Source organism: Anas platyrhynchos, chromosome 10 (genome assembly GCF_047663525.1).
Source record: "Anas platyrhynchos isolate ZD024472 breed Pekin duck chromosome 10, IASCAAS_PekinDuck_T2T, whole genome shotgun sequence".
Lineage (NCBI taxonomy): Eukaryota > Metazoa > Chordata > Aves > Anseriformes > Anatidae > Anas > Anas platyrhynchos.
In genome coordinates this window covers 19,651,656-19,723,744 of record NC_092596.1, presented here as the reverse complement: position 1 = coordinate 19,723,744, position 72,089 = coordinate 19,651,656, and the positions used below count along the sequence as shown (strand labels likewise).

The following is a 72,089-nucleotide window of genomic DNA, read 5'->3' as shown; positions in this document are numbered from 1 at the left end:
TTCAGCATGAAAGATTAACTAATCGTCTCGACAGACTTTTAGTTTTCACTGGGCTAAGCAGTACCATTATTAAGGACAGACGGAAACTGAAAAGGGACAGCAATTCATCTAATATGCTGGCACCAAATAAGTCTACCCAGACTCCAGAGTAAGATTCCAGAAACACAGAGCTTCTGGAGACCAGCTAGTCCAATCCCCCTTCTTAAAGCAGAATGAACTAGAGTAGTTTCCTCAGGACATCATCCAGTTGGTTTAGAACGTCTCTGAATATGGAGAGGCCACAACCCCACTGAGCAACCTGCTACAGTGTTTGACCAATCTCACTGTGAAAAAGACTGTGCTTACATTGAATTTTGTGTGTTTCAGTTTGTCTATTACTTCTTGACCATTTAGTAGGCACCACTGGAAGACGACTGTGTCTCTCTCTTCTTTAGTCCCTTCCTTCAGTTATTTAGATACACATTTTATACGCATACAGGAAATCTAACACCCCCTTTCCTGTGCACAAAGCCACTTCTCTTGACCAAGCAGTGCAACCTCTCTCTCTCCCCATCTCTCCATTTACACCAGATTCTCCAAGCCCTTAATAGCATTTGTGGCCCTTTGCTGGACACATCCTAGTGTGTTTATGTCTGTCTTGTAATGGGAAGGTAAGAACTGGACACAGCTCTCCAGAGCTGTTTTACTAGGCCTTCACAGCAGGGAAAGATCACCTCCGACAACCTGCTGTGGTTGCCTAATGTAGCCCTGGATGCTGTTGACCTTCTCTACCATGAGGGTATATTGTCAGTTTGTGCTTGACTTTTATTCACCAAGACTCCCAAGATCTTGCTATATTGTGTAAGATTATTTTAGCTACTATGTTGTGTAAAATTATTTTAGCTACTACTTAATCGTACTGTTTTGTAAGATTACTTTAGCTACTGATAACTGCTGAAATCTCATTTTTACCAAAGCACAGCAGAACGATTTCTCAGGCAAAATTTTATAAGACCTTGCTGTTGTCTCTAATCAAAAGGTAGCAAACAAATAAAAGCTGCCATAGAAATACATCTTTCTTCCTATATATATAAAGATGAAACCTCTCCTGCTTCAAGACAAATCTTCAGAAATTGAATTGATTGTTTCTTTTACTGACTTAAAGTACTTGAATGACAAATATACATAAGCAAACCTTATCAACATCAAGTACAGAGGACAGTCATTTGCACCATTTACAAACTACTAAATTTTCTTTCTCTGGAGAGAAAAAAAAAAAAAAAAACAGAGCTGGTAACACAGACAATCTGAACTTTTATATCCTTAGTGTTCTTAGCTTTATTCTGTTACTTGCTGTACTGTTTTTTCAAATTGGTGCATGTGTTTAAACTCTAATCTAGCCACTAAATGTGTTCATTTAAGAAGTCTCAGATGGGTAAAAAGAAACTTGTAATGGACATTGATAGTCAGCCAATTAACATAAACCAGTTAAAACAAAAGCAATGCAGGGATAAACCTGTTAGTGAATAAATAAAACAAACATTATTTGTCCTAAGGATCAGTACCACATCACATGACGAAAGAGGGAGAGGCTTAAATAATTGCCTGGAATCAAATATAGTTCATGCTATTTTAATTTTGTAGTCTAAAGACAAGTTCAAAAATACTTCAGGACTGATGTGTTCAAATGACAGAAAGTGTCCAAAAGAAATGACAGTCCTCTGCAAGATTTTACCCATCACAGGAAATGGCAGTATACATTGTGCATTAATTGCTTAGTAAAAAGCTCTGTCTGAATGTCTGAAAACTGAAACACTCTTATCCAGCTATATATTAGTGAGTGCTAATAAGTACAACTACTGCATATTTGGCAAATTATTTGTATTTGGGTCAAATTTGTATTCAGTGTTGCTGTTATTTCAAAATCCATCAACATTGTCAAACACTGGAAATCATAGTAACAACCAGAAATGCACACAAAACCAAAGCAATAATTAAAGTTGCAGTGACTCCCAATCTGCTTTAGACAGCTTCCTATGCAGTTCTGACTTTATTTGCTCTTAGTCTGGAGCATTTTTAATGTTCCCTGCTGGAAATCATTTATCAGTTTAATGAACACATTCAAGGAAGGCTAACCATAGGGGTGGAGGAGGGATGATATGATTCCTTTGTTACTCACACAGTATAACTACCCATCTTTCAGTAAATCTGACAGACTCCAAACATTAAATTAACTGAAATGAAAACCTCATTTTGAACTGTGCTTTCCCATACATATCAAACAGCCTGTGAAATGCCTGTAGATTTTATACCCAAATCCATTGAACACACTGGAAAAAAAAATAAAAAAAAAAAGTATAGAAAATTCATGGTTGAATATGTGTTCACAGAAACCTTCCATACTTTGTTAACTTCATAGCTGAATTGATCCATGGGGTGTGAAGCAAAGCACTGAGCATACTAAATAACACAGCATGGCATAAATGGAAATGGAATGGCAAACCAAGTGAAATATGAATATTCAAAAGAACCTTACCATGTAAACTCTACATATCGAGCTCTCAGTATACAAGTAAGCACACTGGTGTAGGCCAATCAGCAAAGATTCCTCATGGGAAATTTGTAGGTATTTAAAGGAATGATGTTTTAGAGCAATGGAGAAATGTGATCATTTACTTGATGAAACTGCATTTTGTAAGCAGTTGTGTAAATGTCTGTCGGTCAGGAACACACATGCTGTATCATTAAACATTCAAATATTGCAGTTCTGTAATGCATAGCATGCTAACAGGCTTCAGAATCAAACAGACAAGCTTAATTTGTTCTCTCTTGATAAAGCACTATACACAACTATCTAAAAGTCAGTAGAAGGAGGTTAATGGCAGTGAACTAGAATAAAACTAAATGTCACTACATCTTACTTTTCTGTAAAACCTTCTAAGTAGATAAGACATGTTCAGAAAGCTGTAAAATGTGCCCTTTCCTTACAAGAAAAAAGGTCAGTTCTGTGCTAACAAATTGTAATAGGTTAGTCATAAATGATCATATCAGCAGCTGAAATATGGTACCCTACACATAATTTAAATATTGTTACAACTACTTGAGCCAGAAGAAGCCTGAATTGCACAGTTCAAACTCCTGCACACATTAAAATAATGCAATTCATGGAAATATGAACACAATACCAGGAACAAAGAAAAATTACAAATTTCATTGCAGTGAAACATGTCTAAATAACCAATTGTGCAGTTGCCTTTGGCATCAAAGACCAACACAAGCAATGCTTTAATGTTCTGTGTGGTGATTCTCAGCTGCTCTAAGAAACCAGCTTCACAGACCAATTGCACTGGTTTTCAAGGTAATGAGCAAGCAGAGGTTCTGCAGCTCCTGGCATGCATCACCCCATGAGAGCTTAAGTGCTTCACAATACTCCTGGAACATATTTTATGCAGAAGAACATAGAACATACAGCAGGAGGCTTGAGGGAGCACTTCTCCCTAAATTAAAATAAAAATAAATTAAAAAAAAAGCAAGAGAGTTTATATTAGGTTGAAAAAATCCAATGTCACAAATGTAACATTGGAATAGTTCTACTCTGATTAAGGAAAATAGTTCTTATTGTAAGACCACATGAGGTTTTTTGCTATGCATCTGTTATTTCTGTGATCCGAAGTGTTATTCAAAAAGAGCTTTTATGGAGTTATGGGTTCTTAATAACAGCTTATTCTGAGAGGGTTCAAGTTATGGGGAGAAGTTAGGCATTGCTATCAAAATTAAGACTTGAACCCACACTGGCTGAGAGGTGCCAATGTTTATAAAGAGTTTAGCACATTCTTAGGGATATTTCATCACAATTTCTTACAGTGGTTCAGCACACAATGTAGTCAATAGTAAAAGGATAATTATCAATAACATTTTAATTCACAGTTACTAATGAGACAGATTGGTAAGGTTATGTTGTTTTTTTTTCTTTGAATATTTCATTGAGTCATGTATTTCAAAGCTGACTGAGCACTTTAAAGATAAAATGCGTACACGGAATACTAATAGTGCTGAAGCAAGAACGCATTCAGCTCTAATACACTTATATTCGGTACAGTAAAATTTACTCTAGCTAATACTTCACAAAATGCAAAGAAAGAATATGATTAGTAAACACATATGCTATTACTATCAAAACAGGTCTCCTCTCCATTCTGGAACACTTAGCTCTGAAACACCCTTTTGAAATGGCATTTCTAGCAAAGCTATTACAGTGCCAAGTCTGTTAGAGTAGCTGCTCAACCTGCGTGGTGGACTGTGCTAATACCTATCACTCCCAAGTGTAACAAGCCATTTATCTACTAATGACTTAGAAAAGACAATACAAAAGGTCTAAAGTGGTTACAGTTCTTGTGCCCTTTTTGAAAACTTCTATACATTTTAAATCAAAGCCCACTTGGATTAAACAGAATATATTGGTTTTACCTTAACATTTACATAACAAAGATAAAGGAGGATCTTTTATAATGTTAATTTGATTCAAACTGAATGATATGTTTCACAAATCACAAGAAATATAGTTCTTACAAAAAAGTATAAATGGTCATCAAGTTAGAAAATGAAAGAACAAAGTCATTGCAATTTTCTATTTCACTTCTAAAGTTATTAAAGGAGAGAAAGAAACAGTACTTAGGAAATGTCTGCTGATATTTCAGATCACTTCTTAATTTTTATGTTTAGCTATACAAATGGAGAAAGACCATGTTGCAGTGAGACCGATCAAATGCTCAATTTCTCTTTAGCTAAACTAGATTCTGAATGACTCTCAGATTTTAAGTACTTGCTCAAAGTATCCTAGTGCTAAATCTTCTTTTATTTCTTAAGGTTCATCTCCCCTAAGCTGTATGTCTCTTCTTTATCCTCTCTTCCCAATCCAATAATTTAGTTTTCACACAGATATCACATAAAAAGAGCCCTGCTCCTAATAAATATATTTTTAATGATACTCACTTAAATTTTTGTTTTTAAGGAGATGTTTACTATTCAACCTGTAATTTTTTAGTATATTGACTTCCCCAACACCTTTCCCAACAGTTCACAAGTAAATAAATGGAGTCTTTCATACCAAATCCAACTTACTTGACAAAATATTCTGCAAATACCTTTTGTTTTATCAAAGTAGTTTCACTAATGCCACAGTGAATACAAATCAGAACTACTAGCCAGCAAAGCATGATTTCACCCCTTCTAGAATAAAAGAAAGATTTCTTTCATTTCCCAAATCCAATAATAAGCCATGGCAACTGTCAAATGAGCACAGGATATTTATTTATTTATTTTCCACATACATTGACTTATTTATTACTGCAAATAAATGATGCAACACGCTGGGGAGGGAAATGCTCTAAAAAAAAACCTCTGGACCTTGGATGAAGAAGTCCAGATAACCTCTCAACCTTCACCTAATGCATGATACTAAAATCAAAAGCATTTACAGGAACCTTTCTACTACATTCCCATTCCAGCACACCCTATACAGGCTATTATGAAGACTTCCTTCACAATGCAACTATTCACTATGATATTTGTAGTCCTCCCAATCATGCTACATCCTTTATTAAACGGGATTTAAATATGTTAACACTGGTGAGAATGTATGATCTATACTCTCATTTTTCTCCACAGCAGTTCATTTTAGATACACAGAATTTAATCATTTGTCCATAGGGGTTTTATTTATTTAGTTTGTGCTGCTTCATATCATAGAATCACAGAATCATAGAATATCCTGAGTTGAAAGAGACCCATAAAGATCATCGAGTCCAACTACTGGCACCACACAGGTCTACGCAAAAATTTAGACCATATGACTAAGAGCACAGTCCAAATGCTTCTTAAACTCTGACGGGCTTGGTGCTGTGACTACATCCCTAGGGCACCTGTTCCAATGCATGACAATCCTCTCAGTGAAGAACTTTTTTCTTATACCTAGCCTGAACCTCCACTGTTGCAGCTTGACCCCATTCCCTTGGGTTCTATCACTGGTCACTAAAGAGAATAGATTGGCTTCTGTGCCTCCACTCCCTCTCGTGAGGAAGCTGTAGACCACAATGAGGTCTCCCCTCAGCCTTCTCTTTTCCAGGCTGAACAGGCCAAGGGACATCAGCAGCTACATACATCTTCCCCTCTAGACCCTTCACCATCTTAGTAGCCCTTCTCTGGACACTCTCCAATAGTTTTACGTTCTGTTTGTACTCTGGTGCCCAGCACTGCACACAGTACTTGAAGTGAGGCTGCACCAGCATGGGGTAGAGCAGGAAAATCATTTCCCTTGATCGACTAGCAATACTGTGCCTGATGCACCCCAGGATATGGTTGGCCCTCTCGGCTGCCGGGGCAAACTGCTGGCTCACATTCAGCTTGCTATCAACCAAAACCCCCAGATCCCTCTCTGCAGGGCTGCTCTACAGCATCTTGTTGCCCAGTCTGCATGTATAGCTGGGGTTGCTACTTCCCAGGTGCAAGATCCAGCACTTGCTATTGTTAAACTTCATGCAGTTGCTTATTGCCCAGTTCTCCAGTCTGTCCAGATCTCTCTGCAAGGCCTTTCTACCCTCAGTGGAGTCAACAACTCCTCCCAGTTTAGTATCATCAGCAAATTTTCTCAAAACACCTTCTAGTCCTACATCCAAATTGTTTATGAAAACATTGAAAAGAATTAACCCTAAAATGGAGCCCTGGTGGATCCCCTGGTGACTGGCTGCCAGCCTGATGTGGCCCCACTTACCACAACCCATTGAGCCCTACCCATCAGCCAATCAACAGCCTACCCAACTCACCCATCATATGATGTTTTTGTCGAACTATATACTGCTGGACTTTTTGTCCAGTAGGATCCTATGGGAAACTGTGTCAAAAGATTTACTGAAATCCAAAAAGATTACATCAGCTGGCTTCCTTTGATTGATGACATGAGTGATTTGATCATAAAAGGAAATCAAATTTGTTAAACAGGACCTATCCTTCATGAACCCATGTTGTCTGGGACCAATGACTGCATTGTCCCCCAGGTGCACTACAGTAACTCACAGGATAATCTCCATAATTTTACCAGGCACTGACGTGAGATTGACAGGCCTGTAGTTACCAGGGTCTTTCTTCTTGCCTTTCTTGAAAATTGGCACAACATTTGTCAGCTTCCAGTCAACTGGGACCTCTCCAGATTTCCAAGACTGTTGAAAAATAATTGAGAGGTCCTGCGATGATGTCAGTCAGCTCTCTAAGCTCTCTGATGAATCCCATCCAGACCCATGGACTTGTATGGATCCAAACTGAATATGAACCATCCAAATGGATATGTTGCCATATTTAGAAAACACCATTTCCTCTTATTTTGACAAAATGTTTTACAAACAGGTTTCACAAGTCAGTGATGGTGTGAATAGCATAACATTGCAAAGATGTGCTTCAAGTATTTAGATTTATTATTGTGACAAAAGAGAGACAAGTGAGTTATTCTAGAACTACACAAGCAGAGGGATTTTCTGGTTTTACCAGAAGAGTGGAAAAATACCACACAGGAAACAAAATAAAATTGGGCACAGGTCTCACTTCAGCATTAGCAATCAAAAAGTACTTGTCTCATCAGTGCTGCTTGGAAGCTGAACGTACTCATTCCTTCACAGTTTCTGACAGCATTAATTGTGGGAAGGAAGTTTTCTATCAGATCTTTCAGAAACTACAATAGAGCAGCTGCAAAACTGGCATTTACTCCTACTTTATACCCACCCTTTTTATGGATTGCATGGTTGTGGTTTTCAGTGTGTTCTTCACAATCTGTGTAATCCGCTCAAAAAAATTTACCACTTAGTGGTATCAGTCCAGCTGTACTTGTTAATATCCATATGTAGGCAACATGATCTTACTTATTGTTGGAAATAAAGAAATAATCTCTTACAATTCAGTAACTGTCAGTTATGTTTTTCTACCACTTAAGCCTTTGGTTCAGTAAATGCCTGCAAAAGTGTAATAATTGTAGGGTGGCTGGGTTTTTGTTTGTTTGTTTGTTTTTTACACACTGATGCCAGAATGAGAAAATTTGATAATTAAACTGCACTTTTAAGTCTGTCCACATCAATATTTCTTCACAATGAGATAAATGAAGTGTCTCTTGTCTATCTTCCACCTCCTAACAAACACAATTGAATTCACTAGGTCTACTGCTGAATTGCTGTGAAGCTAACAAAGCTATTTTTATCACAACACACTCAAGACTTTCTAATGGATTTTCTTGCCATAAGACACTTCATCATCTTTATAAATTTGTTTTCTGTAGACAAAATTTAATTTGTTGTAGACAGGATTAAAAGGTCATAAAAAAAAACAAACAAAAAAAAACCACTGTAATTCAGTTTGCCCTTTAAAGTCATTTCAAAATACATGTATGATATAATATCTGCTTAATTATGTTAGAATTTGGTGTGACTGTATAGATTCACCAAGATAGGCCTGTGTAACAGGGTAATCATCACTGATCAGCTTAAAACATGCATCACTGTCACAATGAGAAATATGCAACTAAAGCTGCACACTGCTAAATCACTATGGGCTAGGTACCTTAAACATTCCCATGAGCTCTTCTGAATTGCAAAACAAAGAACTAGGAAGTGCAAACATTGAATTTTATTATCACAAGGCATAACACAGTATGTAAAATGGAAACAGAGATGAGAAGGACCACTTTCTTCCTTCACATGTCCATTTCCTAACCATCTGCCATTAGTACATTGTGGATATTTTAAACCTGTAAGGGTTCAAAAAGAAAGTATGTAAGAGTATGTAAGTTCATTAAAGGAAAGCCCATAAATACAGATACTACTCTGAACAAAAAAGGGACCCAGGCAACTGCTCGGTACACAGAGCTGGTTTTCCCTCAAATACTTCCTCATCTAATGCATGTTTCCGGAATCAAAATACCAACATTACATTTTACATTACATTACCAACAAATTTACATTACCAACATTACATTACCAACACTACATTTTCTACACAGTTCTATTAGAATGATGAATGTGCGAATACACCCCCCAGACTCAGAGGACAAAAGTGACAGCTGTATTGCAAGAAAAGGAATTACTTCTTAAATAAACCCTGAAATTAAATGAAGGTAAAAAACTAGTCGTTTCTTCTCTGCACCTACTATGATTTGTAAATAACCTAGCAGTTTCACATATGCATGTTTCTTGAATGTAACAAAAAAACCTTGACTTATGGAACAGGTCAAGCATCTCAGCTAGCTTCAGTTCAGTGTTCTTCCAGGACTGCAATCACCTTGGCTCTGTAACATGGGAGCATCTGGCTACCTCTCGTAGGCACATGCAGTAGTCTTAGTTACTACCGGAGATAAAACGAAATGGAAGGGAAATAAATGGAAAGGATAGGGGGCATGGAAGTAGTAATACTCCCCTCATTCATTAACCATTTTTGTAAGCTTTTTGGACTCTCAGCAGGTGCTGAGTAAAGGATACATTAGACAATGTAATACCTCTGAATTCAGGTGGGGTCTTGCTATGTTATCATTTATCATTCTCCACCCACTCTTATCATTTATCATTCTCCATCCCCTCTTACCCCCTGCCCCCACCTCCCAGTTCCCCCAATATAATTGCTTTATTGCAGGCTGATCCCGCTTAGTGGTTTTAGTGGTTACTACCGAAGACCTCAAGAGTACTTAACTCTTTTCAAAATAGGTCTCTGATATTCTATTTCACATTTAACTTTTAATTCTCAAATGATACAGGCAAAATACATTAATCTCTTATTGTATTATGATAAGGATTTAAATGAGTTCAGGTATCAGTTTGTTGCAAACCATCTAGATGAATGGTAAAATTGTCAGAAATGACCACTGTTTCTCACTAAATGGATTTTAAATATTCTCAATTTTTATTACCTTCTTAAAGTCTTCTGCTTTGCCCTGACATTTAAGTAGCAGGAGGCACTTATCAACCTGAGATAATTTTCTGTTCCACTGGCATTATCTCCTCATTTATATTGTTAGAAAAGAGGGAATATTCACAAAATGAACTTATTCATCTTGTTCATAGTGTCATTCTGAATATTTGTGTTCCAAGCCAGAGTAACAGAACACTGAATTCACTCCCCTCCCCCCACTTTTTTTTTTTTTGTTTGTTTGTTTTGTTTTGTTATTTATGCTTCTGTAGCTTGGAATAAGAGATTGTTTATTTATTATTTCTAAAAGGGATATCATTAAAATACTTTGTCTTCCAGAATTAGTGAACAACAGAGAAAAACTAATAAACTGATAAACTGTTTTTATTTGGCAAAACTGTAGGAAAACTAAGAAAAGTAAAAGTCAAAGGTAGCTAAACATCATGCAGGGGCTTTGGCGTTCCTTCAAATATTAATATGCTCTACTGTTAAAGTTTGACTCCAGCTCTATTAGAAGCCAAAATAACCATCTTTCCTGCTTAGGAGGTATCTACACCGACTGACCAGCCATTCTCAGTGGCTTTTAAAGTTTTTATCATTCAAGTTAAAAATCTCTACAATGCCATCTGGTCATTCATAATTATGATAAGCTTGAGAACACACCAAAACACACACAAACACACAAGCACTAATGATTCTAAATAGTTTAATCAAATAATAGCCTAGAAAGAAGTCTGAGCGTTAAATGTGGGTGGGTATTTGCCTGGCATGGAAGAACCTGCCAAGGTAACATTTAACCAGAACACCTGTCCAAGTTCAGAGCAAGATACACAAGTTTCTTGCAATGTGTTTGGCTACTTTCATTAGTTTAACAGTAAGGGGAAAACCAGGATGCTGGTGACCCACATCAGCCCAGTCCAGTCACTGTCTGGAACCAAACCTGTAACAACATATAGTTCACCAGAGGGTGGAACTCAGTTCACTCTGCCTGGTTTAGTGAGCTGATTTCAACCATCCAAATCATGGAATCATGGAATCATTAAGATTGAAAAAGACCTCTAAGATCGTCTGATCTAACCATTACCCTACTACAAATGTCCCCCACTAAACCATTTCCTTAAGCACCAGGTCTAACCTTTCCTTGAACACCCCCAGGGATGGTGACTCCACCACTTCCCTGGGCAAACTGTTCAAATGCCTGGTTACTGTTTCTGAGAAGAAAAGTCTCCTCATTTCCAACCACCTAAGCCTCCTTTGGTGCAATTTGAGGCCATTCCCTCTAGTTCTTTCACTAGTTATCTGCAAGCAGAGGCGAACACCTAGCTCCCCACAACTTCATTTCAGGTGGTTGTAGAGAATAATAAAGTCTCCCCTGGGCCTCCTCTATTTTCTGCAGGATCCAACCAAACCATTGTTTCCACTGTACAGATTGCTTTACCTCTAATTGCTGACAAGCAGTTCAGTAGATACAAGACCACAGAGCAGAATATAAAAGATTTCATCTCTCCATGGAGAATGTGAAAGAGAATGCTGGCTTCACTGCAGAAGATAGTCTCTCCCTGAACAGCACTACTACATCCCAATGTGATCACCTGCAAATCCATTTCCAATGCCCTAAATTATTTGTCTATCAGGAAAGGTGGCAAATGTCAATAAACTTGTGAAATGATGTGCTTCTAAACAAAATAAATGTGGTTAATATGATTATATGATAGACTGTACAAGAGATTTAATTAAGAGATTAATTTTTGTTGAACAACCCCAAGAATTGTAATTCTAATAATCCTAGTAATCTTATTAACTTTCAAATTTATTATGATATTTATGACTCGAAATAAACTCATGGCACCATGTTTTTACAGATTTTGTGCAATTTTCAGTGCATTTACATGGTTTTAATAATAGCATTACAATGTTATCTTTACATAACCCACCACATATATATAGACCTACACACGCATGGCACATGTCATCAATTACCTCCCTTAAGGTGACAGAAGCAATCTATGTGTCAGTAGTGAAAGAGAGATGAAAACAGCATGTTTTCAGAAAGCACTAGTATGGGAAGCTATTCAGATCTCATTTTACTGTGTGTATCTTATGCCACAATTTATTTCTATAGGATAGAATAATAAATAAAGTTCACTTCTTTAATAGGCAACATTTTTCTTAAATCCTTTTGCATGCAAAAACTTCTTGTAGCATCAATCAGAAATAATCTATTGCCATCAGTAAGCAAGTTTATTCCCTTTTATATTAAAACTGGTGGAAGAATAATGAAGTCTTTACTCTACAAAATATATTCTTCTTTCCAGCTGAGTTGCGTTTTAAATTCTCTTTTGACTGTGCAACAGATGCCTTACTGCTGCTGCTTTGTGCCTGCTACTCTGCCATGTGGTGTTTGTTGCACAACCTGCTGGGAGACCAGTCAGCCATACAGGACCAGCAGAAAAATGGGAACTTCATGAATAAACATTTGCTTAAAAATCACATTATTTTATCATTTTTTTTCTCTCTACTCTGGTTACTCCACATCTGTAAATCGAACTAGAACCAAGTGAAACCTACTGCAGCACTTCAACTTCCACTGGCATCAAGATTTATTCAGGCCAAGAATACGCATTTATATAACAGCAGTGTCTCCAAGCTCACAAAATTCCCATGGAGATCATTATTTCATCCCTTTAGGTGTTCCAATCATCCTCCGTATTTTTTAACCACAATAATGCAAGTGAAAGAATGAGTAAGAAGTTGGGTTCAGAATAAGAAAAATGCTTTCAACATTTAGGCTTGTTTCTTTACAACATAGGTTCTCGAGTATTAACAGGAACAGATTTGTGCTAAGGAAGGACAATATCTGTTTGTCCATCACATCTCTGGTTAATGGTCTCCTGAAAGGTCACAAAATACACATAATTATAAAGGAATAATAAAGCTGATGATTAATCAATTTTCAGAAATTATTACTGACTGTAGATATCCTAATTGAAAGACAGTTAAAGAGATACATTTTCCTACATGCAGAATGAGTCTTATGGATTAGGTGTTACTTTAGTATTTAAAGGGACATTCCAAAGTACCAGGCACTTCAAAACCACAACCTTAGGCTTTAGTACTTGAACAAGGCAGTCATGCAAGAACATATAAAAATGATACCTCTATTTCAACTCTCTGTTTTCTTTGATTTTTCTATTTCTAGACAATATATATATGGCTTGAGAGGGGGAGGGGGGAAGAAAGAAATAAAAAAATAAAAAAAGGGAAAAAAAACGCATTAGCAAAAGAGTTATTCTAGAACATCTTCTCCAAAAAACAAGTGAGCGTTCTGGCACAATTAAATTAATTTGGTGTCCTCTTTTGTGTGTGTGTGTGTGTGTGTGTGTGTGTGTGTTTCCCCCAAGCAAACACATACCACAGCAACTGCCCACAAAATGAGGAAAAACAAATTCCTAAGATAAAGCAGTTCATCTTTCATTCCATAAAAAGAAAAATTGCTAGGAAAGACTATATATCTCTACAGCACACATGAAACTTATTAAAATGTTCATTTTTATGAAATTTTTGGAATTCAGTATTGATTTAAATATTATCAGGGGCAATACTGATGTGCTGTACTGTTTTAGTAGCAACAATTGATTAAAAACTGTTTATACACTATCTTCACAAGTGTTTTTTTGTTTTGTTTTTTGCCCCATTATTTTTATTATTTTACCTACATCCTACCTCTGGACTACCACACTATAACTCCTCTACTCTTAGCAACACACCACTTTCATTTCCCAAAGAATAAAAAGCAGGAATATAAATACTATATCCTCTGATATTTCTGAGAATAATGACAATAAAATGAAATCTAAATGCATCAGTGATTAAAAAGAGATTAATATCAATCAGATCATGAAGCAAGATGTGAAGTATAAATACATTACTGGAAATGATGAGATGCATATCTACTATCTGGAGGACTTAATTAAAAAAGATGACCAAACTAATTGAGAGTCAAGGAAAGTAGTGAAATAAAATTGATCTAGTTTTGCTCAATGAATGGTAGATATTTCAGAAGGGATTAAGCTCTGTCATTCTCTTTTAAAATGTGAAGCTTTATTCTTTTTGTCAACTCTTCCTAGTCTTTGAAGTCCCACCCCAGACAAATTTCTGGAAGCATACACATCATAAAGACCAGAGAAATTTCTTGATTTACAGTTTTTGAACACATGTACTGAATGAGGAAATTCCAGGGTACAAACGGTTTTCCATAAAAGGAATTACAATACTAAGATTGTCAATGTTCTGTTCAATGTTCTGTTTGTCTTATATTCCTCTTTTTTTTTTGTTAAATCAAACTGTTGATTTTTTTTTTTTTTAATTAAAAAATAAAAATGCACTTGAAAAGGCAGAGGAAGAACAAAACAATCTCACGTATCTGCTCTGAAACAAAAATACAGTACTGAAATCTTTTTAAAAAACACTTTCATATTATTTAGATTTAATATTTATATTATAATTAACATCTGGTGGGAAAATATTATTTATGCTCATTACTACAAGATGTTTTTAGAACATATCTCTGAAATGTCAGATGCTGCATACTTATGGAAAAATAGTTTTATTATTTCCATTTCAAGTACATGCGAGTCTGAAACACACATATTCTATCATGTCATTCTATCACACATAGTCTATCATAGAAAAAAACTCAGTCATTTCAAAGCAGAGAAGCTTCTTATACTTTTTGATTTTTAGTTCTCTATGACCATCCTGATCAACCGTGATTTTGCTAGAAGTCAGTTCATCTGTAACTTTTTACTATGTGAGAAATTAAATGCATTCAATAAAGCTGCAAGTGAGTTTTGTATAAGGATTTTATCAAATCATCATAATTTTGTGTTCAAAACACGATTTCAATGTTTGTGGGTTCTAGACTTGAATCATCCATCAAAATAAAATAAAATATAATAACAAAGGCTTGAAAAGTATTCTTTTGTGCACAGCAAAATAGCAGGACAAGTAGTCTTGAGAACTGTCCCTACCAGTTTTGGCACAGGAATTGATAAGACTGTATAGAATCTGTGTTGAAAGACCTTCTGTGAGCTCAAGCAAAACATCTAAGTTCAAATTTCCTCATAGGAGATGTTAAGAAAAATGAACAAAAATAAAATAACATCTGATACATTTCTATTGAAGTAAAGGTGCAGTAGCTAACATATGTCCTCTATCTCAGTATTCTAGCATTCTTCTCCCATGTAGTAAATACTGGGGTGTCAAGGCATAAAAAAAACATGTTGAGCTGTGCACTGATTAAATAAAAGTTGTTAAAAAATCAAAATACCACATTCTGTTATAAACTACTACTCTGCTTATATTCAGAAATAATCAGTGAATACAAATTCATTTATGCATTTCTTGAACTGATATCAGTTATCTTTTATGTAAGACAAGAAAATCTCAGAAGTATCTATACACGTTAGGAGACGAGCAAAAATACAAATGTTCACTGGGAATGTGCATATATCTTTTACACTTCCGGTGTTTCTTTTAAGAGAGCCAAGGATGGATGCTATTATAGGGTCTTCTTTATCTAAACTATAAAAAGAATCAGAAATGCTAATGAACTAGGCTTCCTGTTACTGTCTAAAGGATACCCATCTTTTCACTGGAGACAGTCTGAGGTAATGAAGCCCTTGAGTTCTAAAGATTAATGCCCTGTATATCCCTCACTACCTCTTTAACCCTTATAGACTTCAGTTCCAAAATGCACCCAAAGGTGCAAAGGTTGGACTTAGAAATGGCAGGAGAGAAGAGTTTACAAAAAACTCTTTCTTAAAACGTATATCTCCATACAAAAGATGTTGTAAAACTTCCAAGATCTCATACTGCTCCCTGAAAAAAATACTATATTTGATGTGTGCTTGTTCTGTAAATTCTAAGGTTAAAAACAAACAAACAAACAAAAATATTGACACTGCAAAAAAGCACTTCTTAAAAAAAATTAAGAAGTTCTGCTTTAGCAAATTTAAGTTTCTACAGCAGCTGCACAAGTTTCTGTTGCATTTACTAATCAGGAAGAACAGACCTGCAAATAGGTATTGTTAAACATATGCAAAGAATTCAGCTAATTGTTAACACCTCTCCCTGGGATGGGATTATTGCATGGAGTGTGTTATGAAGTGTTGGTTTCTATCCTGAGGACATAAAGTTCTTGAGAGAATAAAAAGAAGTTGTTTTCCAAAGAGAGCTTTACAAGTAAAGCTCCAAGTTCTACTGTTCTGTTGAAACAGATACAATGGTAGAAACTCCCCATGGAGGTTACTTACTTTGCTCTTTTTACTCCATTCCTTTTAAAATCTTCCTATAGAATTCATTTTTGGCTGACACATTGGGGCAAAATTCAGTGTTTGGAAGTTCCAGGTTGGGAAGAAGGTTATCAAATTGTCATTCACCAGTTTACTTCTGATCTACTTTTCCACTCCTTTTTTTTTTTTTTTTTTTTTTAAAGAATGGAGTGAGAAGAGAATCAGGGAGACAGGGGCACTAACCCCATCAGTAAGTAGCAAAGGAAAACATTAGCTCCCTCAGCAGAAGAAATAGAGGTCATGAAAGAAGAGCAAAATACAAGCACAACAGCAAGGTAGCCCCTTAGAACTCCAGCAGGAAAGATTGCAATGAAGGAGGGGAAAAGCTCAAGGGCAATGAGGTGAAACCCAGAGGAAGTGGAACAAACAGAGAGATGGGTATCACAGAGGTGAAGAATCAAGAGAGTTGAGAAGAGATACACATTTTATAATATATCTGCCTTTGCTGCAAAGCTGTGACTTGAGCTCACGAGGACACGTTTGTGTTTCTGTAGACTGTCCATCTCTGAATAAGGCCATACTGAATACCTACACTAGACAATAATTGATGGCATCATGTAATGACACAGTAAATCAAAATTAGCCAACTAAATGACTGCAAACACTAGCCCAAATGCATTTCAAATTTATTCATAATTACTGAAAAACAGCTTTGTTACATTAGCTTTTCTATCACAGTCTTTCTCCTCTATTATAATTCTATACTTATTTACCTATCCTCCTACATCCAACACAGAAGTAATAAGCAATTGTGAATCCTAATAGTATGTTGTAGCTAACAGAACATTAATCATGTAATGTATTCATATATGGTCTGGATCAAATCAGTACTGCCTGGGGATCCAGTTTTAAGTGCAAACTTAAAACTAATGTTAGTAATGAAATTCTAGCCTTTGCTGTCTAGTAATTAATAACAATGTTTCTGGCTTAACAATTATATCATTAAAATTTGAAATGCAAATATCACAAAATTCTGATACTCCAGGATTGTAAATCTCTGTAGTACTTTCTAACAAAAATAAATTAAATTGACATTTTTTCTAAAGGAATTGACTTATTTCACCTTCATTCTTAATAATTCTTAAGTTTTCCAATTCTATCTTTCAAAAATATTTTATTCTAGTGTCTTCTTGCTAGAAAATCTGAGTTTAGTAACGCCCAATGCCAAAAAGCAAGTAAAAATAAATTAAAAAAAATAATCCATAAATATTGGATATATATGCACAACCTGTCTGCTTGGAGATTTATTAAGTTTACATTAAATGTTGAAATAATTACTTTAGGCTTCATGGATACATGAGTATTTCTATTATGCTACTTGCTCATGCCTAAAATTGCAACTTTGTTAAGATGTCCCAATACAGTAATCTGGTCCAGTTTGATTATAAGAGTTATATTCACAGTTTCTGTCATAAAACAGATAACAGAAATGGGGTAAAATAGACTTAAAACTCAATTTGTATTTGACAAGCAAGTACATGGAAATTAAAGAGTAATAAAATGTAATGACACCTACTTCTTCAAAGAAAAAAGAATTAGATTTCCAAACATTAGATAAGTACTTTATTTGGAAATGTTTGGTTAAATTGGAATGTGGTCTAGTCTATGTGGTCTATTCTATGTCATTAAAGCAGGGTGATCTCTAGTAGATTAAACTTGAAATATCAAAGCACCAAGACTTTTGTACTTCTATTTAGTAAAAAAGGAAAGCAAAGATACTGCAAATTCTTTGTTTTTCACTGTAAAATGGACATTTTGTTTTGGATTTTAAGGAATGTACGTCCGGAATAACTTAGAGAAGAATATTTGGTACTTGTTAACAACAGGTTACCATCTTGGGAAAAGATTTGAGTCATTAATGTAATTTTTAAGAGAAGCAGTAGAGTGCAACTCTACCATGAAATAAGATCCAGGAGGTCAAGGAGAGGACCTCATCTATTTGCAGTTGACCCAAACTACAGTTGTTTTTATACAGCTTATAACTCCTCCAAACTGACTTTGCAAAGAATGCACCTCTTCATCTTGAGATGTCCTAGATTTGATACTGCACACTCTGTGTGTTCAGTGCATGTTTAAATAATGGAATTAGAAAGAGGCATGAGCTATGACAAAGGGAGATTAATTCTGACTTTTCAATACTTAGACCTATTTTCAAGTAATATTCCAAGACAAAATTAAAAACATGTAATATCCCAGATTCTCCATTCAGCATTAACCTTATTAACTAAATTACCTTATTACGAATTACGAATAACCTTATTAACCTTACTAACGAAACCAGGGATATTAGACCATGAATGTCAACTAGTGTAACTCTGTGACTCCTGCTGCTCCACTACTAGAGCAGCAGACCTGCATGGACACCAAGCAGAGAAACTGTGGCCATCAGGCCCAGTCTTGACCAGAAACAGTACCTACACTCAGGACTGGCTTAATGGTTCATTTGAGGAAAGCTTAAACAAGAAAATAATTCTATTATATCAGTTAGCCCAATACCATTTGAGTTATAGTAAACTCCACCACTAACATGCTTTACAGCAGCCATGAAATTATCTGGCATTCATTATACAGTGATAAAAATATACAAAACAATAGAAAGCAACATCATGCCTCCACACAAAACTGCTAATTGTGGAATTTTAAAATCAGTCTGGTTCAACCAAGTCATGTCAATGATTCCTATCACTAAAGAAACAAACTGTCCCATAAGTCACCAGATACACTAATTTCTGAAAGACTTTGTTGTTGTTTTTTCTGCATGGCATAGTAATGTGGAAAACAATAAAAGGTTTGTCTTATAGACCAAGCCACACAACTTGCTGCTATCTGTAAGTGTAGTAAGTATAAGTCTTAAATATAAGCAGACAAGTGATCCTCCACTTCAGGGTGATAGTACTAACAGTCTGTCACAGGAATCAGTCCTTAAACAAAATAGAATTAGAAAAGGTTTAGACAGAAACAATAAACTAATTTCTGACTCATTAGAAAGGTTTGGTTCAGACTTTTCAACTGTTCTGTCATTTAAAAAGAACTACACCTTCATTAATGCTTTTCATACAGCTTTATCAGTATATGAAAATTTACAAAAAAAAAGTCAGTCATTCTGTGATTCTTTTTTTTTTTTTTTAATACAACTTCAAAATACAGAGGGGATGCATCTTCCCAATTGTTCATACTTTAGTTCTACTTTGTAAAATGACACGTCTGTCTGCATTTAGTATTCTGCACCGTAATTATTAGACTACAAGCATTTATACCTCTATGTGTTAGCATGGAATACTCCATCATCCTGGTATCCCACAGGAAAAATTGAAGCAACAGACTCTTCTCCAGCTGATTCTCCAAAAGCTGCCATAATATCTTCTGTTATCAGCATCAGAGTACTTTAGTAGGTTCATCACAGAACTGTTTGGACTTTTAATGTGTCTGACATTGAATCTCATAAACAAAGGAAAAAAAAAAAAAAAAAGAAAAAGAAAAAAAAAAAAAAGAAGGCAAGGTAGTAAGGAAAAAAGCCAGAATTCCCCCAAAGGCAACAGGGCAAATAATTTGGCTAATTAAGACAAGGGAGAAGATAGAGATCCTTCTTCTCTTCCAAAAAGAGATTTTCATCTCATGAGAGGATCACTGACTGTTTCATTGTGTTAAAAAGAAAGCCCTTAATAAACCTGACTAAAAGCAAACTTCTCAAGTACATGACAAACCACTCTAAGTCTTATGCATGCATCTTCTGTAATGGGTCCTTGAAAGATTGTGTGGGAAACAGGGAAAATTGTGAGGAAACATATTCAAAGATTACAAATATTTCTATTGTTTAAAAATGTTTTACCTCAACCTTGATTTAAACAAGAATTTCAAAACAGATAAAGCTGCATTAGTCTTTAAAGCATTAGCTTTTAAAAATACTAAGCCACTGTTCAGATTAACGAGACAGGAAAGAGTATTATTAATTTTTTCCTCTTCATTTTTCAATGGAATTTAATGTAAGTACTACTAACCAAAGAAACACACACCCCAGAATAAACAAAACTGTTTACAAGTCATAAAAAAGTGATTTATTTTTTAGACCCACACAAACATTTTAACTATGATCTTCCTTTCTTTTGAAAATTATATTTCTCACACCATGCATTTATTGCTTCACAAAGGTGAGAAAATTCATTAAAAAAAATTACATACATTTGTAAAAGTGCATCATCTTCCAAAGAAATAACTTTTTTCCCCCCCCCCCCCCCCAAGAGAAATAGCATTATAACATTATCTGCTTCTAAATCCTTGGTCTTCTCTGTTATACTTAGCTTAAAAAAAAATAATAAAAAAAAATCATTAAAATAAGATTTATCCATATGACAAAAAGGAACAAATTATTAATTCTGTCAGCCTGCAAAAATTGTTTATTTTTTTGCCAGTGTATAATTTTACAGCAAGATATATCACTACATCTACAAATAGTGAAAATTGAAACAACAATTGATCTGTGTGAAGCAAAGTGACATGCTAGAAAATTTCTCCAAGAAAAAATAAACTATCAAGACAGGTTAACTGATGTTACCACCTCATATAAACGTTATGTCATTATCTAAAAATCTCTTTCTCCCAAAACTACAAATTTTCCACAGTTAAAGAGATTTCTATTCTTTGTAACTACTAAAGGACCTGAGCACTGTAGCAGCTGAGGCATGTAATTCATCTGGAAGAAGTGTAGCACAAGGACACTGCCATACACTTGTGACCAATATTCCTCAGTGGAACATTATTTTGAAAAAAAAATCCAAGAGTCCACACCTACAAATTAAAATGTATTAAGTATTATACCACAGACACGTTGTAAAGTACAGGAGAATATATCCCAAGCAGGAATGAATCTGACTTTTTTTCCTGGGAGAAGTCAGAGGGGCTGATAAGAGGTTCTACTTTAAACTAACTTTGCAGCATTTTTACACCTGGCTCTTACTGCTACAGAGCTGCTATAGTGGATCCTGGCCCTCCAACTACTTAATTCCACACAATGAGTAATTCCATGCAATGGCTCATTCTGCACACACATACTCATGAAGATGCTTATGATCCATTTACTGTGTTTTTGCTGCTTCTGTGAGAAAGGGGGGAAAAATGACTAGCAAAGAATTTCTTGACATCTGTTTGAATATCACAATATTTCCTGCCATTATACTTCAGTTTCCTTTTTTTTTTTTCCTGCTGACACAAGCAATCAAAACATCCTTGGAAATTAATAAGTTCAGACAATTCTTTTATACAATTTCTAGTAGTCAGCACTTCTGTATCTTGTATAGTCAATAGAAAAACACTTTTACATTAGTTTTGAATTTTCTCAAGGCTGTAGGTGTAGGCTCAAAGCACGTTTTACCTCTGAGTAAGTGAACAACTTTTTCCACAACTATAAAAAGAAAGCAGCATGGGTGGTCTGTGGCACTCAGCTAAGGCAAAAATATTAAGGAATATACTTCAAGCTGAGTGTGTGTGTATTTACTTACATGCATGTATGCATATAGAAGCTGAGAAATCTGCTGTAAGTCACAGAAGAACGAAGTTCTGACATATTATATCAATCTGGGTAAACGATGAAGCCTCCATTGATGCAAGGGCTAGTAAATTATATTACTGTGTCAAACTGTCATTTAAATTCACTGGAAAACCTTTGCTGCTTTGGGCCACTCCACTCACAATGTTGGCAGAGTTTCCTGTGCTGGCACTATGGAGGTACACAAGCCACCTGGGAGCACAGATGCAAGCAGCCAGCAAACAGGCATGAGGCCATGTGTGACAAGGAGACCAGCAGCTCCAGGCATGGGGATGACATGGCTGCGGTCAGCAAAGAGGGAAGGTGTTCAGCAGGACAGGGCCATTCCAATCTTCATACAAAGTCTCCAAAGCCATGAAATCATCACTACTTTATGTTAGTGAGTGTTGAAATGATCCCAGAATACTTTGCCAAGCAAAATAAATAAATAAATAAATAAGATTTCCCTAAATACATCACTTGCTGAGTCGCTGTGACCTGTTCTTTCTGTACAAATCTGTCAGAAAAAAAAAAAAAAAAAAAGATGCATCTTCTGCTCTAGGAGAAAATGAACTGCATGCCAGTCAGGACTTTATGCTGTGCTCCTATCTAAGACACAACTACAAGACAAAAATAATTTTCTCATACTTTATTTTAATTAACCTATGTAATACTCAACTTACCTCAAAGAAATTAGGATCTAAATATGAAAACTAAGCTTATACTGGGACTTTTCTGAAAACAGTTTATCTTCCCTTATTATACCCCACAGAAAATGAACCCAATAAATACTGAATTTATTGGCTATAAGTAGAAGGGTACATTGAACTGCAAAAGCATTTGTAAGAGCAATAAGGATTTTAGACTGAAGCCATCACAGTAAAATGGCAAGAATAACAGGCACTCTTATGTGCCTGGAGAGAGATGGTTCTCTTTCTTGCTACTAGAAAATAGCCTTCTTGCTATTAGAAAATTCAGTGGGATTAATCTATACATTACCAAACGCCAAGTATCTCAGTTCTGGGATCTATTTCATTCTCTGAAGTGAATATTAAATTTTTTACATGACTGAAACACTCAAACACTGAGGGGTGATTATGCAGTTCTTCCATAAGCCCTACAGAAGCCTCCATGCAAACCACAGATGAAAGGTTTACTATTTCACAGAGCCAACACTAAGTGCACAATAAGTACAACAAAAATTTATTCCTTCCCATCAAGAAGGTATCACATCAGGGACTCAACACAAAAGAACACATACACAGAGTAGGCAGGAGTGAGCAGGGGAAGAGGGGTTTCACCACTGCTTCCCCCCACCTTGTTTCGCCCTTCAACAGAACTTTGGAGGCTACTGCTGGGTATGGAGAATAACCAAGGCTAAAAATGTATTCTTGATCAAAAATATAATCTGAAGTATTTCCAGCTGAATGGGATTTTCAATGAATTTTGTGAGGGTTTTGTTTTGTCTTTGCTTTTCCTTGCAGATGTGAGCTTTTAAATATCAAAAAAGAAAAAAAAAAGAAAGAAAAAAAAAGAAAAAAAAGAAAAAAACAGCATTCTTCACATAAATCCTCTAAAGAGAAACTCATTCCTGATTCCTAATACAGTTCATCTCCCCTCCCACTTTCACTGATGTTTACTTCTTTCTTTTCAAAAAAGCAGAAAGCAATACAATTTCCAAAGCAAGATATCACAGTAGATTTATTTGCCTGGCTTTCAAACTTCCTACATATTTACATTACTAAAAATAAATAAATGAATAAATAAATAAATTAGATGGGAAAACATATGAGGATAGAAGACACAAATATATATAAACCCAAACATTAAAATTAGAAGTGAAGAAAGTGAAGACAAGTATCTAACAATTTGCATCATTGAAAAGTAATCACCTTACACCTTCCTATAAAATTGTTTTCTCCTCCCTTTCTATTTAATTTGACAAAAAATAGCTTCCTTTTGAAGATTCTGGGCAAAAGTCTGTTCATGATATGAAGGCTCCTACTCCACAGTGGTAAGATAGATGTCATCATGAAACAGAGTATACATCATCCAAAGCAATGTGAAATTTCAAAAATACATCAAGAACTATATCAAGAACAGTCAGTCAAAGCTTTTGTTTCCTATAGAAGAAATATTTGGGTAGTTAATATCTAAATCATGGAAGTGATAAGTCATAAGGTGATATTTTTTAAACCTATAAGTATGCTACTCTGGAAAATAAATTAAAGGGAAATAAGGAAAAGGTAGAATTCCTGAGAACATAAGTTAGAGCACAAGTAGCTGTCTTCTGAAATAAAACTGTCTTATCCCTGGATAGCGTATACAGCAAGTTTGAATGACTTTCACAACAAACAAACAAAAAAGTTGCTAATTAAAAATATTGCACAAAACTTAATAGCAAGTCTCTTAAGCAAACAGTCAATCAACTTATTTGTACAAATGGAAATGGACATCATTTCTGAAGTAGGTTCTACCACAGCAGTATTAAAACACAGTAAATAGTTTTCCTTGATTGCAAAAAGTCAAACTGAAGTGGCAGAAGTTTAAGAGCTGCTTAATAGCAAAATACCAGAAAATCAATGTCAGGCTTGCAGAAAAACATATGCACATTATGTCTAACATATATTCAATAGGATAGAATACAGAAAATAGCTATGAACATCTGTAGTGATGGATCATAAAAAAAATCTCCTCCCAAAATCATTTCTTCCAGCCCCCAGACAGATAGGAATTCCCTTCTGAAATATGTACTTGAACATAAAGAACAAGACTCCTCTCATATGTCCTTGAGCAACAAAATCAAACCTGCATTAACCAATTAGAAAATAGGTATGCACTCAGATACATGTTTTTTGTTGCTGTTGTTTCTTGTTTTTGTTTGTTTGTTTTCTGAAGCTACCACTACTGCGCATAAGATTAGATAAAAGCAGCGTGACCTGGCAATACTGCTGAGCAAACCAGGAGTCAGTATGCTAGCATTCCTGAGTAGCTCTATTCCTCCACAGAACTGCCAAAAATTACTACTGACATATTATCATTAATGTAGAAAGCCTTTCCCTTTTATTTATGTAGAGTTATAATAATATACCATAGGAAAACAACTTGTTTTCCTGGCTAATGTTTCAACACCAAGCCATCAGAATTTGTCCACAAGTCCATATTCATATCCATAAATCTATCTAAATCTATATTCACATTTGACTATTGATCCAAAGTAATAAATTATCCAGGAATCATCTTTATAATACAAGTAGTAAAACAAGCAAACAAACAAAAACCCGTCTGCTAATGCCTGCTGGTCCAATGTTAGAAGAAATCTGCGAAGATGCTGGTTAGAGAACAACAGTGCATAAGTGCAGTACTAAATGTGACTGACTTCACAGTAGTTAACACCACATGCAAGTTTATGCATCACCAATACACAAAAAGCACTGCTGCTGAAATCACAGATGCATACAATAAATAAATAAATAAATAAATAAAATCACAAGATGGTATTACAAGTATTTCTATTGAAAACCCAGAATGCCTTCATATCACAAATCTGAGCCTGATTCTCTGCTTTTTCTCCAAATGAACACACTTCTAAACTGGTTTTAAATTGCTATCTTATCAAAAGACAAATTATTTTAGAAGGCTAGAAGTCACTCTGTCACCTTGCAATTTCTTTAATTACAGCAATTTTGTAGGAAAATAGAAGCAGAAATAACTATGTAATACACTTTTGCTAGATAAATTCTTGGATATTCTCTTCATAGCACATAAAAAGAGAAACTTAAAAGAGATGCTATTTATTGTTCTGTTTCTCAGAGGCTGGGCTTTATAGGGAACCACAACTTCCCATTACATCCAGTTCTAAACAGTTACTGGATACATTCTAAGATGTTGCCAGACACCAGGTGAAAATGCTATTCAATACCTTCACTCAGAGAAGACAAGAACAAGTAAAGGATTGACAGAGAATTTCAGGACTGTCTGGAAATAAATAGGAGCCTGACAGGCCTTTGCTCAGCAAATGTTCATTTACTTTTTGCACTCGTAGAACATTCAGCTACTCACCACTAAGAAACCACTAAGCAGATATGATGTACAATTTATACAGCAATAACAAGGGGATTTGTTAGTACAATTCTGATTGTTCTGTAATGAAAGTCTAATGAAACTAATAAAGCTTTATCACAACCTCTAGGGATCTGACCAGAAGCCAGAAAGAATATTTGAATTAGGTTGTGGGAGCTCTCCAGAAAGTCATGAGCAGAACAGATACTAAAGACAGACCCAGTAACATACAGACAAGTATGTATAATAACAATTATATAATCAGCATATGCTGATAATCAGAAGATGGTATTTATATCAGTGTTTTTTGGTTCAGGCTATCTTGAAATGCTAGAACTATCTCCCATCTGTAAGCTTCCAAAAGGCATTGATAAGTTTTAGTTTGATACAACTCCTCTGCACTGTTGGCTTTAGACAATATTCCTTCTTCTCAGTAGTCTGATATTCATAGACAAAACAGTTGAAGAGGACAACAAAAGAGTAACAGGTAAATTACATAAAAGGAAAGTCACTTCCATCTACTGTCACAAGTATGAACAAATATAAAGATCTGTTTTGTCCTATGCCCTGAATGGACGTATGTTGAAAATGAGTGTATTTGTCTGTCTGAAATTAGGCTGGTATAATGTGCCATAAAGGAAAATGTCAAGAGATGTTTATTTTTGGATGTGTGATTCAATTCAGTCTGAACCTGGAATAGAAGTATGGCAAGTTACCCAGTCCTGGCACCTTCAAAAAGTCATCAGCGAACTGTGCAGCCAATCCTGCTTTAAAGACAATTTTTTTCTGGGAGGGTGACTGGATTTGAGAGGCAGGACCGGGCAATACTCCATCAACTGCCTGCAGGAACAGACAGATGAAGTTCAAAAACTAGAAAACGCTTTACAGAAACATTGCCAGAAGCTGAGCTTTGGGAACTGTGGTCAGGGTTGCTTGTGGAATATTACAGGGTGTACATATGTTTGAACATTAAACTGTATCAGTACAGCAGTTGCAATGATGTGGCTATATGTCACAGTGGCCATGTCACTAATGGATGAACTCACCAAGTGTCAGGTGCTTTACTAGGCTTTAATGCAACAACACCCAGCATTTGCCTCTAAGATGATTCTCACACCTGCTTAATCTGATTCCTGTTCCTACAGCTTCAAGCCTGCAAAGAGAGAAGGTGGAAGGCAGGCATTAGTTCAGCAGTGGGGTTACTGCAGTAGGACAAACAGCTTCAGCTCCCTTCTCTGTGTAACTAGACCAAACTACTCACACAGCTCTACACTCTTGTTTCTTCTACAATCCTTTACACAGGTGGCCTACCTGAGGTGATAAAACACAAGTTTGTCAGAGAAATGTGCGATGGGAGTGTGGGGGGAGGGTGTTCCTCTTTGGAAAACCACCTGATGGTCCTCAAGCTCCCTTCAAACACTGCAGTGCGTACTGCCTACATTTGTTCTGCTCTTTGCAGTGGCATCAGGGAATTTGCAGCCCTTATGCAAGCAGCTGGCTACATCCCTCAGGCACAACCTTACAGTGCACCTTCTACTCTGAAGTCAGGCAGCACCATCTCTCTCTCATTTTTGGCTTGATCTACTTACAAACATTTCCTTCCCCATATCAAACTCCAGTTGGTATCTCCAACAGAGAAATATGATATATCCAACCAGGCTGTTTGCCCACAACTAAAGTTTGAAGGAAGTTTAAAGGGCTAATGAACACATTTAGTGCCTGCTTCACTGAAGAACCAGGTGATGGCCATCCATTAGAGTCATTCTACAAACCCATAAAGAAGCTTTGTAATAATAAAAGCCAAGCGTGTTTTCCTACGTGTATTCCTACCTTCTGCATGCTGCCATTTAAAGATACAGCTATTATGATATGCTTAGTAGAAAGTACTGGGGAATCTATCTCCTCAAATTTGTTAACTGTCCTTGTTACTTATCTCAATGAAGAGACAATAATGAATGAGCTATATATATTTGGTCTGGTTAGATTATTAATAATAATTTTCAGTGAAAACATTGGTTGAAAATCTAAAATTCAATAAAATACTCTTTCTAATCTGAATCAACAGAAAGCAAGAGAAACATTTTACCTCATGTTGAGCAAGGTGTTGACCGGAATTCATGTTGAAGTAATGTCTTTGTATCTGAAGAAATGGAGTAATCCTTATTTTAAGTAAGAACAGCCAGGTGCTCTCCCAGAAGTAAAGATCCCACTTCAGGATAATACATTGAATCTGCCTAGATTCTGAAAAAAATACTTCGAAGGGCAAAAACATTGGTAAGAGTTAATATTCTGTGTGAAAAGAGGAAATCAAGAAGAGAGAATCTGAAGCACAATCTTTAGAAGCTATGACAGCAGCTTAAGGAAAATGCTGTCTTGCAAGGGAATTTCTTAGGAAGACAAACTGAGACTGAAGGCTGAGCTTTGTCACCAAGTTCACTTTTGATGAACTTTCACTTCCTTAATAAGCTCCTTTAATTACTAGTCTATTTAGTATATTATCAATAATTTAGAAACAGAGAGGGAGATTCAGTTCTGGTGTGTTGTGTTACAGGTTTTTGTGTTTGTTTTTTTTTTTTTTTGTGTTTTGGTTGGGCTGGGTTGTTCTCTCCCTCCCTCCTTCCCTCCTTTCCTTCCTTCCCTCCCTCCCTCCCCCCCCCCCCGATCAAATATAGCTTGAATAAATAACATCTGAAGATAATCAACAGGCTTGCAAAGTCAGAGCTTTCAGTATTACCTTCTTAAATACTTCACCTATTTTTTGCAATACCATCAGGGTAACAGAATGGACCCCATTTCACCTAAGCTGGCCAGAACTGGTGCAGTACCCAGCAGTAAGCAAGGGAGTTCTCTGCAAGAATGTCACAGTCACTTACTAATACAGAGATTTTTTCTTTTTAATTTTTCTTTTCTCCATGGGAAATAATTAAATGTAATGCTATCTTACTTGGAGTGTTCACATTCTTTTCATACCATAAAAATACTGCCAACCTGAATTATACAAAATATACTTGCATATTTACCAAAATATTGTATACCTGCTTCTCCTTATCAATATTTAGTTCTTATAAGAGATATTTGACCAAGAATGAGTAGGATACACTTTCTTTGGCAGTGATAACCATGCATTTTTTAAAAAATCCATTACTGGATTACAGCACAAATCAGTCCATTCTTAGTTTACTTGTTAGGCACACTAAGTATTTGCAATCTTCAAATCATTCAAGGAGAAACAGCTCCATCTAAAGGTGAACAGGCTGCCGATTCTCCTGCCTTGTGTTCACATTAGCTATGTCACAAACAACAATAGCAGTAATATGTTTGAAAGGTTGGTCAGTGAAGGACATATTGAAGGACCATGTTGTTCCAATAAACTGGGGAGATGATGATTTCGCTAGCTGAGCAGAAACTCAACACCAGAAGACCCATGTTATCATGATCCCTTATGTATTAAGTGACTTCTGGTTTGCAGCTGAAGATCTAACATTACACGCAAACAGCAGTCTTCAATTTTGAATTGATTTTATTTTGCAAACAAAAACCCTAAATCACATCTAATTCCTCCATTTTTAAACCTATCCAGAAGCAGAATGTTGTTATCCCTCTTAAATTTTACTGATTTGAATGGAATTCCATTTCAGAAAAAAAGATCTTTTACTTGCAAATGTACAATAACTGGTATTGGAAAGTATTCAAAAAAAAAAAAAATTGAACAGCTTTCAGGAATAAATTCAGGAAGAAATTCTTAGCTGTAGTTGTGCTCATCTCTGAAAAACCCTAGTTTAGTGGTTAACTACCTTCACTGTCATGTCTTTTTACTATTTTTTTTTAGCATATTATGAAGTTAATTCTCAGATTAGTATAACTGCACTTCCCAGCATTAAAATTGAAAAGTTACATTTTACTCCTCAATTCACAGTACAGTGAAGTGTACTTAGCTAAGCCAAGAACAAAACAGGACTTTTTTTTTTCTTTTAATGCAACTCTAAGAATATTCTAATTAAAGGTTTCTGTATTATTTTTAGCCTCTCATATCTATGTAATCCTGAGAACAATTTGTGCACACTGTCAAAGCAAAAGCAATTTTTTAATAAAGGAATTCACAGAGAATGAAATACTTTGAGACTACAGCCATAACTACAATCATAATTGGCATTAAGTTAATAACGATGCCCCAAAATAAATAAATAAATAAACAAGCTTCTCCAAGCAGAAATCAAGAAGTGATAATTATAACTACGTAGTATTTATTGAAGTGCTATTCTTAATCTAGGTAAAGCATCAGGAAACAGAGAGGAAAAAATTAATTCCATTCTGGTTCGCAAAATATTCCTAGTTATGCCTGAAGAAAACTCAGCAGTAAAAGTTCTGATTCCTATACAGGTTTTATTATAGTTCAGTTGTATTGACTGCATTGGATCTACCTCTTGCCTACTCTAGAACCAACCAACCATTTTATTCCATAATTTCTACAGTAATATTGCTTAAATATATTTATTTTCTATAATTTAAATATTTTAATTCAAAAAGTAGTAAATTCAGAGATAACACAGCCAATAATGAAAGTTCTATTGGACATTTCTTTGACTAGACATATGTGACAAAAAAGACTGTCCCAATCATTTAGGGAGTACCAAAATTATCAAAGTTAGCAGAATAATTGTCAGTGTCTCTGATACCCATTATACCACCTTTCCTGGGTCATTCTGAATTTGTCCCCCTTATCTTCTAGAAGCATTCCTAATATTTCTCTTGTATCACAGCATCATATTCTCAGAATCTGATCTCATGTGCTAAATTCTTCAGAGCAATTCCTCTTTATCTTTTATCCTTGGGGGGACAGCTGGCTTTCTTTATACCATACAGAGAGTGAAATTTAAAGTCTGATGACACAGTACAGTATCAGTATCATACTGATTAACCATAATAGGGATAATAGCAGCACCCAGAGGCATCTAGGAGTCCAGTGGGATTAATTCCAAACCATATACAGTGAACAAGGTAATAATCCCTGTAAGACCATCCTATGTTTCTCATAACTGGCTTATGATTTTTTTTTTTTTTTGGATGTTTACTCATGTAGCCATCAGTTGGCACTTCCTGCACATCATTTTGGTCTATGTCACAGAGGCAAAGATGTGCATAAGTTATTACAGTTGCTCTCTGTTAACCTATTCACCTGCAGCACTGTGACTGTTATAAACAGAATTTTAACTACAGACTTACCTTACCTACGTGCATTCTATTTTAAGAAGGATAACAGGAACAACACTATCACCCTAACATCTTCTGAACAAAAGGTTTAAACTTGTTGTATTATTTAGTACTATTTGGGAGATGACAGCATTTCATCTGTCTAACAAACAAAAGAACTCAGCAAAAATAACATTCCACAGAACATTATTATTATTATTATTATTATTATTATTATTATTTTGGTAGCAAACAATTTAGGGTCTGGGGGTTTCTTTCAGATTTTCCTTCACTTTCTATTCTATGACTGAAGGTAAGCAGCAGGGTAACTTTCCCTACAGTGCTCCCTATACAGCCTGCCATCATCCCGCTCACATTATCACAAAAGATCAGAATGGCCCTGCTGGGTCAGAACTATCACCTATAAAATCCAGTACTGTGTATCCAACTAACAGCAGCAGAGCAGAGAAATAAGGTTTGGGAATAGGACTGTTGGCTTCTATATTCTCATTTGAAGCTTGAAGCATTAACAAAATACCTTCTTCAAAAATCAACAAAACATAACAGATTAATTTTTGCTTGTTTGTTTTACTAAATAGTATCATTTCCTTCTGATTTCACAATTTATCCATATAAACCCAACACATTTTAATATACCTAGTTTTGTTCCTTACAAAATAGTACTCTGTTCACATCCTGTTTTTCACAGAACTCAAAACATTCAGCAGTGGTTTTATATGATGCTTGTGACAAAACAATCCAAAGCAAAGATCTAATGGGTCCAGCCTAACCATTGCATTATATACCATCTGTAACCCAGTGAAAGGGTATACAAGAGACATGGACAATGACAGCAGAACTGTTTATTGATCTGTTTCATCTCTTTTATATACCTTCCATTCCACATATATTCAAGAACAGTTCTAGAAATGTCTTTTTTCTATCATAGTGCTATCCACCTATAATTGTCATTGCATCCTTGCTGCTGGTTGGAGTGTGAATATGACAAAAGCAGTGGTTGCACTATTTTTTCTTCTTCTTATTATTATTAGCCTCCATTTATTTTCCAAACAACTGACAAAGCAAAACTGTAATTCTACCACGTCAGTAACAAGAACACATGCTTTTGTGTACCACTCTGTAACCCTTCATTCCATCAATGGCTGTTCTTTGGCAACCAGTATTACTTGCTAATAAATGTTAATTCTCTTTTGTAGTAGCTGTTAAAGATAATCATGTACTTTCTTCTCTCTAAATTTATCACATTGGCAGAAAGCTCACCCTGAATACTGAAAAATAGCTCAGAATGGTGGTGCTAGTGTCAGAATTGATCTAAATATTTCATGAAAATACAACTGTGTTTAAAACAATCCTTAATAAAATAAATCTGAGATAATGTACTCTGGAGAATTTTTCAAAGAAAAATTATTGTTCTATTCCTGTTTCTATTATTGTTCACCAGTTCTGTAAAAAATTAGTAGCCTGCAATATTTGTTCCATTAGGGTGGGAAATAATCTTGATGATATATTAGCAATAACAGGTATGCTGGTAGCTTAAAGTTCCTGCTCTCCCTCTATGCCTTAAATTTTCTTTAGATTTCACTATTTGTCCAACCATCACTAAACCAAGCATTGAAGCTCCCTGTCCCACCTGCTTCTGCTAGGAGCAATGTAGGTGAAGGCTCAGGTAGACCCCCCAACAAGCAAGCGGCAACATGAATCCTGCTGCCTCCCCAAAGGCCAGTATTCCCCATAGGCCACAGCCAGGGTTTAGCCTCATAGGTCAGATAGGAGAAAGAAACTTAAGGACTCAGCTGTGCTAAAAAATCTTCCTTTTTCTATGATGTCACTTTCCCAGCACAGCAGGGACATATTTAAGATTAGCAAAGTCATTTTTGTCTTGACTGCAGAGATGCGTGAAAGATTGTAAAAGCAAATGCCTGCTAACAAAAAATCAGTCCTTCAGGAGGAGCCACTACTTTCCTGCCTCTATCATAATCCCACATTTGGACCAAGCTGAACAGTAAGATCATAAATAACTTATTTTCAGATATATTTTTTCTCCTAACTCATGCAAGTTTAGAGTTTAACTTCCCAGCTCTCTCAATGGGGTGCCATGTAATCCAACAGTCTTAAAAGTAAGTCCAAAGCTATTTAAAGCTTTATGAATAAAAATATGTAAGTATTTTAGAGGTTTATAAATCAAAAAACTAGTAATGTGTTCTAATGCTCTTAAAATGTTTTATGGCAGACAAAAAAAATACTTAAAAAGCTTTTCTGAAGTATATTTTTTTCACTTTGCAAGAAAAAGGTTTTGAATCACAATGTACATTTATCACAGGTACAATGTGGTACATACAATTGCAAAGTAAAACACTACCAAATTATAAAAACAAAAACAGAGTAGCTGTTTAATGAACAGCAAGATTAAATAACTCATTTCATACAAATTCACAGTCTCAACCCAAACACAGGTATATTGACTGTAAGCATTTCTTCCATGTTGAGCAACATTCTGAAAACACAAACTCCATTGCTATTATAATACATCTTACTATTATTGTCCAGACAACAACAACAACAATTTCTTTTAAAACATTTTGTTAGAACTGTTCATGCTGAACTTAAAACCAGGACCATTTTAAGGGTCTGAACCTTTATTTGCATAAAATATCATACACTTTTTTAAAATAAATCTTAAGAAAATTACTTCTCTTGAAAGAGAATCCTAAAAAATTGTTTGTATAATATTTGCACAACGCTACGTTTTCTATACTATATCCATACTAAAAATATCTATTAAAATAATCTGTGAGATAGATCAGTAACAAATCATAATATTCTAAGAAAAATAGCAATTTAACTGCTTTGAGGAAGTAAATTCCCACTTGTGTAAGCATCAGGTTGATGGAGAGTTAAATGTTGAAATTATTTGCCAAATAAAGATTGATCACCTTGAATTCCTTCCCTCCTGTAAACAAGCCTGAAATGGGAGATTTGTTATGTGACTAAGATAATATACTTCAGCTAGAAAAGTAGTAAATTTGTGACCTAAGGTGCTGAGCATCAGAGAATGCTCACTTACAACAGATTTCAACTCTGCATGTAATGAGCACTACAACTAGTCAACATAATTGTAATCAGTAATAAGAACTGTCAGAAAAGGGTATGAAAACTGGTTTAGGGTTTTAGTTCAATGGTAGACAGTCAATTAAGATGAGTAATTTTCACCTGATGTTGATTTGTATCCGATTTTTATTTGACATTATTATCTTGTGAACTTGCTATTCATTATTTCAAAAACTTAAAATCACATTTTTTGATCACATTATTTCAAAAACTTAAAATAGCTTTCTTCTCTTTTAGAAATCAGAACACATTTGCTTCTACAGAAAGAAAGAAAAAAAAATAGATTAACCTGGGCTTTGCCAGTGAATTCATGCTTCATTTTCTTATTTCTTCTTGAGCTCTCTTGCTGGTCCCACACTGAGTTAAGGAACCTTGATTTTTATAGGCTATTCAATTCCACTGAACAGTAGCCAGATAGCATACTGTGCACACAGTCTGCATAAAACATTCATACATCTGAATTAAAGTCTTCTAGTTATTCCTTTATTTGAGCTCAGGCTGTCTCCTCAAAAATTTCACAAATAAAATATTTTCTTTGGAGTACCTCAAAAAATTCTATCTGCAATTAGTACAGTCTACTTGCTGATTCATAATTAAGGTAATGACTGGACTCATATTTTACAGCATCCCCTTGTTCTCTTACTTGTAGGACACTCAGAAATCATCAGTATGACATGGTGCACCCTCAGACTGCTCACTTTCCCTTACAAAGCTTCAAGAGGAAGTCAGTAGCTTCTGCATCTACAAATATATATGTATGTGTGTATATAGACAAGTTGATAGATATAGACACACATAGAATAGCTCTTCATCAGACCATCACAACAAAAGGGGTGCTTCAGGAAAATGGGATATTATTCAAGGCTGTTAATACTATCATTGAATCATAGAATATCCATAGTTGGAAGGGACCCTTAAAGATCATCAAGTCCAACTCTTGACACCGCACAGGTCTACCCAAGTTCAGACCATGTGACTAAGTGCACAGTCCAATCTCTTCTTAAATTCAGACAGGCTCGGTTCAGTGACCACTTCCCTGGGGAGCCTGTTCCAGCGTGCAACCAACTATGCTGAAACTTATTTAACTATATATTGCTTATTACAAAACCATGAGACTGTATTTTGGGTTTTGAATGTACAACAAATGAGCTTTAAACAAAGAGAAAGAAAGCAAATAAATCAACCTAGAATCACAGTGTTTAAACAATTCCATTTGTTAAAGTTGGTAATTAAAATTAAGCATATTTACTTAATATTCTTTTGCAACAAAGAAGCAGGTGAACAATGCTTTCAAAAGCAATACTATACTAGGCAGGTACATCTGTTTTTGTTATTCAGCTCTATGCCACAAAAACACTTCTGTTTATACAAAGAATGGGCAAAGTTACTCTTCAGTTATGATGGCATCCAAACAGAGCAGTATTTGCTCAATAGACAAAACCAAGCCATACCTATTTATTAAACAGTAACTGTGAAGAAACAGGAAATAAATAGAGTAGCACAACTATATATATATATATATATACTTATATATATATATATATGTATACATATAAAACTATTTACACTGTAATTACAAATCTGATAATTTTTTCACTGTTGAATTTATAATCCAGAACACATATTTTCATGATTCCACACACATTTTGCAACCAAGCTACAAGGCAAATTAAATTTCGTCTTTTTTTTTTTTTTTTTTTTTTTAAGTACCATCTCAACTGATGACTATTCGCTCTAAGAAGTAGACTACAGCCAGAAAGATGAGATTAATGGAAATTTCCTATATCTATTTTCCAATAAAAGGTGGAGCAGTGAGTTACACACAACTCAATTGCTACAAGAGGAAAGTAATAAACTTCATATTCATTGATGACAACAGCATTAATCACATATCAAAGCATATTAAAAGGTTTAATTAAATAAATAAGAAAAAACTCTTCAGACATGCAGGATCAAATGCCTAACTTTTCTAATGATATTAAACACTGTTCATTCAAGCATGATTTCTATTTTATAATACAGGCAACCATTCTGCTCTATGCACACAGCAAAACAAACTGATCTGGCTTTTATTTGGTTAGCAATCTTACTTCAACACATTATGGATTATATACACCAAATCCAAGCTTTTATTTATTGAACAATTCAGAACAATACAGAAAAAAAAGTAATAACTCAAAAGTAACCAAAGCCTTACTTCTAAAATGAAATGAAGGTGCCACTCCACACATTCAAGTTTGGCTGCCGAGCCAACAAGGTCAATTATCCCAGCAACCTAATTTAATGTCTCCTTCACACCTGAGATGACAACCTACTTAACAAATTTAACCTAACGCCATTTTTAAGTGCCAAAATAAAGTGATCCTGCTATTATAATAATTAGAGAGCTACAATCAACTATTGTGTTTTCAGTTGTAGAATTGACTTTTTTGTTCTTGTTTGTAAACTATGCTTTGTTCAGAGTATGAATGTACATTAACCATTACATCATTACTATTTTCTTTACTCATTGTTAATGGGCATAGACAGATTTCAGTATAGTAAAATGATTATAATTTTTAAACAGTTGTTTCGAAGTAAATTCCCCTATAAGGTAGGCAAAACTTTTAAGGACCTATCTTACAGAAGAGGACTTATCCCAGTACTCTGTCCACTCATACTGTGGCTCTGACTGCAGAAACAGAAGCAACAGAAGCAACAGGAGCAACTGGACAAGTTACAGAATAAAGTTATTTTATTATAGGCTACATTGTTTCAGGGGCTTCTGAACATCTCTTTTGCCTTTATTGCCATATGTCCCATATCAAACATTTCATTAGGTTAAAGATGCAGGGAGGACTCTCTATTTTCAGGACTCTGTACTTAATTCTGACAATGATATCTCAATATCACACAGCAGAGAAGCTTCAAAATGACAAAGATCTATAGTTTTACAGTATCTCATCCATCATCATATGCTACTTCTTAAGAAAACTGTCTAATGAAGAACTATATTTTCATGCATCCAAACTTCATCAGAGATTCAGACATAATATACAGACAGAAACATCTAGAAGAGCTCTGCACATAATTTTGATAATGAATTTTGCACATTTTTCTAATGCCAACAGAAAGAATGTGCTTTCAACATAAAAATTAACATTGCCTCCCCCCAAAAGGATGCAGAGATCTTTTAATTTTTAATCACAGAATAAAATACAGATAATTGACAATTTAAGATCTAATAGAGCTTATTTAACCCTTCTTGTTCTTCAAAGAAGAGTAATAACTAGCATGATAATTTCATGTTACTGGACAGTATTATTTTCTCATTCATAATATAAAGCAGAAGATGAACAGATTTTCTATATTGAAGTGAGTCTGTCTCTGAAGAATTGATGGAAATAAATTCAAACACATCATTACATTAAGTAGTATTACAGCCAACATAGGTAAGTGTATGTTGCCTTGTAAACTATTTAATCGGAAAAAAAAAAAAAAAAGGACTCAGAAGTACAATTCACGGCATCCTTGCCTTCTTAAGCACGTAACACTAGCTCCATATTTTCTTTCTTCAGAGGAAAATACCTGCATACTTGCTAAAATGTAAAGGCAAGGGAGCATAGAAGCACAGTCCTGGGCGAAAAATATTACATCTAAATTGATATATATAGAAATGAATAGAACAGAAGAACTGATTTTTATACCTTTTTCACTTTATCAATGCCAAAAGAAATCATTATTTCAGATAATGCAGAATAATTCAGAAGTCTAAAAACATAAAAGCCAAACACGAAAAACAAGGATACTGTCAAAGCTGTCCAGTACTTTGATAGCTGACATAGTAGGAATATAAACACATTAGGAGAGGAATTAATTCTACAAATGGATTACAAACGGAAAACCCTTTTCTGGGTTAGAAATATTATTGTAACAAAACAGGGGTATCACCTTTACCTATGTACAAGGTGCAGAGATTGATCATTCTGCATATTTGGTACCTTTATCATAACAACTGTCTGTATTAACCTTCTAACAGGAGTCCATGGAAAAGATTCTTACAAGTGCTTCAGAGAAGTTCGTCTTACTTGTTTTCTGAACAACCATTCCAATAGATAGTTCATAAAAAGTCTGATTAAAAGCAGTATGTCTAAGTATTTAAAGCTGTAAGTATTTGAAATCACTTCTTCATTCTGAAACTGCAGGGCAGCTGACATTTCCTCCACTCTCTGAGAGTTCTGGAGGAAAAAAATCTTATCAAAGAGATTACAATATTTCACTAGGCCTTGATCACCTCTTACCATGAAACCACCAGATGATGAATGAGGCTATTTTTGTTCTTTTTTTTTTCCTGATGCAGAACCGTTTTGACTACAATTTAAAAGCTGTCTTTGTGGGATGTGTGTATAATAAATTCTGTGTAAAAAACTGTCATTATACAGAGTATTTTTTGCCTTTGATATTTCTTCATTCAGCATATTAGTTAGAAATATGCTGTTTGCTTATCAATAAATCAAAAGATTTAATAAGAACTTGACTTTTCTTACACTGAATGTCAAGCATAAATCATAAAGTAGACTATTTAAATAAGTGATTTTGCTTTTTGTTTGTTCTTTTGTTAGCCTTTCCTAAAAGTATCATCTAGGCATCCAGTATGAATCATTATATGGATATAGAGCTTTAAAAATAATAACCACCCTCCCTACTTTTTGCAAATTTTGCAAATTTTTCATTTTTATTTAAAAAAAAAAACAAAACAAAACATTAATTTGGGAAAAATATTTCTTACTGTGCATTGTGCTAGCACATTTAACTCTTAATACCTGGCATACTGTTCCAAGAGCTATAAGTGCAACTTTACTGCATTAGCCCAACATTTCTAATTCCCTATTGCTGTAACTAACATTGGAAACGCTCTGTTGCTTATAATGCCAGCTTATGACTCTCAGCACTTCATTTGCACAATTTGAATTTAGAATACAACAGGGCTTTTTCTGTACTTTTCTAAAATGTAACAAGTTCTCAGACTGGGAGAGTTTTAAAGTTTTTGATACTAGTCAGCTATCATGAAAATTCTCTACATGTATAATAAAGGCAGTATCTTTTACATCATGGTATTGCAACACTCATAACATCACTTTTAAATTGAGTACAGTGTATTGAAGACCTGCGGTAGAGTTACGGAAAAATATTGACAGAAGTCTCAGTTATAGCTTAACCAAGGAATCAGTGAGCCCTGACTTTACCAACAATTTAAGAAGTGGAAAAACCTCAGCAGCCTGATTAAAGCTGTTTGTAACAAACACACCAGAACCACATTATTTGAATTTTGGAATGGATGAGAATGGTGCCTTAAGGAAGGGCACTTTCTGTAAAGATACCTGAGAACTTGTACCTTAAAATATTCTTATTCTAGTATAAAGCAAGGAGTGGACATATCTGCCAGCGACAATTCTGAAATGATTTATAAGCTTTCTATGCTTGAAATGTTATTGTAAACATAAAAAAAAAAAAAAAAAAAAACAGTTCACTCATCTATTTATACTTCAGAAAACATAAAGGGTCTGATGTTTTCTGTGTTAAGCAAACTCAGAGAAGATTTCAAAGCTACACAAACATTCTCAGAGCTCTTTTCCTGTAAAGGATGAAGTTTTACAGATAAAGCTCTGAGAAGTGGGGTGCCAGGAATGGAAGACCAACATTAAAGTCACACAATTCTTGGTTAACAGTTGATTCTCTTTCTAAATGCTATTTTTATCTGTCAAATATACCTCAAGTATCTGTTCGCATACATTTATTTTACTTATTTTACTTTACATTTTTTTAAAAAAAAAAAAAAAAGAAAAAAAAAGATGCAGTTCAAACAACTGCAGAATCAGAGTCCCACTTCTACATATGAAAGATGTAATAGATATAGATCTTTTTATATATGCAGTGGTTTTTGTTGTTGTTGTTTTCAGAATTTATTACATATATAGACAATTTTCCAGGTAGTGTTTTGACACGATGGTAGACTACATATTCTATGGATATGTTGTTTCAAAAATTTAGCTTGACTATTATATCCAGACAGAAAATATACTGTATATATTGTGCACGCAGCACAATGAAGCTGTGTTACTGCCAGTTTTGACTTGGAAAGACAGCAGTAAAATTTACTCAGTTTCTGATAAGAGTTATGTATAGAAAATGTATTTCTTTCAGGGTGTTAATCTACACATAAGCTATTCCTTCCAGAGATTGCTGACATTCTGTAAGAAACCTCTCCTTACGACAGTGTCAATTACAGCACAGTCATCCTTTAAGATCTGCATACATATTGAAAAGAAACTATTCTCTGAAAAAAATAAACTTCTCTCTTCTCTGGAACACAGAATACATCAAAAATAATTATGATAAATGACTCCCTAGACTTCAAAGGAAAACATAAATCTTTTGCAAATGCAGTTCTATCAGAATTACTTTTAAGTTCTATTTACAACACAACCTGCACTTGAACCTCTAACATTGTAATAAGAGATGAAATAAACATACTTTTCTCATAAAAAAATAACTTTTTTATTATTATTATTATTAGAAAAAGTTAACTAATAACTAGAGCCACTCCTAGATTTGTCAGTCAACTAATACCAACAACAGTATCATCCAGGGACAGTACTTCAAGAGCAGCCTTTTTTCAAAAGGTACATTAGATAAGAAAAGTCTGTGAAATAAAGAGATACTATACTCTCTTAAGAGAAAAATTCTATTTTTCTACAACATGCCAGCTGTGTACACACCCATCTTTTTCTTTAGAATATTAATGTTATAATAATCCTAATGCTCTAACTGATTTAAAATTTGGTTTTATTTAGATCTGTTACACAACAGAACCTGGAAGTATCATAATCCAGATGGAATTTATTTAAAAGACAGGCCAAAGATCAAACCTCTGAATTAATCTGAGTAAAGTTACACCTCTTGGATGCTCTCCAATGCTTGCTTTTTAGTTTGCTGATAATGAGGAATCCTTCACAAGCATGACTCATCTATCTGATCCCGCAGTTCCATGACCTTTACTGATGAAAGCGTGTTCCTCTATTACATTCTGTGTAGTTTCAGCTTTCACCAAAACCTATTATACATGTACATTTCTTCACTGAAGTAGAGTGGACTTGGTGTTTATTTAAAGATCACAGGCAAGTCATAGCTCTTACCTCACTATTCTAAACTTGTTCCTATTGTTTTCCATACTTAAACCACAGCATCCATACAACAGAGAACACTAAAACACAGCTTTTGCCTACACTTTGCATTCTATCCAGAAATTTACTACCCACTCCCAACCATAAACACACATGTTCAGAAGAAATGGGGTAGGAATCTGATTAGGGTTGCTTTAAGCAATTTTGGGGTTAGAGGTCAGTTACATGAATGTTTCTGACAATTCCATAAAACAAACTTCTCACAGCTTGAGGTAGTCATTTTCAGTTTATTCCCCCTTTCTTGTATTTCAATACAGCCAATCCTGCCACAAACTCTTTAAAAATCAAGTTTTCTTTCTAAGTGTTAAAACTAAGGCAGAATTTGTTTTGAGCACAGCAAAAGCCAGAAACTTAAGCTCAAGGCAAGGAAGAATAAGATTGTTTTTGTTTAGAGATGATAGTAAGAAGTAAACAGATGAATATATTTTTAAATTTTACCAACAGTTCATAAAAAGTAATAATATGTTTTCTTTAAAAGCAACTTCTATGGTATTTCTAGACCTCAGTAATACCTCTAGACTATCTTTCATTTCTTTTGCTGTTGAAAAAATATTTCTCTTACACCTCATGAATCATTAACCCAATGAGACAATATTCAGTTTTAAAAGGAAACAACTGTTTTCAGCAATAGTAAAAGTTTGATATCCATTCTTGATGCAAGAATTTTCAACACTTCCAAAAATATAAGTTTGAAGCAGTAACTAAGATTTAATCACAAGAATAATCATTCCTACTAATAAATAGCAATCAGTTCAACTAGACCAATGCACCATCTCAGAGGATGAATACACAAACACGCACATGAAGGACAAAGGTTAATGATTTTTGCAACTATACAAGTATTCATTAATTACCAGATGGATTGCCTAATTTTCTACTAGCTCAGAGGTAAATTTAAGGCTAACTATACCCTAAATAGTTGGAATATCTTACCACTGACATCAAATTATACAAAATCCTCATTACACGTACAATAAAGAAAAAAATAATTAAAGATATCTGTGTCCATATCGTATTTCAAAATACATGAAAACAGGAAGTGTAATTACTCAAACAGCTTATTCGCCACATGGTGAAACAAGAATACTCAAGTATTTTGGGAAAAAAATTGCTAATTTCATTCTTAGAATTAATTATTGTGTACAGCTCATCTACACTGTTTTCCAAGCATTAGTTAGTGCCTTCTTTGTAGTCACATGGAAGATGAATGCTGATTTAAGTGTCACATCTGTTTTTATAAGGTGCCAAAGAGGTTAAGTGACTGTGTGTAAACATCCACTGACAAACATCACACAAATTACTTCAGAATAAAATATAAACCAGTTCCATATTCCAAATGAATGGATGGATAAAAAATGTTTCTTAATTCACTCTGAAGATAATTCAGCATCACAGGTTGCCAAATGAATAGCTACAGCATCTCCACCCGTGAAGGTTTTCAAGACCCAGCTGGCCAAAGCCCAAAGCCACCCAGCCTGCATGAACAGCTGACACCCCTCTGAGATGGACAGTAGATTAGGCACCTCCCAAGGCTCCTTCCACCTGAAGAAGCCTATGACCCTATGAAATACTATGATTTTCATTTCTTTTGTAGATGCAACATAGATGAATCCCAGAAGAAAGAGGCACCTTATGTTTCAGCATCTGACAGTTCATCTGCGATAGGCTAGATCTCCCTCCCTCCATGATGTTCCTCTTGACATCTTGTAAAAAAGTTTAAGGAAAAGAATGCAGCGGGAAATAATACAGAAATACCATTTCCAAGAAGTCTGCCTAATCTTTCTCAATGTGTACTTGTGGAAAGGAAATAAATTTTTCTTCTGAATTTTGCTTTCAAGTAAAAAACAGTCATTTATATTTTCCTGCAATTAACAATTTTAATAGAATTAGATTAGCAAAAGCAACCCACTATTGGACGGTGAGATTTCTCGGTGCTTCTTCCAAGCTCTGGCTTCTCCCCAGCAGATGGCAGCGCAGCCCCAGAGCTTCAGGGTACCTCTGCCGCAGCCTGATCGCGGGGAGCTGGGCAGCCACTTCCCTATACAGAGGTTATTAGGTTGATAGCCTAATAATGCCTCCTGAAAGACTGATACAAGAATCGAAGAAAAAAGATTCCCCAAGAGAAGACTTTTCTTAATATCTTTTCTAAGTAGGCCTGCTTCATCTGAAGTACAGCAAGAACTACCAAAAGTAATAAAAAAAAAAATCCAGAGAGTTCATATCAGAGATTCATATCAATCCAGAGAGCACATATCAGAAGAAAACACTCTCTGTTACAAGTAATATTGCTTCAAAGTTTCTTCCTTTTCTACATATTCATATTCAAATCCATAAACATAACCTCATACATGTATTTTCATAATAATCGGTAGATTAAGTAATACTTTTAATCCACCACCATGTCACTATTTTGGAAAGCACTACCAAGTGACACTTGTCCTTCCCGTTTATCCTCAGCTACCAAACAAACACAGATACAAAATAAATAAATAAATAAATAAAATTAAAAAAAAAAAAAAAAAAACTAGCTACATTGTTCTACAGTAAGAGTCTAAAAGGATACCATTTTAAAAATGCTTTGCAGGTTGGGAACACACTCCCCATCCTTACCTACAGCAAAGATTTAATAAAGGCACTGACACATCGTCCTGTCAACTAGAGTGTATTGAGTGTATTTTTTTTCCATCTTTCATTTCAACAAAATAATTTGCAGGTGGAATGTCAAGCTTAAACCCTCAATTTCCTGCTTTCAGACCTTCAGCTGTTATTAGACTTTGTCTACCACTACCAACTTCATTTTAAAATGACTCAATTAACTACATCTTCCCAGAATATTTACCACACATAAATATCAAGCAGTCTTTATGCAAATCTACTGATTACTGCCAATTTCTCTCCTACCTAGAAACCTATTTCCCACAGGTAAATACACACATTTCAGCTGTACCAAGATCGAGTATTTTTCTGCCAATCCAGCTTCATTTTAGTATTAGTTGGTAGAAACATATGCATGGTACATTTTACAGAAAAATAAACTTAGTGTTAGCTTTGATTGTAGTAATCACAAAAATTACTGCTGTACCAGATATGTTGTATGTATATAATTATATATATATACATACATACATATATATAAGACTTTAAGCAATAATTTTCAACTGGGTAATTTTAAGCTAGTTTGTCTCATTTCAAAAACATCTAAGTGACATTTTTAATTATTGTATTTTGCAGACCTGTTGATAAAGCCTACAGGAATTCTAATTAGCTGTACTTCTACATTACTGCTTCTGCATGTTCCCTTTTCTCAGCATGTGCCCTTCTCTTATGCAGCTTGCTCAGTCAAGAATGAATACAATCACTGGATTCCCGGCTTCAGTCCATGTTACAAAACCTGTAGAGTTTATTTATTGGTTTAATCAACATCTGTTTACTAAAGCTCTCCAGCTTCCTAAAAACAGGGAGTAAAAGAAAATCATACTTCCTTAAAATCAGGAAATTGCTCTTACATAATTTTAAATAAAATAAAAATATTAAAAATAAATAATGACAATAAAGTGGTGATAATAAAATAATTAAATAAAAATGAATAAAATTCAAAAAAATCATTTCAAGTACTGATTTTGGATACCATACTTAACACAAATAGGGAGAATTCTAATGAAATGTTAAAGAACTTCTTTTATCTGATTTTTCCATTGCATTAGGTCCCAAGTCAAGAGGCTTTATTATACTTTATATATAGTATTTTTAATATATCTATATTAATACTAAATATGTACTAAATAGTTTAAATTTGCTGTGTGTCATACATGAAATTAACTTTTTTAATTGCTTTTGTTGTTTTCTGCTAATTCTGGTAAGAATTAGTGATGGATGTTGGATGCCTGAGTCAAAAATTCAACAGCCTTAGTTATTATTCTCCTTCCCCTCACTTGCATATATCAGCAGCTACATAATTCACTTCTAAAATGTTTTTAGTGCAAAAGCAAGCCATCAAGTACTTAAACAAAATAAAAGCAACAAATCATTTTAATAAACCTGCTGACCTTTTCAGATATTTACACCTTCCACTTACAGTTTAAGACATTTCTGTGTCTTGTGATATAGGGTTCCAGAGACTGAGATCTACCCTACTCCGGCTTTAAATTCTCAGATTGTCTGTAACAGTAGAGAAAGAAACACCATTATGGGGAGAGCATGTGAACAGGGGCATCACATTCAGTAGAGATGAAAGGCACTGTCAAGCAGAATGCTGCTTAACCTCACAGCTTACTGTTCACATCCGTTATGGAGATGCTGAGTGCCTACAGCACTTGCTGCCACGAGAAACAGCAGCAGGACTATTCAAATCATTAATATGCTCAATTTGCTAATTACCTGAAAGCATTGGAAAAATTAGTTTTCAAGTACCTGAAATGTGGTTTTCCACAAATCTCAAAAAAAAAAATCACTACCCTAAAATGTTCATCTCTCCTGCTAGGTTACTTGTACACATACCAGCCATGGTTTAAAGTCTACCTGTGTGATAGACAATTATGCCTTTATGTAAACTCTCTGGGATATCTTTTTCATAAAAGTGAAGAGTGTTTTAGCTGCATGGGTTCCATTCACTTTAATGGGTGTCACATGGCTAAATCCCTGTGCCCCACTCTAAAATTTTATATGTCTGCATAATTAGAAATAATTTTCTCTGAACTGACTTGCTTTCTAAGTGACCGTGTTAAGAGACAGCAGAAAAATATTGCAGTGCCAATCCACCATGACATCTGTGACACAGCTCTTAGAAAACACCAAAGAAATTATTTCCCATGATTCTAACCATCTCTGTCTTGCTTTCTTAAATTCTTAGGTTCTTCCAACAAGCTATTTTGATTGTTGAAAATTGATTTAATGTTTTTTCTTCCACAAAAGGTACAAAATAATGACATTAAGTTTTCCTCTTTTAATAATTCAGTCATGGGAACCATATATTTAAATTATGTAGTTGCACTTCTTTGGGAGTGCTACATCAAAAACCAAATCCTATGCAATAAGTTAACATCTTGTAAGCACACCCTTTATTAATCTTGGGTATTGGTTGCATTAATCTTTCACTACAACTGCTGCTGTCAGCTTTTTTGCAACAGTCCGGAAAGATTCTGATACATCTGCTTCATTCAACAGTTTGGTTCCTTTCTGTTTCTACCATAGCATGTATTTTTGGCAGATATATGCCTTACATTAAATTGCCTACTGAACTGCTGAACCCTGACATTCACAGTCTCTTACACAGCAGCTCAAAAGAGCAGTGGCTCTACACTGTATTGGTGAAATGCAGAAATGTGTTATTCACCTTACTACCTATTGATATTTGATTTCTACACTGTAAATTATGAAAATAGCAGTATGATGCAATTTTAATTAAAAGCTACCAGGCACGTAGATAAAGGTAACAGTAATCATTTATTCATGAAACCCTCCAACATGAATTGGATCCCCTATATAACCCTTTTCCATTTAAACTAAAAGACAGTAATATTCTGCCATTATAAATACAATCAGCTCAATTCAAGCAGATACAGCTTGAAGTAATTCTCAAACACCATGACTTCCACCACTCTCCATCATTAATATGAATGTCAGCCATTCAGCCATAATGTCGTTACAATTGTTTGTGAACGGCAAAATCATGGGGATATTTTCAATAGGTATTCAATGAGTACCTTTTCTTTCTCATCAGGAAAAAAGGAAAAAAAAAAAAAAAAAAAAAAAGATTGAAGCTAGATTTACCGGTGAAGGACTGTAGAAATGGTTACACCTATACCAGCTCACTTACATAGTTTGCATCTTCACATTACCTGAGAGCACCTTTTGGGAAACCAATGCATGAACACTTTTTTAGTGGAAAAGCAAGTTCATATAAGAAGATGTAAATCTGTTTTAAAGTTGATCCAAGAACAGCCATCAAGTTCAAACAGACTCCTCACGGCATGACAGGTACTGCTCCTTTGTAACTACATTCTTAGGAAGCAAGAATTCAGTTCTATGATGCAAGAGGTCTCCTTGAACCAATTACCATCAGGGTCAACTCACTCCACAAACTCAGTTGCAAAACTCATGGTAATTTGAACAGCTTCAGGATTAACTGGTAGACATCAAACTCATTTGCATTCTAGAAAAATGATGATTATTGTTATTTTTCTTTTTTAATTAATTAATAAAAGTGTTCTTTACCAAGTAGCTATTTTGTGTGATGGAGTTACACTGTAAATTAAAGTTCCTGCAACTTTGTATAACCAGCAGTAAAAACATGACCTGCATTATCATATTCTCTATTCATCTGGGTTAGATAACTTGTTTTGACAATGAAGGAAAATAGCACTCATTTTTCATTACCATTAAATAAAATATGATCAAACAGACTGTCTAAGCAGGTAAATCTGCAATGAAATTTTTTAAAATAAATAAAAAAAATCCAATCTCAGCACAGCAAAAGTAGAAAATGTGCTAATCTTATATCTATTTTACTATGCACTGTTTCTGCCTGTAAAATTCAACAGTGGTTTATTTTAAAACTGTTGTTTCAACACAATATGGTATGATTATTAATACGATGGTACATATTTCAAAGAGAGAATGAAATAGGAAATGGAAAGGTTCTCTTTTCTCTTTTCTGAACAAACCAGAGCATTGTAGAGAGTATTCAGCTACCTGAGCTTGGTCTAATCAAAAACGTTGAATTAACAAGGCATTATCTTACAATCTCCTTTACTGGAGATCTCTTTTATCTCCATTACACTCAGTATTTTTCATTCTGTCACTCAGGACAATCTTGAATATCCTATGCTAAGAAATCTGAATTAGTTAAAAAGAGATAAACCAGGAACAGCTGTGCTATCTTTACAGAATAAATACCTTCAAGCCAGTAATATTACTAGCAAGTTAGTAAGTACATACAAACAATTCATAACCAAAGAATCAGAAGTTAAAAGATCCTTTTTCAGTAGAGAGGGAGTGTAGACTTTGGTGAAAGTGTTGACAGACTGCACAGACAGCAACTGCACTGCTAACTTTTTACAGGAAGAATGCAGGGAAAAATGGCAGCAACAAATACCAGTTTACATTACTCTCCACCAAAAAAAACTACCCAGATATAAGTGAACTATACCTTTAGCAGAGATGCTTGCATATAACATACTTCACCCTAACACCTAGAAATCTCTGCTCTTCCAGTCATGATTTCTAAGGCTGATTTATCTTAATGATTATTCACTGAGGAACTTTTCTAGACAATACAAGGCAGTTAAAAAAAACTACATGAAAGGGAAAATTTCAGGAGTCCTTGTGTGGCATAAAATGATTCTCCACCTGTCCCCCTAATTTCTAAGAAATTTCTAAGATAAAAAATAGCAAAGGGAATTTCCTTTTATCCTCAACAGCACAACACAGAAAAAAAAAAAAATAAAAAATAAAAAAAGCCATTTATCAGAGGCCACAGCAGCAGTATGCAGCACTAATAAGCAGTGACAGCTCCAAGCCAGCCTCAGGACTGAAGTGATCTATACAACAGCCTAACAGCCTCAAATGTAGCAAGTTATATGATCACAAGTTTTACTAGAAACCATAAGAAAATTATTCTGCCACCCTTTAATTTGCATATTACAAATTTTGAAACAGATGGAAACAGAAGAGAGGTAATCAACAGAAAAAGTACCTGGGAGACAAAGCAGTCTTTTTTGGTGGTGGTGGTTGGTTTTTGGTTTTGTTTTTCCCCCAAAGATATTTGTGTGTTTTACACTTCTATATAAAGTATCTTACAAGATGTGAACAGAACTCACTCAAAGAACTAATAACAGAGAATTTGTCTCAACTTCAGTCACAAGTTTGAACCCAAACTGTGTCAGGTCTTCATCTTAGCCTTATAATAGTGAGTGATTTTACCCAGACAAATCTTTTTTTCTCATAACAGCACTGGTTACAAATAACATGAATTACCGTTACTTGTTATCTCAGAAAAGATAAAAAACTGAAAATATTGGACATCAAATAACCCTACAGAGAGAGGTTCTGTTCCTCCAGAGGAATGAGACAGCAGGCAGCCTTTGACACCACCTCTGTTGTTTGTCAGTGCTGGCAGCAAAGAATCTGGATGTACAGTGTTGTTATTACAGCAGCCTTTCAAAACTAAATTCAATTATTAATTGAGCAAGATGAAGATAAAAGTGTCTGAACAAGTTCAAATTAGTGAATTAAAGTTTAGTGGATTATTTTCAGGATTAACAGTTATTATTCATAAAATGTAATTGTGTATTTTTTCAGCAGATAAAAATGATCAAGACTGTTGTGGTTTAACCCAGCTGACAACCAAGCACCAAGAGCCATTTGCTCACCCTCCCCCCTTCCTCTCGGGGATGGGGCAGAGAATCAGAAAAACTGAAGCCTGAGGGTTGAGATAGAGACAGTATATTAGGACAGAAAAGAAAGGGTAATAATAATAAATTGACTCTGAATTCACAGTTGTTTGCTCAGAGCATTGTCCTGTTGCTTACTCAAATCATCCAATGGTAGTGAGTCCACGGTCTCTGTAGGCAACTTGTTCCAGTGCTTAACCAGCCTTGGAATGTTGAATTTTCGATGTGGAACACTAAATATCAGCCAGCATATACAATTTTAATTGCTGACGTGAAACAAACACAAAGTCCTATCCTATGAAATATGGCATGTCATGACATGAAGGAGCTCTGAGGCAGTTTATTCAGGACTGTCTTGCTAGTATTTTTATTTCCATAATTTGATGCCAAAATACTGATTATAGCTGAATATAGTTGGGTTGGGTAAAATGATTTACTGGAGGAAAAAAAGTCACACTTTTTTTTTTTAAGAACTTTTTAGTACACTGACACTTACTTCAATGGGAAAACATACTTTAAAAAACAAGACTTGTAACAATGATATTGTTCTCATTAAAGTAAATGAAAAGAAATAATGATGCTCTGTATCTCAAGTGTATCTTTCTGAGCAAAGCAGACTTTGATAATTCACAGTGTGAAAAATTAGAGTTTCACTTCCACAAGCAAAATTACTTGATGGAGACTGAATTGAATTAATTTTAAGCTTTTTTTTTGAAAATCAGCAAACAACCTTCAATGTAGAAAACTGAAATAAGAACAACACAGTGCATACATTGCAAACAATATGCCAATTACCATGTTGTGTAGTCTCTAATGAAATATATTTCCAATTTTCAAAGTTGAAAGACTTTCAATAACAGTAATTAAAGATGCTGTAGTGCTTAAAACCCTAAACGAAGTGATAGATATTAAATAACATCCTCAGTGGCACAACTAAATTTGATTTAAATCAGTAAAAGAAGACAGTAGGGCAGATCACCAATCACCATTAGCTCAAGTCTTCTCTTTTAATAGAATAAGCAGCCTCTAAATTGAGAAAAATTACAGTGGAAATAAAATGTGGTAATTGAGTTCATGATGTAATCTTCAATACACCAAGTTCAATGGATTCAAAGACAGAACAGACTGAGGCATGTTTAACTTTACTTCTATGCTCATTTTCTTTCACAACACAGTTAAAAAGGCACACAGAAAAGAACAATTGTTTTATCATGTTTTATCTGCTGAACTGCTGAACAATTAATTAGAAGAAAAAAATATTAATTAGTTCACCTGCAATTTGCATTAGTTTTGTATTAATGCCCAAAACCTGGCCCTAGTTTAGTATTTATTTACAGAATCACAGAATCACAGAATTTCTAGGTTGGAAGAGACCTCAAGATCATCGAGTCCAACCTCTAACCTAATACTAACAGTCCCCACTAAACCATATCCCTAAGCTCTACATCTAAACGTCTTTTGAAGACTTCCAAGGATAGTGACTCCACCACCTCCCTGGGCAGCCCGTTCCAGTGCCTCACAACCCTTTCAGTAAAGAAATTCTTCCTAACATCTAACCTAAAACTCCCCTGGCGTAACTTTAGCCCATTCCCCCTCGTCCTGTCACCAGGCACATGGGAGAACAGGCCAACCCCCACCTCGCTACAGCCTCCTTTAATGTACTTATACAGAGCAATAAGGTCACCCCTGAGCCTCCTCTTCTCTAGGCTGAACAAGCCCAGCTCCTTCAGCCGCTCCTCATAGGACTTGCTCTCCAGGCCCCTCACCAGCTTCGTCACCCTTCTTTGGACCCGCTCAAGCACCTCGATGTCCTTCTTGTAGCGAGGGGCCCAAAACTGAACACAGTACTCGAGGTGCGGCCTCACCAGAGCCGAGTACAGCGGGACGATCACCTCCCTAGCCCTGCTGGTCACACTGTTTCTGATACAAGCCAGGATGCCGTTGGCCTTCTTGGCCACCTGAGCACACTGCTGGCTCATATTCAGCCGACTGTCCACCATCACTCCCAGGTCCTTCTCTGCCTGGCAGCTCTCCAACCATTCCTCTCCCAGCCTGTAGTTCTGCTTGGGGTTATTGCGCCCCAGGTGCAGGACCCGGCACTTGGCCTTGTTGAACTTCATACAGTTGACCTCAGCCCATCGGTGCAGCCTATCCAGATCCTCCTGCAAAGCCTTCCTACCCTCAAGCAGATCGACACACGCACCTAGCTTGGTGTCATCTGCAAACTTACTGAGGGTGCACTCAATGCCGTCATCCAGATCATTGATGAAGATGTTAAAGAGGACCGGCCCCAGCACCGAGCCCTGGGGGACGCCACTAGTGACTGGCCTCCAACTGGACTTGGCTCCATTCACCACAACTCTTTGGGCCCGGCTATCCAGCCAGTTTCTAACCCAACGAAGCGTGCGCCAGTCCAAGCCAAGAGCAGCCAGTTTCTTGAGGAGAATGCTGTGGGAGACGGTGTCAAAAGCCTTGCTGAAGTCAAGGTAGACCACATCATCCACAGCCTTTCCCTCAACCAAGCAGACCACAAATGCTCCTTAACCCTCCTCTTTTATTTTTAACAAGACTCCATACAGAGCTATAAAAGTTTGCTTTTATAGGTTCGAGCAATTTTTTAAATTGCTCGAACCTGAACTTTGATGCTAATTTGATCAAATATCTTTAAAGCAAGTTAACATTATAGAACTTCTCCAATTTTGTTTCATATAAGAAGCTTTGCTCAAGTTCAGCTGTGAATGCATCTCTACTTCCTCCTCCATTCTCCTCAACCTTATAATCACAACCCATTTTTTCCTCTTATTCCCCATTCCTCCTGATTATCCTTACCCTCTGAATCAGAATTTAATCTGTATCACCTTCATCATCCCACCAATTCATATTTCCCAGTTCCATAGGTTTGGGACTGCTACTATGCTCAATATAAAGTAAGTTTTTGAACTTTCTCTACATTGGTGGTTATCCAAATTATGTTCCAGTTTATATCACATACTTTTATATAAGCAGAGTCATCACCTGCCACTACTGCCATGAGGAATTGGAAATACAGTAAAGCTGTAGTGTAATTCCTAATATATAATCAATTGGATTTCCACTTACATGGAGTATTCTGAACTAACATATCACACTGTCCTCTGTTCTTCTATCCATACTATGCAGTTACAGTTTAGTAACATCTCTGTTGCATATGTGTAAGGAAAAGAACTTCTTACCTACACTCAGTCATTTTATGAGTTTACCGATATGATCGGGTTCTCCTCATCTGGAGGAGTTCTCAGGCTGGAGTCTTCATCTGCTTTGCCAGAGGTATCTGGTGGTAAAGTAAAATATACAACTTGCACATGCAGAAATCACAATAGAGCTTGAAAGAGAGGCAACAAGTCTTTATAAAAGAATTGAGTTCATTTTAAAACCTGTAACTTAACAGGAGAAAACTTAAAAGAGAAATGAAATTAAAAATTAACAGGAGAAAATTGTTAGCACTTATCATTAACAAGCTTGTTATCCAAGATGAATGTGAATAACAGTTCCCACAAACAGATCTGGAAGCCAAGGAATGAAAAGATTTGTGAAAGAAAGCTGAATACAATGAGGCAGAATAAAAGGCCCTATCTATCAAACTACAAACACTCTGAAAGTCACCTTTCTTTGAGTTAGATGTTTTTCAATAGACCAAACTCTGCCACTATGGCACTTAGCATGGGTCAGGCCTAGCCAGCGCAGCTGCTAGCTTTAGACCAAATTTCAACAAAACTTTTGCCATATTTCATCTACTAAAACAAATCTCTTTTTCCAAAGAGCGGAAGGGAAACTGAATAGTTTTTCCATGCTCAAAGAAAGAAACCACAGTTATGTAAACCACCTACTGATCACCAAGAAATGCAAACACATCCAGAAGTCTCATTAGCAGACTAGACAGCACCACCAAATGGAAGGGGGAAGTCATGTAATTTGTGAAATTGTGTATATCCATAGTTGAATTGTTCAGGTATATGGATGCATTTTAATTTCCACACTGCCATTTGGTCTCAAACTGCAATAGACACAGCCCCACTGTAAGGTACCTCAGAAATATTTTATCAACCCTATAATGGAAAAAAAAACATGCATTTACAAGGATTATTCACATCTACCTAGATATGAAAATTAATATCCTATATATTTTAATAGTAAACTTGAAACAAAGTATCATAGTAAATATGTCAAATATTTTCTAGCATTAGCAGATTTCTGAGCGGATATTTTTGAAGGAAATAAATCCATGTAGGTGTTTGGTTGGTTGGTTGGTTGGTTGGTTTTTGCTTCATAAGAATGTCCTGCTTATTTCTACAGCTGTATGCACATTTTATGATTATTAGTGTGGTAGAAGTTTTTTCAGAGCTCTGCAGCATTTCATTATTGACTCTTTCTATCTTTTCAAGGTTTTATTGTTCCATCTGGCATTTTAATTACAGACCTAATAGCAATTTTACATACTTGCTGAAAAGAAAAAAAAATTACTTGAAATACTAAGCTGCCTTCCCCTTGAATTTACATAATGACTTCATTAAAACAATTAATTTTGCGAAAGAAGTCCAGTACAAAGCATTCTTCCTTTGTATTATACAAATATATCTATATGTTGCACAACATTAAAGCAAATAAATTAAATGAAGGATAACATTTCCACGAAGTTGTCCATGAAGAACAACTCATCATTTTCAGTTCCAGAGGGAATCAGTGACAAAAGAAAATGAAGTTGAGTTTCAATAAATTACAAGAAACTTAGCCAAGAATAATAATGTGATGAACTACATGAAGCTAAGTATTTCCGGGGACAAACACTTTATGTGCCTACCTTCTGTCAATCTGATACCAGATCTGCAAGGAATACACTGACTGTATTTTTATACATACCAAGCACAACAGAATATGAAATGGTAAGTGAAACCACCAAGAAACCATTTGTACACTCGTTTGTACACTTCATTTCCCTAGATATTCAAAGTCTACTACTGATGGATTTACAGACTTGATTCTAACATGGTTTAGTTTCAAAGTTCCATGTCTGAAAAACTTGTGATCATGCATACATGTCACTGAAATTTAATCTGAACTGGTCAGAACTCCAGAAGAAAGAAAAGAAAAAGATCTCCACTGATGTTTTTCTTAAAATGAACTAGCACAAAGCTTCTCAAAATCCTAGCTTTTGCTTACTAAACCCATCAAATAGCCATACAAGACTAAGTTCACCTCCATCATCAATATACATACACACATACACAATTCTTCAGAATAGGCAACACTCAGCATGCCTTACTGTGGGTAAAGAAAAATACATCAACATTCTCTAAAATCCAACCATTTGTTTATAACTTTCTATTTGAGACACTGACATACCTCATGTTGTGTTGCTTCAGTTGTATCATGTACTGCCACATCCTGTACAACTTGACAAGTGTAATTTGACAAAGTGTAAGATATAATATGTCACACAGGAAATTTAAAATCATGGAAGAAAAAACAACACTGTTTCCTCTCCCTCCTCCTCTTTTTCCCCTTGAAAAACCTTCAGTCAGGTATTCTAAAATATGACAATATACAGCTCCACAGTGTGTAATTATTAATTTTTTTCACCCAATAAGGATATGAAAATTTTAAATTTGTAAATAGCAAGTAAATCTCTCACAAAATTTAAGTTACATATTTTCTCTACAAAATGTGCACTCCTCTTTAGAATGTGAAATGATTTCCTACTTGGTTTTTAACTTTTATTCCTCCATGAGCAAAGACAAATTTAGAAACATGTAGCATTAACACACTGTCCAGTGTTGCTTGAAGACTTGCATGCTATAACTAATGCCACAAGCCATATTTTTTTTTTTTCCTGGTAAAATGCTACGACCAGTTCTATATTTTAAATTAAGTATTGCAGTTTTTATATAACCAGTAGAAAAGAACAGATGATGATAGGAAATAAAAAAGCATTAGCTTCAGTGAATTGTCTACATTGACTAAGCAGACTCATCTGTTCAAAGACAGAAGGAAAAAGGAGACAAGGAGTTGATTCTCCTTAAATGTAAGTTACTGACAAAACTGAGATACTCATGCCAACAAAGTTGAACAGAACAGAACCCTCTGAAGTAATAAATCCTCTGTACAGTGAATCTAATGGGCAGTATGTGCTTTCTTTCAGGCAAACTGTCAAAATTAAAATGAAAGATATACAAAAAGGGATATATTCATCTTATAGAACTATTTAGAAAATAAAAATGAGTGATCTGGTATGCTTCCTATCTGCAGATTGTCAGTTTTTAAAACATGTGACCTAAATTTCTTCTTATTATCACAAATTCTATTAAAGATAAAGTGGAATGAGATAAACACTGAGAAATATTTTTTATTCTCTAACAATAACTATTTTAAAGTGTTAGTAAACTGCAAGAGTAGCTTGCTATTCTGTGCTATGTCAGTCATTTCATTTTACATTACTAAAATATATTCTGCGAAACGAAAAGGTCTCCCAATTAGTGTCTTGTCTCCTTCCAGTCATTCTATTCAATCGTACGGACAGAAACCTGCATAAGAAAAATCAGTTAAACTATGAAAATCCTAAATCAAACATCAGACAGTCTGGGAATACTTTCTAAAGTCACCTGTCCTTAAGACAGGTATAGGAAAACACAGTAGCACATGCCTTTACACACAACAAGTTCTCATTCCATGCAGCAGAAAACTGCACACCTTCACATGGACTGCACTGTCAGCACAGCCTAAACACAGTTTCATTATAGCATCCTGAAAAATGGGCTGCGGGCAGTTATACCTAGGGCATGAATGTTTAATAAAACGAAGTCAAGTTTGGTCCATGCAGACCACTGGGGTGCTTCATAGGAGTTCATTCCATTGTGGATTTTGTGCTTTGTAACAATGAATCTTCACTCAGACTTCACATATTATGGTGCTAGATCAGCATTACACCTAAAATCCCTAAGTAAACTCTTTTCCCTGAGATCAGAGCGCTAGTCTGACATAAAGAAGGAACCACCTAACCTAACAGTCTAACATCAACCACACTTTTCTTGTCCCTTTAGGTATAATATACGGTCATTTTAATTTGTTAAGAATTTCTGTGGGTGGGTAGGTAGGTCAAAACCAACATTGTATGCTCCTGATAACATAGCCTAACATAAAAAAAAGGAGCTAATTTCAGATTTTTAAGTTGGCTATAAATCCAAAAAGATATCTCTGTTCAATCACCTCCTCAAGCATGTAAGGTGTCTAGATAAACACCTAGGACACTAAGATTTGCAAGAAGTATGTGCAGAAGTAAAATTATGGGAGAAAAATATCAAGTTACATTACAGTCATCAGACAATCCTTAAACATAAACAAAGGAATTCATATGTAGCACTGTTTTGCTCACTCAACACCTATCAAAATTAATTCATAAACATAACACTGAAAAAGATCATTTTCTGATATGTCACAGCTGTAAACCGATTTACTGACCAGCAGCCTAACAACAGACTTTTAAATGAGAATGTCAACTGTTTAATTTAGATATAACTAGATGATTAATATACAGGATTTGTAATGTACAATTAATTAATGACTCACAAGTGAAGTGTCTTTGTTTAGGTTACTTGGGCTCTCAACTCAGCAAGAGATTTGAATTACTTGACTGATTCTCATATTTAGTTCCCTGAATATGAACAACTACCTAAAAATATTACCTGAAACTCTCAGAATAAAAGCAGGGGTGTAGGAAGGAAGTCACAGTAACCTTTGACAGTAACCTTCTGTAGTCTTCTAGCAGTTGAAAAACATTTTTAGTCATATGTACTATAAAAATAAAATGAAACGAAACCAAAAGTAGTTATGATCACAACCTTGAAATGGAGACTAGGACAGTAGGCCACCTTAAGAGCACCACCTTCTTTAAAAGCAATTCACTGAGAATACTTACCAGGAGTAGTAGCACTTACTATAATGACATATTAAGTCATTACCTTCTTTTTGCCTTTCTAATGCTCTTTTTTTTTTTTTTTTTACATCCTTCATCTACAAAGAAATATTTATTTTTCTCCAGCTGCTCGATAAAACAAAATCAAAAAAAAAAAAAATTCAGCCAATTTTTGAAGTGCAGTGCTAGAAGATGTGCTGTGTGATGCCCAGCAAAACTACTGTCCCACCAAGCACACTTCCACAGAGATTACAGGCCAAAAAAAAAAAAGCATTGTTTTGTGAGTAGGACTGTTGGCATTGGAACAAAAACATCACTGATGTAGTAAAAACAAATGTGGTAAAAGCACCAAAATGTCAGTTATAGTAAAAAGTACTATGGCTACATGTATCTTATAAGTGCATCATTTATTTCTATAAACAGTTAATAAAACTATTTTGTTTTCTAAATTAAGCTATCACATAACTTACAGCCTACAATACAATTGCTGTGGAATCTGGCAGCCTCAACCCTGAACTTACAATTTAATTTTTCATGAAGGTACTTAGTTCTGTAACATGATTTTGCTTCAGTGTAAAAAGTTCTCTAAAGGATAACTGATTAATTGAGATACAAACTAAATTTAAAGTCTCTATGTTAAAAGTTTAACGTAGAAAAAAAAAAAGTTTAACATAGAAAATGGCTGATGTTATTTCTGGAAAGTTGAGGCAATACATACTAACTTAAGAAGGCACGTAACAATAGGTACACATTTTCAAGAAAGAAAACCCTGGAGTCTTTCGAAACAACAAAACTCTTATTTCCAAGCAGTCAATAGCAAACCTGAGAGGGATATTAAGTACAAGTGGTACACAGACTGCTCTCTACATACCCTATTCAGTAATATTACACATTTGTGTCTATCAAAACTTATTTTTTCTGAATACCCATATAATTTTTCCTGTTGTTGAGAGGGTTTTATTAGCCTTATTTCAAATAGGCCAGTTGATAAATTTAGTTATAATTTATCCACCAGATGGCACCACAGGATTTCATAATCAGCTAAACTCACAAAAAGCAGGAGAGATAAAGCACTATTATAAAATAAGACAAGCAAACATGTAAAGCTTCGAATGGTGCTGTGCTGTTTTATCTATTTAGGAATATCTCTTTGCACCTACCTCCATCCATCAAGTACCTTTCTAGAATATAATTACTTTCAGAGACATAACAGAAATCTTCCAAAAATTAAATGACCCAATAAAATAAATCCTGCATGTTCAGAAGTCAACAACACATCAAGACTGTAGGACTGACTTCACCTCTCTCCTGTCTTAAATGTTGCTCAGTGCCATCCTCATGTCTTTCAAAGTAAAACTATTATGCTCTTATTATAAGAAAAACAGTCCATCATTTTATAACAGCTCATTACCAGCATTTAATAGTCTTACTTTCAAGCATTTTTAGCTAAAAATAAAAAAGAAAACAGACTTATTAAGGGAAAAGCTTAGAAACAGAATAGAACACATGAAGCCTACATACACATTCAGACTGCTTTTATTTTACCTTACACACCAAACAAGTCAGATGAACTTTTAGGATTGTGAAGAAAAAACATCCAATTTATATTCTCTCTCAAGTTTCAAGGATCCCAGTAGCTTTCTCCAGCCCATTTGCTTAGTTTATCTGCACTTTTCCCTGAACAAGTGTGTTCTCAGTTAACTGATGCCAAATGCCCATGCTGTTTATTGACTCTTGCTTGGCCTATTTTCCAAATCTTGCTTCAACTTGAACTGTTCCTTCCCACACCAACCAAGAACATTTTGATTCAGTTGATTACAGTTTCATTACTTGATACTTCAGCTTTTGGTAGCTCTCAGAGGTCTACAGGGGACTGAATTGAAATGTAATTCCTCACAAATTCCGATACATTACATCTTGTATGCAAAAAGTACTTGAAGATACACAGAAAGTTACAAAGAAATATTCATTATTGAACATCATCACAGTTGGTTTCATCAAGGTAAGAACACTAGGACACATATATATTAAAAAAAAAAAAAAAAAGCATTAAACCGGTTATATTAGCCATTAATTCCATCTCAGACATTGCTTGATGACTGAAGACCTTTATTTCTGAATCCAAAACTATAAAGAACATATGACAATTACAGGAGCTAAGCAGCAGCCCAAGACAAAGCTTGATGTTTGCTGAAGGAGGCAAAAGAGGAGATGACCACAACTAGTGGTACAGATGACCAGCTAGTGGTACAGAAAATGGTAGAAACAGAACTGGTTGTTCTCAACAATTAGGGGAAAGGGTTATAAAACATACATCTTACACCTTTGACTGCCTTAGACCCACCTGTGAAAAACATATTAAAATATTGTCTAAAGTGCTTATGCTTAGGGTATAGTGTTTACGACTAGAAACACAAGACTTCTGTAATAACCAAACTTAAGAAGCTATTTTTAAATTATAATTTCCAATTAGAAGTTACAAAAAACAAAACAAAACAAAATAAATACACTCTAGAAGTTCCATACAAAGCTTTTAAACTCAAAGCACATTGCTGCATACCTATGTCACCAATCACAGTATATCCTGACTTGAGAGAGACACACAAGGATCATTGAGTCCAACTCCTGGGGAAGCCATAAGTCAATATTGATGCAACACATTAAAGAGAAGTTACTATAAAATTTTCTGGGTATTCTCTGCATTTCTTCTTCTTCTTAAAGGTCTTAAAGGTCTTATTTCCATCATATCTATTTTGGATAGGCAATTCTAATCAAAAATAAAGTTTTGTTTTGTTTTAATGTCAGAACTCAAGCAAACCTGCTTCTGGATGATGCTGCCACTATGGCAAATAATAATAGTAATAATAATAATGATGATGATGTTTGAAAGTTGGTTTAATTGTGGCTTGGGGTACCTAAAGAGAGAAAAATTTTTGAGGACTGAAAAAATACAATGCACCTCTCTTGATTAACAACAATAACAGCCAAAACTCCAAATATAATTTACAGTTTGGGATTCGGATTTAATTTGGGAAATTAATTAAGTCTGAGCAAGCTTTTTGATTGACATTATTTAAGAAAAATAAGGTTTTTTGTTGCACTGGTGGTGTTTGTTCCCAAATTCCCCTTCTCCTGTATTTACTATCTTAAGTCAGGTGTCACACTCACACACTCATACTAGAACACAGTTATTTAATTTCACATTTGGAAGCCCTCCTGCAAAGGACACTATCTTTTAGAGATTACCCATGACTGGGTAATAATCACCCTTACCTGTGAGTTTTAAGGTTGATATTCAATGCTCTGAATCCAACCACATCAGTCTCACCAACTCTTGTCCAACTCTTTGGCAGTGGTTAAGAGACTGCTGCAGAATGGTCACAATTGGTTCAATAAATGCCGAGAGGTATTTGTGTAACTTGTGTACTTGCAGGATCTCTTTTCTGTTACCTTTACCATAGCCCACTCACCCTTTGTATACTTCCTCCAAAGATACTTGGAGTTCACTGATGTAATTGTTATTCTTTAATAGGCAACAGAAACAGTCTTTCAACTGATGATCCTCAATGAAACAGCATAAAGAAGCAGTTTACTTGTACTTGAGTCTGGCTGATGAACTGGAACAACCTGGTACTGCATGAAAATAAGCCATAGCAATGACTGCAGACAGATTTTGTTGGCTTGTTTTTTCTTTTCTTCCCATTCCCCCTCTACCTTTTTTTTTTTTTTTTTCCTGGCTGGAGTGAGGAACTATTTCATTTTGTTTGACATTTTTTGAACTAATGTGTTCTTACAAATGAGTGGCCCATGGCAGCTGCCTGCTGACATGAGTCTTCAGTGATTTACAGCACACATACCATATAAAGACAAGCACACACACACAGAAGTGCAAAAAACTGAAGTGGCAAAACCTGTTACAAAGGGAAAAAAAGTGTGAAAAACTGAAATGACATAGTCTGTGTTAACAGCTTGTCTCACAACCACAAACTAGAATAGCTGTTAGCAGCTGGCTATTTAAAGAAAGAGGTAATAAGAAAGGACTTACATATGATATCCTCATTTTTTCTTTTGTTCACTGACAGTGTTATGAGCAGTTGAGGATTGTTGACATAGTATTTACAGATTAAATAATTACATTTAGAAAATACCTGACAGCCCAAGAAATTCGTTGATGTTGTTAACTTCAATCATTAAATAAATCATCTGTTATTGGAAAAATGAAACAATTATGTAGAAATCACTATATTCATGAATGTGTTGTGACTTTAAAATGCACTATATTATCAAGAACAGTAGGTTACAGTAAGAAGTCTTCCAAGAAGTATTAGTATAGTTACACACAGTGCTGCACTATTTCAAAACTGAACATAGCAATTGCATATAATCTATTATAAGAATGAACATAGTATACACAAAATCAAATGAAATTAAAACTTCACTCTAGAGGGGTTTAGTATTCAGTGACTAGAAACATTCAACAGAGCTCTGCTGTTGAGAACAATTTATGTCCTTTATCTATTAGACACTTTTTAAGACTGAAAGGTTAAAATGGTCTTAATCCAACTATCCTGATTTCTCTTCTGTTATTACGAAGATTTTAACAGAACTAGTTTAAAAGCAGTAGAAGAACAACAAAGATTTCATAGAATCACAGAATTGTAGGAGTTGGAAGGGGCCTCAAGAGATCATCAGGTCCAACCTTGTAGAGTCCACATTTTTTGCTGTTTTTCAGAAAACATCATTGTTTCTGGGATGTTTTTGAATTTCAGTGTTTGCTGCACTGAGTTTCTACCCCAAGAGGAAGGAATGAAAGTGACAGAATGCACACAAGATGCACTGAATATGAGGTAAAGGTTTAATTAGTTTGCTTCACCTTTACTACACTTTTTACTATTGAAGACTTGTAGAAAATCTTGCCATAGCTTTGATTCAGAAAGCATGCAAAGCTGTTTCTCTCTGCTGACCCTAGAACACAGCACTAACAAGAAGGTAAACACACCCCAATAAAACTGTAAAGAACAATTTTATCTTTCCTATCAGACTACCATCTTTAAAAGAAAGCACTGTAGGCCTATGGCTCCATTTAAAAAGAGACAGAGTTCTGTCAAGAATTTGGAATATACTATGTATTAGTTGTGTTTTTATGTAACTAAATGTAGTTGAATTTTTGTTCATACCAGAACAAACACAACTCACTTCAAACTAGCAAATTTTACATCTAGGATCTAAAAACATATGTAATACTTGAATTACCTTTCTACAGTTCTTTCAACATGTTTAGATCTATGGGGAAAAAAAAAAAAAAAAAAAAAGGCTTGTGGAACAAATGCATTGTCTTCTGTCAGCTGCATGAAATAGCACAGCCAAGTCTGACCCTTGTGATTTCTCTGTTTCTCTTGAATCCCAGTATCAGAAGATTGGATGAAAAACATATATACAAGAATAGCTTCATCTCTTATGTTTACAAATTAAAAACGTCTGGAAGCATTACATGAAGATAAATTAAGGAGTTAAAAAGCTAGAAAGTGAATAATGTGATCCCAAAATGTAATATCCTTTCAAAATTTCAATGTAGTGTACAATCTTGTGATCTTCATTTTCAAGGACTGGTCTTGAAGATTTAATTAAAGCTATGATGTTCACCCTGACTTTGGGGGACAGAGAGACCGATATTGCATAAGAGAAGTCTCACCTGAGAAACACATGCACAGCCTCCAAACTAAAGTCAGAATTGCATTTTACCTTGCAGAGTTCACAAGAAACATAGGACTTAATTCTGAACTTGACATACATAGAGGAATTCTACCATCAATATGAAACAATACTGCTTTTAAGCTGCATAGTTATAATGCATGAAAACATCTATTGAAGTAGCTGCACTGTATCAGTGTAGTCTATTTTAGCAGATAAACTCAAATAAGTTTCACTTGAAAATGTACTAATACACACAAAAGTCATTCAAAAAAAAAAAAATCAAGATTACAGAATAAAGATGACCTAAAGATGACCTAGCTTATTCAGACCTTCCAGAGTCTAGCAGGTATAAAATATTTCTAATATATTCTCCTCTTAATAAAGAAGCCCTCATTAAAGCCACTAGTGAAAGATGTGTTTGTAATTCAGTCTTACACGATCCCTGAACACACATTTTGAAAAATGCAAACCTCACTAGCAGAAGCTTTTCAAAGTAGTTCAAATTGAAACAGCCTTCATGTCAAAAGGAGAAAGAAAGCAATGTATAGAGCTGATCAATGTGAAAATATAAAGGAGGAGACTGTAGGAAAAATATTTTATTGACATTATAGAAATTTGAAATTATGGTTGAAAGAGGTTAAAAATACACACAAAATTGATAACAGAATAGATGTCCCTGCTGTTCTGAAATCTTATTGTGTACAACCTGATAAGCAGCTAGGTATTAGAGCTACTGAATTTCAACCTACTGGTCAACCATTTGGATTGTCATAGCAACCAACACTCATAATAACCAATAGCATCTGCCTGCTGCATATGCAAAGGCCATATTATCTTTTTTAATTTAACTCGTTTCCAAGACAGCATTGCCTTCCACCTTCGTCATTTGCCACGCTACAAATGCAGTCCTTTACACAAGCAAACACTTCCACTCATGCTGATCCCATACTTTCCTCTAGCTTTTCCAATTCTCTCCTCTTGTGACATTTTTTTTTTTATCTTTCCAAAGAAACATACAGCCCTAATTTAGTAATTTTATTAACTGACTTATTACTCTATAAATTAAATGGCATATTTTTTCAAAATCACTTATGAAGACCAAATGAATACCAAAGTGGTATTTTAGAAATTTAAATAAATTTTATTTATTTATTTTAAGTTTATTGGAAATGTATTTAGGAAGAATTAAAATAGCTAACCTGTGCTGGTATTTCCTTCAAAGCCTATCAGAACTTAAATTAACATCAAGACAGAACAATAATCTCTGACACACACATCTGGCCTTGTTCTTTTGTCTCTGCTAACTGAGATCCATTTTCAAGCATGTACTCTTTCATTAAGGATTTCAGAAGCATATACCAAATTTATCTTGTTTCCTAATGCAATTCTATTTTTGCTTTATTTCATTCTCTTGTACATTTTTGCTACACTTCTGGTGGTGTTTTTTTGGGCTGTTTGTTTTTTTATGTCCCCATCCCTCTATACCCCCCTACCCTCCCAGTACAAACACCCCTGTCAAAGAGAACATATTTACAACATTTTACTACACAACATCTCTTTTACAAAACTTTTGTTACAACATTCTTTTCATTCTTTTGAACCTTTTTTTTTTTTCAAATATTTCAATGGATTGAAATGATTAGTTTTGAAAAATGTAAATGCTTATATTTTCCTAATTGCTTCTACCTGTGTTCATAGGAGAAACATACAAACCTTTGGTGATGTCCTCAAAGTCCCTGCTGTTTAACTGGTTTCTTAAAATCTGGTAGATACTTCTTAAAATATGAAAGATACCTGGACATTTAACTACTTTCATGTCACTGCCCTGTTTAACAATTCCAGAAATCATCCCACTACTTATTTTACATGTTCAATTTAACCGTTCAGAAATAGCTTCCAAACCACAGCCAGATCCTCAAAAACATTTAGCATTTAATCTTCACTCTTCCTCCAGAATTTGATAAATGGCTTCAAGAAGTACAGCAATACTAGTAGTTGTACATTAAAGTTTGTTGAGCTACAAAGTATTCTGTATTTTTTCATATGATCCCACACAATTAAAACAGCAAGGTAGTATACATATTAAATGTTTTATGGCAATTGATTCCTGCAAAGACTTCAAAGTCTGTTTCCCATGCCTCCCACAGAGATATAATTACTAAAAAAAAAAAAAAAAAAGTTTCCTTTGCCAAGCTTTCTGCACAGGAACTTTTGCTTCATTGCTGGATAAAATAACTTATGTTCTAAAATTTGAAGTAGTCCTCAAAATATAATTATTTTCCCTTAAAGAATGAGACATACTGTCATACAATTTTGATAACAGTGTGTCAAAAAGGCTTCTGGTAGAATTATGCGAAGTATCGATATAGCCAAAGTGGGGAGATATGGACTCGATAGGTAGCCTATGATGTGGGTGAAAAACAGGAAAAATTGGTAGGACCAAAGGGTTGTGATCAACAGTACAACATCCTACTGGCAATTAAATACTGGCAGAATCCCTCAAGCATCCCTGGGCCAAAACTGTTCAACAGCTTCATTAACAACCTGGACAACAGCACAGAGTACACCCACAGCACAGTACCATTAATGGCAACAACTGCTACATTGGAAGGCAGAACTGTTATTCAAAGGAAAGTTGGCAGACTGCAGAAACAGTCTAAGAACCTCATCAAGTTCATAAAAGGCAAATGCGGAGTCCTGTATCTGTCAGGATGCACCTCTACACAGCAGTACACATTGGGCAATAGCTGGCTAAAGAAAGACTTTAAAGAGACGTGAGGGTCCTGACATGAATCAGTAGCACCCTTTCAGCGACGGCAGCCAAACACACACCAGGCTGGATTAGAAGAAACATGGCTACCAAACTAGAGTAAGTGATTACTCCCTCCTACCATGGTTTGTTTCATACTGTATACTGCAGCCTGTTTAGAAACCCTCCAACCTTGAGACAAACACTGATACACTCCAAGGAGTCCAATATAGGCCACAAAGATGATTAGGGTGATCCATGTGATCCATAAGAAGAGGTCAAGAGAACCATTTATTCAGTTTTAAGATAAGACTGGAGGGGATATGGAGAGGGAATGTCTTATTCCTATCTACATCTGCCAAAGGTGGAGAAAAGATGAAGCCAGACTTCTTGTAGGTACACAGTACTGTGAAAAGAGGCAACAAACATAAGCTGCAACAAGTAAAATTCTGATGAGTTGTTTAGAAGTCTGTACAGAACAAAAGCACAGCAGTTCAACAACTGCTTGCTTATATTCAGATCGTGTCAATCATTGCAACTGTTACTGAACCTTTTTTAAGGATGAATTAATAGTATCACAAATCATATATATTTTCTATTTGTTACATTAACATAGTGAATTCAGAACATCGTAGAAGATATTCCAAGAGCTTCTTGCTTTCTTTGCCCCTTTTTCAAAAATAACAGAAGAGGCTGATTAAGGGTTTATTTTACACAAATTGTATCATGCAATGAGGCATGGTAATAAATAACATTCAAACCATAACTGTTTGAAAGCCAAGTCTGATAAAGTCAAGAAGGGTGGCTTTTCCTCATATCTCACTACAAAAAATGTCAGAATCTTTACAGGTAACAGATCAGTTCCAAACATACATCAAGTACTAAAAAGAAAAACTCCCTGAATAACAGGGAACAACAGAAATACCAAGAGCACCTCTGAGTTTTTCATTTCTGAAGTTTCGCGCCCCAGCGACTCTGCGCCCCAGCGACTCTGCGCCCCAGCGACTCTGCGCCCCAGCGACTCTGCGCCCCAGCGACTCTGCGCCCCAGCGACTCTGCGCCCCAGCGACTCTGCGCCCCAGCGACTCTGCGCCCCAGCGACTCTGCGCCCCAGCGACTCTGCGCCCCAGCGACTCTGCGCCCCAGCGACTCTGCGCCCCAGCGACTCTGCGCCCCAGCGACTCTGCGCCCCAGCGACTCTGCGCCCCAGCGACTCTGCGCCCCAGCGACTCTGCGCCCCAGCGACTCTGCGCCCCAGCGACTCTGCGCCCCAGCGACTCTGCGCCCCAGCGACTCTGCGCCCCAGCGACTCTGCGCCCCAGCGACTCTGCGCCCCAGCGACTCTGCGCCCCAGCGACTCTGCGCCCCAGCGACTCTGCGCCCCAGCGACTCTGCGCCCCAGCGACTCTGCGCCCCAGCGACTCTGCGCCCCAGCGACTCTGCGCCCCAGCGACTCTGCGCCCCAGCGACTCTGCGCCCCAGCGACTCTGCGCCCCAGCGACTCTGCGCCCCAGCGACTCTGCGCCCCAGCGACTCTGCGCCCCAGCGACTCTGCGCCCCAGCGACTCTGCGCCCCAGCGACTCTGCGCCCCAGCGACTCTGCGCCCCAGCGACTCTGCGCCCCAGCGACTCTGCGCCCCAGCGACTCTGCGCCCCAGCGACTCTGCGCCCCAGCGACTCTGCGCCCCAGCGACTCTGCGCCCCAGCGACTCTGCGCCCCAGCGACTCTGCGCCCCAGCGACTCTGCGCCCCAGCGACTCTGCGCCCCAGCGACTCTGCGCCCCAGCGACTCTGCGCCCCAGCGACTCTGCGCCCCAGCGACTCTGCGCCCCAGCGACTCTGCGCCCCAGCGACTCTGCGCCCCAGCGACTCTGCGCCCCAGCGACTCTGCGCCCCAGCGACTCTGCGCCCCAGCGACTCTGCGCCCCAGCGACTCTGCGCCCCAGCGACTCTGCGCCTCTTCCCACAGCTCGTTTTTCAATCTTTCAAATACTTAAGAATTTTGTTCAACTTCAGGCTGACCTGTGTGCACTTGGGCTTCTGCAGCCTTTTTTGTTTTCCTCCAGTACTTAAAAGGGAGCTTAGAAGCCACCTATGTAATTTCACAGGATACAGACAAGGTGAAGGAAGTACTCAAACTCCTCAACAGTAACAACCACAGAACCCAGGAACTCTTACCTGCTGTCTCCTGAACTCGAGTCACTTCCAACGTGCTTCGCAGTGAAATAGTCCCACCAGGGTTCTTCTGAAGAAGGCACCACCAATGTAACTGGCTCATAGAGTCTCTAAAGCTATTTCACAGAGAGGGCAGAAAACTTGAAGGAAAAGCAGCCTAGTAGGGAACACTGAGCCCGATTCACCACGAGAGAAAAACACCCTAGGCTACCCAAGCCTCAGTTTCTCCTGGGGAGGCAATTCCCCCACCTGTCCTCAGGCTTCCTATATAACAAAGGTCAAATGACCCACACCTGGCAGGTTGCACTTAACAAGGGTGAAGCCAAGAGACCTTGTGGAATAAGCTCGTCTACCTGGCTTCAAGGTTTTAAGGTCTATTGCTCCTTATCACTTGTAGAAATAACCTGACAAGGGGCTTAGTGGTTACAGTTGACATAATGAATTAAATACAAAATTTGCACAAAGCTCATATTTCTGTTAGTCATTCTGTGAGCAAAATTAGTACAGAGCCTGTTAAAAAAATAAATACAAATAAATAAAAGAAATGAATAAAAATAAAATGACCTTAAAGGCAAACTTGCCATCATAGATTTTCATCTGTCTAGTCATGACAGATAAACAAATTAGCAATCAGAATTCCTTTTCTTGATATTAATGCTATCTACATTTTCTTCTCTGAGATCCCTTCTTTATGCAGGACTTTTCTAAATCTAGCCCCATGACCTCTGACTGGACTATTTATAGAATCATAGAATATCCTGAGCTGGAAGGGACCCTTAAGGATCATCAAGTCCAACTCCTGGCACCGCACAGGTCTACCCAAAAGTTTAGACCACGTGACCAAGTGCACAGTCCAATCGCTTCTTAAATTCAGACAGGCTTGGTGCAGTGACTAGTTCCCTGGGGAGCCTGTTCTAGCGTGCAACCACCCTCCTCTCGGTGAAGAACCTCTTCCTGACATCCAGCATAAAACTTCCCTGCCTCAGCTTAACACCGTTCCCGTGGGTCCTGTCACTGGTGATTACGGAGAATAGGTCAGCACCTGCCTCTGCACTCCCCCACGCGAGGAAGTTGTACGCTGCAATGAGGTCCCTCCTTAGCCTCCCCTTCCCCAGGCTGAACAGGCCCAGTGCCCTCAGCTGCTCCTCATGCGGCTTCCCCTCTAGGCCCTTCACCATCTTCGTCGCCCTCCTCTGGACACTCTCCAACAGTTTCATGTCCTTTTTATACTGTGGTGCCCAGAACTGCACACAGTACTCGAGGTGAGGCCGCACCAGCGCAGAGTAGAGCGGGACAATCACTTCCCTCGATCGACCAGCAATGCCGTGCTTGATGCACCCCAGGACACGGTTGGCCCTCCTGGCTGCCAGGGCACACTGCTGGCTCATGTTCAACTTGCTGTCAACCACCACGCCCGGATCCCTCTCTGCAGGGCTGCTCTACGGCATCTCATCACCCAGTCGGTACATATAGCCAGGGTGGCCCCGTCCCAGGTGCAGGACCCGGCACTTGCTCTTGTTAATCCTCATGCGGTTGGTGATCGCCCAGCTCTCCAATCTGTCCAGATCTCTCTGCAAGGCCTTTCCACACTCAGCCCCTCATCTGAGTCTACAACTCCTCCAAGTTTGGTGCCATCAGCAAATTTGCTCAAAACACCTTCTAGTCCTACATCTAAATCGTTTATAAAAACATTGAAGAGGACCGGCCCTAAAATGGAGCCTTGAGGGACCCCACTAGTGACCGTGCGCCACCCTGATGTGGCCCCATTTACCACAAGCCCTTGAGCCCTGCCTGTCAGCCAATTGCTCACCCATCGTATGGTGTTTTTGCTAAGTTGTATGCTGGACATTTTTGTCCAGTAGGATCCCATGGGAAACCATGGGTTCTTCACAGAGAGGGTGGTTGCACGCTGGAACAGGCTCCCCAGGGAAGTGGTTACTGCACCGAGCCTGTCTGAATTTAAGAAGAGATTGGACTGTGCACTTAGTCACATGGTCTGAACTTTTGGGTAGACCTGTGCGGTGTCAAGAGTTGGACTTGATGATCCTTAAGGGTCCCTTCCAGCTCAGGATATTCTATGATTCTATGATTCTATGTCGAAAGCTTTGCTCAAGTCCAAAAAGATCACGTCAGCTGGTTTCCCTTGATCAACCAGATGGCTGATCTTATCATAAAAGGAATTCAGATTTGTTAGGCAGGACCTACCCCTCATGAACCCATGTGGGCTGGGACCAATGACTGCATTGTCCCCCAGGTGCGCTTCAATACCTTCAAGGATCATCTTCTCCAGAATTTTACCAGGCGCTGATGTGAGACTAACAGGCCTGTAGTTGCCACGGTCTATTTTCTTGCCCTTCTTGAAAATTGGTACGACATTTGCCAGCTTCCAGTCTACTGGGACCTCTCCAGATTCACAAGATCATTGAAAAATAATTGAGAGAGGTCCCGCGATGGCGTCAGCCAGCTCCTTAAGCACCCTGGGATGAATCCCATCCGGACCCACGGACTTGTATAGATCCAGGTGGAGCAGCAAATCCCGCACACGTTCAGGGTCGGTTGGGAGTTTATCGTGCCCACCGTCGTGGTCCTCCAGCTCAGGGCACCCGGGGTGTATTTACTTTGACTGTGTAGAAGCTATCGCGCATAAATGCCAGGATCCGGATCCTCACTCACTATTCAGGTCAAGGACTGGGCTGGCAAGTTTTGGCTTTAATTTGGTTACCTGCCTACGTTGCTGTTTCCTGGCAGGTCATGGGAAGAAGATTGGCTGGCTTGCGGCAGCTTACATACACGTGGCTTTTAGGCCGCAGTCAAAGCGTTCCTCTAGATCTGGAAGTTTGAAGCTGGTTGGAAAAGCCATCTGAGTGGTTAGAAAGCTGCCTGGCAGAGAAGGACCTGGGAGTACTGGTGGCTAGTCGACTCAGTATGAGCCAGCAGTGTGCTCAGGTGGCCAAGAAGGCCAACAGCATCCTGACTCCTACAAGAAACAGCATGGCCAGCAGGACTAAGGAAGGTGATTGTCCCCCTGTACTTGGCTCAGGTGAGGCCGCAGCCCAAGTACTGTGTTCGGTTCTGGGCCCCTCGCTACAAGAAGGATATTGAGGGGCTCCAGTGAGTCCAGGGAAGGGCAACAAAGCTGGCAAGGGATCTGGAGAACAAGTCTTAGGAGGAGCGGCTGAGGGAGCTGGGATTGTTCGGTCTGGAGAAGAGGAGGCTCAGGGGCGACCTTATTGCTCTCTACAGATACCTCAAAGGAGGCTGTAGCGAGGTGGGGGTTGGTCTATTCTCATATGTGCCTGGTGATAGGACGAGGGGGAATGCGCTAAAGTTGCACCAGGGGAGGTTTAGGTTGGGTGTCAGGAAGAACTTCTTTACCGAAACGGTTGTTAGGCATTGGAACGGGCTGCCCAGGGGAGTGGTGGAGTCACTATCCCTGGAGGTCTTTGAAAGATGTTTAGGTGTAGAGCTTAGGGATACGGCTTAGTGGAGGACTTGTTAGTGTTACGCCAGAGGTTGGACTACGTGATCTTGGAGGTCTCTTCCAACCTAGGTGATTCTGTGTTGTGGTCTCCAAGCTGGGATACAACCACCTGTTAGTTCGGCATAACTGAATTTTGCGTTCCTTGCACTAGCTGTTCCTTTGCCTCCTCTTCAGAGACAAGGACATGCATCTCTTTCACGCTCCTTCAGTACTAAACAAACCAGGATAGATAAAGCCCCTTTCTTCACGTCAGTAAGATACC

At 36.4% G+C, this 72,089-nt stretch overlaps 1 long non-coding RNA gene across 2 annotated transcripts; it reads right to left on the bottom strand.

The window, feature by feature from the left end:
* Positions 1 to 23,562: 23,562 nt before the first annotated feature.
* LOC140003357 (uncharacterized) lies at positions 23,563 to 68,568 on the bottom strand. 2 transcript variants are annotated; one of them, XR_011811850.1, is made up of 4 exons: positions 68,350 to 68,568; positions 52,996 to 53,093; positions 27,938 to 28,104; positions 23,563 to 27,004 (listed from the first exon to the last, which is right to left on the bottom strand). It is a non-coding gene; the product is annotated as an uncharacterized lncRNA (long non-coding RNA). The 2 variants fall into 2 exon arrangements; XR_011811851.1 differs by lacking the exon at positions 52,996 to 53,093.
* Positions 68,569 to 72,089: the final 3,521 nt, after the last annotated feature.